General features: G+C 43.2%; 1 protein-coding gene and 1 pseudogene across 1 annotated transcript; both read right to left on the reverse strand.

Moving 5' to 3' along the window:
- Nucleotides 1-2,651: 2,651 nt before the first annotated feature.
- Nucleotides 2,652-59,382, reverse strand: NDFIP1 (Nedd4 family interacting protein 1). The gene is made up of 8 exons (XM_040344610.1): nt 59,212-59,382; nt 26,925-27,012; nt 25,303-25,433; nt 17,217-17,304; nt 12,610-12,734; nt 10,945-11,011; nt 7,964-8,069; nt 2,652-6,400 (listed from the first exon to the last, which is right to left on the reverse strand). The coding sequence occupies exons 1-7, from the start codon at nt 59,242-59,244 to the stop codon at nt 7,966-7,968; spliced, it is 636 nt and encodes a 211-aa protein (XP_040200544.1). The 5' UTR covers nt 59,245-59,382; the 3' UTR covers nt 2,652-6,400; nt 7,964-7,965.
- On the reverse strand, nt 34,388-35,085 carry LOC120930244 (annotated as a pseudogene).
- Nucleotides 59,383-72,089: the final 12,707 nt, after the last annotated feature.

Below are 72,089 nucleotides of genomic sequence, written 5' to 3' on the forward strand. Positions count from 1 at the left end.
AACTGCTCCCACTGAATGAGGTACCAAGCCCCATCCAGACCTTCACTCTCCTGCTGGGCATACCACTTGAATTGGTAAACTAGGTAACTAGATATAGTGAACGTGGTTTAACCACTTCAATACCAGGCACTTTCGCCCCTTCCTGCCCAGGACAATTTTCAGCTTTCAGCGCTGTTACACTTTGAATGACAATTGCACAGTCATGCTACACTGTACCCAAACAAAATTTTTATAATTTTCTTCCCACAAATAGAGCTTTTTTTGGTGGTATTTATTATTTGCTAAACAAAAGACCCAAGAACTAGTCTGCAACTAAAGTAGAAGCCATGACAGCACCTTCAATGACAACCATTCTGAAATTTAAAACCAGGAATCTGGGTTCACATGGCATCATTTATGAAGCACCCTGCCCTTTTTTCCTGAAAGAAAAAGTTTTTCCTTTGAATAAAAGATGTACAGTGCCTTGAAAAAGTACTGTATTCATACCCTTTGAAATTTTCCACATTTTATCGTGTTACATCCAAAAACGTAAATGTATTTTATTTGATAGACCAACACAAAGTGGCACATAATTGTGAATTGGAAGGAAAATAATAAAATGGTTTTCATTTTTTTTTACAAATAAATATCAGAAAAAGTGTGGCGTGCATTTGTATTTAGCCCCCTTTACTCTGATACCTCCAACTAAAATCTAGTAGAACCAACTGCCTTCAGAAGTCATCCAATTCGTAAATAGATTCTGCCTGTGTGTAATTTAATCTCAGTATAACTACAGCTCTTCTGTGAAGTCCTCAGAGGTTTGTTAGTTAGAGAACTGTAGTGAACAATCAGCATCATGAAGGCCAAGGAACACACCAGACAGATCAGGGATAACTGTTGTGGAGACATTTAAAGCAAGGATAGGTTGGGTTATAAAAAAAATATCCCAAGCTTTGAACATCTCATGGAGCACTGTTCAGGCCATCATCCAAAAATGGAAAAAAAAAAAAAAAGAGTATGACACAACTGCAAACCTGCCAAGACATGGCTGTCCAACTAAAGAAAAGGTCGGGCAAGGAGGGCATCAGAGAAGCAGCCCATGGTAACTCTGGAGAAGCTGAAGAGATCCACAGCTCAGGTGGGAGAATCTGTCCACAGGACAATTATTATGCCATGTACACACGATCGGAAATTCAGACAAAAACGTGGATTTTTTTTTGACTGAATTTTGGCTTAAACTTGTGTTGCATACACACAGTCACACCAAATTCCTACCGTCAAGAACGCAGTGACGTACAACACTACGATGAGCTGAGAAAAATTAAGTTCAATGATTCCGAGCATGCAAAGGATTTTTCTCCGTCGGAATTGCATACAGATGATCGGAATTTCCGACAATAACTTTTCCCGTCTGATAATTTGAGAACTAGCTCTCAAATTTTTCTTGGCGGAAATACAGACAGAAATATTCCGTTGGAGCCTACACAAGGTTGGAATTTCCGACCAAAAGCTCACATCTGACTTTTGTCAGAAATTTCCGATCGTGTGTACGCGCATTAGCACTCCACAAATTTGGCCATTATGGAAGGAATTCCGGTTTGCAGTTTGTGAGAAGCCATGTGGGGGACACAGCAAACATGTGGAAAAAGGTGCTCTGGTCAGATGAGACCAAAATTTAACTTTTTGGCCTAAAGGCAAAACGCTATATGTGGCAGAAAACAAACACTGCACATCACCCTGAACACACCATTCCCACCGTGAAACATGGTGCTGGCAGCATCATGTTGTGGGGATGGTTTTCTTCAACAACTGATCAGAGTTGATGGGAAGATGGATGGAGCCAAATACAGGGCAATCTTAGTAGAAAACCTGTTAGAATCTGCAAAAGATTTGAGACTACAGCAGAGGTTCACCTACCAGCAGGACAACGACCAAAAATATACAGCCACTGCTACAATGGAATGGTTTTGATCAAAGCATATTCATGTGTTAGAATGGCCCAGTCGAAGTCCAGACCTAAATCCAATTGAGAATCTGTGGCAAGACTTGAAAATTGCTGTTCACAGATGCTCTCCATCCAATCTGACAGAGCTTGAGCTATTTTGCAAAGAAGAGTGGGCAAAAATGTCACTCTCTAGATGTGCAAAGCTGGTAGACACATCCCCAAAAAGACTTGCAGCTGTAATTACAGCAAAAGGTGGTTCTAGAAAGTATTGACTCGGGGGGGCTGAATACATATTTGTAAGAAATTTAGAAAACCATTTATCATTTTCCTTCCACTTTGGGTTGGTATATCACATAAAATCCCAATAAAATACATTTACGTTTCTGGTTGTAACATGACAAAACGTGGAACATTTCAAGGGTATATGAATACTTTTTCAAGGCACTGTAACTCCGTCAGCAATTTACAATCATCCATATTAAAGGCTAATCTTAGACTGTAAGCTCAAATAAACAGGGTTCTCCGATTCCTCTTGTACCAAATTTTATTGTAACTGTATTGTCTGCTTTAATTTTGTAAAGCACTGCGCAAACTTTTAGCGCTATATAAATCCCGTAGAATAATAATAGAGGGACATATGATTGTAGTTCACAAAACAATCACTAGGTGGCAGAATATCTCCATGGTCACACATCCTAAACATGCAGTAAAAAGTGTACTCTCCGGATTGCTACATAAGTGACATTTATTAATGTTCTGCTATATTTACATTTTTAACATAGTAAAACTGTAAAGTGAATTGCCAGTCGGCAAGTAAAAGGTGCATATCAGTCTACACAAAATGCAAAGATCCTGCTTACACAGTTGAAAAGCACAAGAAAAGTACACATATTTTATGGACCCACCCAAACCACAGCAGACAAGCCACCCCATGTTTACAGTAAATAAAAAGAGGGAGAAAAAAAAACACTTAAATTTTTTCCAGGTTAACAGACCAGATAAAGTTCCAATGTGCAGGTTGAAATAGTTAAGTCCAGGGACAGCAGAATGTGCAGTGAAAAGAGGTGTTACACAGTACCTGACAATCATTCCTGTGCAATACTGTGCACCCTGGATAGACACATGTGTTGATCAGAGGAGACATACACAAAATGTCACTAATTCTTATCTCTTAGATGGTGGAAAAGGCTACAAAGCTGATATATGAAGGTAAAGGAACCTCTGTTAAACAAAATATAAATAAATAAAAACCTCCCTAAAAAGGGAATTCCTGGTTACAGGTATATTGTCCCCTACTACTAGCTCTCACAACAGTAGGCCCATATATTAGCTTTACTCCACTGTCACCTGCCATGGTGAGATTGAATATTTTGATGTGACCATTTGGCTATGCTTTTGTTATCTCACTGCATTTGAATATTCAGACGCGACTTAACAGTGACAGACTCTACTTAGAGTAAGACTCCTGATGTATGTTGTGTGCAGGGACCCTTCTGGGTTGTTACACAGAGGGGTCAGGTGTAAATCTGTATTTATTTATTTTTTAACTGAATATATCTCTTTTAGGTCTATAAATCCACAGAACAGAATACACCTAAGCCATAATCCGGCAGCATGCTAACTAAAGTTTATCAAGCAAGTTTTATTTATGTGTGTTTCGCCATTATCAATTTATGAAGACCATGCCCTGGAATCATTTCCAATGATTATACCGCATTTTCAAGTACGAAAAGATTAAAAGTGAAATATCACAGAAACCAATTTGACTGGCACTTCAGGGTTCGATTTTTTTTTTTTTTACTACTCTGCAGCTGAGAAAGGAAATACATTGACTACTAAATACCTACCCTGCATGGAAAGGAATCATATTATTGCATGCTTAAATATTAATCAAAGTAATAGGATTACTGCTGCCCAATAAACTATACAGTGACTCTACCCAAATCAGGACTTAATTTATGTCCAGGACCCCTGTTGGGATATTGTCCCATGCACACGTCTACTGCAACTGTGATTTGGTGAACTTGGACTTTTAGTGAAAGTTGTAAAATTTGTGTTGGGTAGATTCTTAAATATTTTACATCAATAACAACCCTCTTATTGGCATATAATAAACGATGTCTGTCTATACCAGCGTTTCTCAACTCGTCCTCAAAGCACCCCAACAGGCCTTTTTATTCAGGCTTTCCATTATTTCTCACAGGTGATTTGATCCGTTTCACTGCCACGCGGTCAGGCTTTGGCCCGGCCAAACTAACTTCGTAATTCCGACGGAATTCCATCGGAGTAAAAGAGAACATGTTCTCTATCTAAACTCTGATGAAATTCCTCGTAAAAAAAGTCAGATGGGGCATACACAGGGTCGGAATTTCCTATGGAAAAAGTCCCTCTGACTTTAGAAATTACCACAACCGTTTCATCTGAGGGAAATCCTGAAAATATGCCCTTTTGGGGCACCTTGAGGACTGCAGTTGAAAAACACTGGTCTATACCATCATGGTGCAACCAATATGCATCTAGCTGGGATTAGAGGTGCAACATCATTCTATAAACTGTAATACTCCTTAGTAAGTCCTATGAAAAACAGGACAGTAATAAAGCCTTCATTTGGCCACTATAGTGGGAATCTACTGATTTCCCAATCCTAAAAGCTGAAGATGGAGTCTACCATTAAAAATGGAGTGAAAATAAGTGGAGGTGTATCACAAACAATCAAATCGTTTCCCAGCTGGTGTCTCTTCATATCAAGGGAAAATATTATATCATGCTATGTATAACTGCCATTTATTTTTCCTATGTAACTGATGTAGCATGTTTACAAGAAAACAAAAAACATCAATTATCAACAGGACAACGTTTAATGATGTGGTTCAAGGAGCAATGCATGGGGTTTGTTACACTAGAGCAGTGGTCTCCAAACTGCGGCCCTTTGGGCATTGTTTTCTCTTCTGTCAGCAACAGTGGGGTATAGTTCGTACCACTGAAACCAACAACTAAACACTATTCTTCTCACTGACACCAATGACGGGGCACTATTCCTCCCACTAACACTAGTGATAGGACATGATTCCCCCCACTGACACCAATGATGAAGCACGGACACCGGCGATGGGACACTTCCTTCCACTAAACACCAACGATGGGACACTATTTCTCCTCCTAACAGAGGAGACATGGTTTACTCCTGCTGGACACAGTCTGCCCCCCCCCCAGAGTTTAAACAATAAACTGGCCCTTTGTTTAGAAAGTTTAGAGACCCCTGCACTAGAGTATTCTCCCCTAATAATTCTATATAGCAGATCCAGTGTCACATTACAATCACCAATGTTATCTTCCAGTTAATTGGACAGGAATATTTATCTTGTCCCGTAATTGCAGCATTTAGTGAATGTAGGCATGGGTGCAGTCCGATACAAATAACATACGTGGGTTATTTTTCAGCAGTGAAATTCTAGAACAGAGTTTTTTTAGTTTTGAATTTAGTGATAAGAGGTTAGAATCCCCGTAAGGTTTTTATTGCTGTCCATGTCCCCATTAAGGAGATCCACCCTCTCTAATTGTCTTGGAGACCATTGTCATAAGGAGTGAAAGTGAGTAAAAATCCAAAATCCAAAATTCTGTCGCCAGAACATCAATAGGAGACAAAACTTCTAAAAAACGGGGAAACTAAGTGGGTTTCTCCCCTTTACGTTGGATAGATTTTTTGTCGCTTTCTATTGTGTGTACAGGAAATGAAGTGACATTTCCCAAATGTGAAACAGATGGCAAAAACATTATAGGGGTTTTAATAAATATACTTTTACGAGTTACTGCCTTATTCTAAGTAAATATAAATGCATTTATTACATTCCTTTTACTGTTAATGTTTCCCAGTAACTGTGTCATAATTCATATACTCAGAAATTTCAGATTAAATCGCTCTTATGAGAGACGACCAATTATAATATACAGATAGGTAACAGAAACAGCAAAAAAAAAAAATCAACGTATGAAGCTTCGACAAACTCATTCCCAAAGCTGAACACAATACGATACACAAAAACATATGTGCGGCAGTCAAATGAAGAGACCGGGATAACAGAATGAAATTACAGTGCCCTCTTCTGGCATAAAGAGTGCAGTTCAATGTTCTTGGTTTTGTTTTACTAACAATATATAAGGCTTTATTAGTACTTCACAAACTTGATTGCGATAGCTTTGATTTAAACAGTAGCCACTAATGATTCCAGAATAATAATAAAACATATTTATGCAAGTACTATTCAAATTTTACACCTAAAAACAAAGAAATGCTTATTTTCTTCTTCAACTTTTTTTTTTGTCTGCTTCTTTATGACTTGTTTAATTTCTAAATGAAGCAGGTATTTTTATTTTCCCTTCGGTGTTTGAAATTTTGAGTCTCTTCCTGCAGGTGTCCATGCAGTCTGTCCATATGTTCTGGAGTTTTGCAGAGGCAGGAAGGCAGGGACCAAACAACTGAAAAAAAGGCAGATAAATAAAAGACAATTAAAGTGCCAACATACTGAATGTCTAAATACCCCATATACTGTACACTGTTCCTGTCACTGACATAAGAAAAGTCACATTTAATTGCAAGACACAAGTGCAAGTCAACAGCCTTTGACAGTTGTGCAAAACTCTTCTTAGTTGTCTAGCCATGACCAAGCATGACAAAGTTTGTTAATTTTAATTGTAGGTAGATCTAAATGTGCAAATGTTGTGTTTCTGGTGCCAATTAGGTAAGTGCAAGCTTTTAGATGTCAATTTAGAATTAGTATTAAGAAGTAGGTTATGGACTAATTTATGTTTAGGCTAAAGAACAAGGGTTAATTAGGGTTGGGTCAAAACTTAAAGTGGGCAAGATAGTGTTTATCTGTTAGTATTAGGTTAATAAATGTTAGATTGGGTGTATAATGTTTAAAGAAACCCTGTCAGGAGTTTAAAGAAGTGAAAATGACAGATACCTGTAAGGGGAAGAAGTATTTTCCTCACACCTCTGGCAGCATTTGACTCCTACCTTGCCTCAAGTCCAGTGCAGTAGCCTCCATCAGTGTCATCATTTGACTCTTCCAGTAGTGTCAGTTGCTTCTTTTCCCCTGGGGTGCTTCCATTCCCTAAACCCTGCATTACTCCAGAACACAACGCTGGCTTAGGGGTCAAAAGAAGGAATTGCAGCACGTGTGAGGGACACACCCAGAAGTGTTAAATGCGTAAGAAACCAATGGAGGCTGCAGCACTGAAACACAGGGGAGGTAGGCCCTAATAGAAAGGTAGGTGTAATACCCCTTCTCTTTACAGAAAGCTGCATTTTTATTTCTTTAGACGCGACAGGATTCAACAAATGCATGACTAATGTCCATCTCGTGGCCTTAATAATATTACCTATAAGGCCTTATACTTGGGTGCTTTCATAAGCCTACCAATGACCCCTGCAGCACTTGTGCTGACCAATAAGCATAACACTGGCAGTCCACCACCACATGTACCTATTGGGCTTAAAGTAGATCAATAAAAATATTAAAAGACAGCAGCTACAAATACTGCAGCTGCTGACTTTTAATAAATGGACACTTACCTGTCCTAGATACAAATCTAGACACATGATGGGTGAATGAACACAAACATACTGTATGGCTTTGATGAACATTAGAGCTACAATGAACAGAGAAGGCACTGGCAACAAGACGAGTATTGCTGGCAGATTCTACAAGTGATGCTCGTCTCTAGACGGGATAATAGCAATTAAGTCTGATTTTATACACTGCTCAATCAACTGTTACTTCTGACATCATCCAGCTGCTGAGGTCAGGGTCCTCCCACAGACATAAGATTGTTGCCCGAACCAGGCAATATTTCATCATTATAGAAACCTGTATACATTTCTATGTAATGTAGATATAATAAACTGTAACCAAGTTTACTGTAGTGAAAATAAAATGTACAGTCCTCCTCACGGATAAAGTTCCACCAACTACTGATGTACACAACACTGTACTAAAAGTCCCAAGTATAACATTTGATGATAAATCAATATCTTACCTTTAATAAATAAAAAGAACCCTGGTTCTTGGGAGAGAGGAAAAGTTGTCTGGCATCTTTCGAACCTTTGCGTAATTAATGAAGCCTCTGAGAAACAGAAGGAATCCTAGAAAAGTGAAATAATATATAAGAACTCGCACACAACTGTTCTAATTGCTACAAACAGAACATACCCAACACTAATGCCGCGTACACATGATCAGATTTTCCAATTAAAAAAGTCTGATGGACTTCTTTCGTAGGAAATACCGATCGTGTGTGGGCCCCATCGGACTTTTCTCTATCTGAGTAAAAAAATAGAACATGTTTTAAATTCTTCCGATGGAAAAAAATCCAATAGGAAATTCCGATTGTCTGTGTGGAATTCAGTCTGAGAAAAATCCATGCATGCTCAGAATCAAGTCGACGCATGCTCGGAAGCATTGAACTTCATTTTTCTCGGCTCGTCGTAGTGTTTTACGTCACCGCGTTTTGGACGATTGGAATTTAGTCTGACAGTGTGTATGCAAGACAACTTGAACAGAATTCCGATGAAAAAATCCACCGGATTTTAGACCATTGGATACTCGATCGTGTGTACGCGCCATTAGAGCATTTCAGTAAGGTCAGACATGCTCTTGTAAGGGTAGCAAAACTCTTATAAGACTGGTCTTTCGAGTAATGTCAGCTGTCAAATGTTTTGCTTCTAAAAATACTAGCTGTTTGGATTTCATGCCAACAAAGTAGCTTCAGTACTTTCATTACCTCTGTCAAGCTTTTTGTACTTTACTGAAGTCAGTAAAGCACCCTTCAGCTCCAGTTCAGGTTGTTAATCACATATCACAGATTAGTGTTGGTTGTCACTTGGAACAGGCTACTAGCAGGCTTATATAAAGCCTCAGCACTATTTTGCACTTTCTGAAAGCTGGTTGATGACAAGTTGAACCACTTGAGAGCCGCGCTATAGATGAAAGACGTCCACAGCGCGGCTCTCACCTGCCGGGTGGACGTCCTGCTGTTTACATTTCCCCCACGCGCCGCCGAGGGCGCGCAGCGGGGAAAAACTGTGCCCGGTGTGTCACGTGATGCGATTGCGCATGCCTGGCAGCCGCAAAGTCCGCCAGGTGCCCGCGATCGGCAGTGACAGAGCAGGGATGTGGAGCTCTGTGTGTAAACACAGAGCTCCACGTCCTGTCAGGGAGGGAGAAGACCGATGCTGTGTACCTTGTACATAGGGACACAGCATCGGTCACCTCCCCCAGTCAGTCCCCTCCCCCCACAGTAAGAGTCACTCACAGGGAATACATTTAACACCTTCCTCGCCCCCTAGTGTTAAACCCTTCCCTGCCAGTCACATTTATGCAGTAATCAGTGCATATTTATAGCACTGTTCGCTGTATAAATGTGAATGGTCCCAAAATAGTGTCAAAAGTGTCCGATATGTCCGCCGCAATATCGCAGGCCTGACAAAAATCGCAGATCGCCACCATTACTAGTAAAAAATAAAAACATTTCATAAAACTATCCCCTAGTTTGTAGGCGCTATAACTTTTGCGCAAACCAATCAATATACGCTTATTGAGATTTATTTTATTTTTTTTACCAATAATATGTAGAATACATATCGGCCTAAACTGAGAAAAAAAATTGGGATATTATTATAACAAAAAGTAAAAAAATATTGTGTTTTTTTTCAAAATGTTCTGTCTTTTTTTGTTTATAGCACAAAAAATAAAGACCGCAGAGGTGATCAAATACCACCAAAAGAAATCTCTATTTGTAGGGAAAAATTATAAAAATATAATTTGGGTACAGTGTTGTATGACCACGCAATTGTCATTCAAAATGCATCAGCACTGAAAGCTGAAAGGTGAATATAGGACAACCCTATATTAGCTTCATTGAGGTCCTCCCAGATAGTTTATACTTATAGGACAAACCTATATTAGCTTCATTTAGGTCCTCCCAGATAGTGTATTCTTATAGGACAACTCTATATTAGCTTCATTTAGGACCCCCCAAATAGTCCTATAAGAATAACTTATATTAGCTCCGTTTAGGTCCTCCCAGATAGTTTACTCTTATAGGACACTCCTATATTAGCTTCATTTAGGACCTTCCAGATGGTCTACTCTTATAGGACAATCCTATATTAGTTTAATTTAGGACCTCCCAGTTAGTTTATTCTTATAGGACAACCCCATATTAGCAACTTAGTGTGATTCTATATACTGTATTAAGGAAATTCCAATGTTATTGTAACTCTAGCAGACATTTCTCAGTATTTTTTTTATTTTTATTTTTCTACAATTACTGTAATATACTGTAACATACAGAATGTACTTACTGTTCAAAATTCAACAGAGTTTTAAAAAAATATGTGTTTTGTCTGTGGCCCTTACAAAAAGTAAGGGGAAATCTCCCCAATAGGAAAAAGTAAAATCTGCTAAACATTTACCCCTTCCCACCCTAGCTAAAACAAAACTACATTAAACAGTTTGACTGAAGTTGGGAACAGATAACATAAGTCTATTAACCACTTGTATTATGTGCATGAGCCAGTCTGCATCGACAAAGTGGTTTGTTTCCGGGAAACGCTGTACCCGTATGTCGGCTCCTTTAAGAGTCATAGCAGGCGCGCGCTGAAGGGAGGGGGACCTGAAGAGTGATTGCCCCCGGACACCCACGATTGCGGGCACAACAGCCAGAAACGGTATTGGGGTGTGTGTAAACACACAAATCCTCGTTCTGACAGGAGAGAAGATCAACTGTGATGTATTTCAGTTATCTCGCAAACCTGGCCTGTTAGTGGGCCCTGAGGACAGAGTTGATGACCATTGATCTAGGTGCTGCATTTCTTTGCCAGTCTTGGGGAAGGACTACGGCTGCCTTGGACTGACAGTGTCCAGAGTTTTAACATTTTTTTTCTGCTTCCATTGCTTAAATCAAATGTAAAAAGTATAAATATTTGAAATGTGGACTGATTTAAAAATTGTACTTACCCAATACCAAAAACACCCACCAGAGCCAGTACTGGCCATCAAAATATCCAGGAAAGTAAGTAGAAAACTGTATATAAAACAGGAAAGTCTCACATTTAATAGGCAGTAATGTTAACAAATAATATTTCAGTCTACATGTGACTACTTTTCTAACCCAATAAAGAAGAATATTAAAAGTTCTAACTTCTACTACAATGATCTGTGGCATTACAAAAGACATTATGATTTAGCACCACAATAAACGGTCTGCTTTAAAACAATAAAAAGGATATCCTGCAATCTGCATTCCTAACATTAGAGGGCAGACCAGACCACATTAAAAAAAAAGAGCTGTTAAATATCAAATTATAATCCTACATCCACTCTCTCTCTATGGAGCTGCCTTCTGACAGCAGTAATTGTAAACCTTTTTTTTTGACTTCCAACCCTATGGCAGTTTAAAAAAAGAACTCTACCCCATCTCAAGATCACAAAACAAATCTACATATCAGTCCCATCTTACTGCTAAGGCTTTAAGCATCCTAAACCCCAATCCCCAAACCCTTCCCTAAAGCCCAGTTTACACTAGTAAATTGGGTTGTTTGTGATTCGTGTTCCCTGCAATTGGCTGCGGATAGGAAGCCCCACTGAAAGCAATACTGAGGCCGACAGCTCATGCATGTAATCATCCAGAGAGCGATTACCTTTTAATGATCAGCCCCGGACACATTACTTTCAGTGGGGCCTCTCACCTGCAGGAAATTGCAGGGAACCTCTGCTGGATCTCCCACAGCTAAATGCAAACAGCCCCATTTATTTAGCCCCATGGGGCCTAAATCGTGGTGATGATTTCCTCCATCTTATGAGTGACAGTAAGAAAAGGTAAACAGGTATTTGCATTCCCATTTGATTGCAAAACTCTCCTGAAGCAAACCAAAGCCCATTGACACATGCCCTAAATTTTTTTGGATTATTTTGTTTGTTGTAATGTATATGTAGAGAGATTACGGGTTGCTTAGCGCACCTTATTCTCACCTCATAGTGTATGCTGCTGCACATTTTGTCTCTGTAAAAAACACTGCAAATACAGAAAAATACCCGGTGATCCTGCCAGAAATTCAGCAAACCCCTAATAACTTGCCACTGCTTCACCAAACAGTGTTGGCCCTACTTGAACTATCCCCTACTGGACTACAGAACACCCCTTTTATGCAATGGAAATTTAGAGAAGGGGAGGTGTTCTGTAGGCCAGCAGGGGAGCTATTTATTTCCTATGCAGAAAAGACTGGCTTTGTCAGTAACCACAAAGAAGCTACAAATTGAACAGCTCATCACCTCCCTTAGTTTAGTGTACACTAGAAACTTCAGCCCTGGTTGAATATCTCAGCTTAAAGGATAAGTTCACCTTGTGTGTAACATGTTAGTGCTGCTGCCCCCGCACCGCCCCCCTCTCCCACCCTGCCGCATCACTCATTCACAGTATTCTGTGAATAGGAAACTACAACTACGGACAGCATTAGAGGTTGTGGTTCTCAGTGTTGAGCTCTGTGGTAGTTAATTGAAAGTTCCTGTCGGTGTGTAACTGAATGCTCGAATGAGGTTCGAGCACACAGATTACACACAGAGTCTGCAAGAGCCCTGCATAGCACCCGCGATCTGTGGAAGTGTATATTCAGTAAAACTTACTCGGACAATTAAGATCCACTTTATCAGGGACAGGCCAAATCCAGAAATGGCCCCATATCTGCCAGCAGCTGATGTGGTCAAGCAGAATGACAAGAAGAATCCAATCCAGTTAAAAAGGAATGCCACTGAAAAAATAAAAATGTTTTAAGTATTAAATAAACATACTTTATAGAATTCATTTACAATTTATGCATTTGCAGACTGAAAAAAAAAAAAAAAAAACTTGATCAGTAAAACACATTATATTGTAAAGCGCTGCACAAACTGTTGGTGCTATATAAATCCTGTATAATAATAATAATAGCTGCACGCAGTGGGGGTTATTTACTAAAGGCAAATCCACTTTGCACTGAAAGTGCACTTAGAAGTGCAGTCACTAGATCCAAGGGGGAAATTCAAGGAAAAAAAAAACACAGCATTCTAGCTTGCACATGATTGGATGATAAAATCGGCAGAGCTTCCCCTCGTTTCAGATCCACCCCTCAGATTTAGAGCGACTGTACTTTCAGTGCAAAGTAAATTTGCCTTTAGTAAATAACCCCCAGTGAATAGTATTCCAGTGCCAGACTTTATCTTTAGATATGTGCAACTTCCTTTTCTGTCAATATCTGTTGGTTGTATGGCTTAATTACAGTTATGGATTATGTCACTTTGGACCTCTTTGTAATCTGTAGAAAAGGCCCTGTTCCTGGTTCGTCAGCCACTATAAAAGCTGGCAATACACTTCGGAACCAGACAAAATTCGCTCAGTAGGCAGCCCTGCTGGTCGCCACCCAACCAGCATTATTTGTTAAAAAATTAGATGAGCTGGTGGAAAATAGTTGGCTGAGCAGCGCCTGCATCTGATCAGCAGCAGCCGCTGATTGGATATTTTTTTTACAGAGATAATACTATAGCGGCAGCAGGAGATTCCTTAATGGACACTGTATAGTGTGGATGGAGGAATCGGTTAGTTCGTTTTTGCCCTGCAAGCTCAACGAAAAAATACTTTGAATGTATGGCCAGCTTTACAAACCTGACACAGTCTAGCTCAGGCTGTACTGCTTTGTTTCATCAAAGATCCTTGAATATGTTAAGCGGAACTAAACTCTCTTATCCTTTACAGCCAAGGAAGCTGCCATCTTAGCCTCTGTTTTATCTGCAGTTGCCATGGTGCTGCACATGTGACCATTTATGACACCAGCCATTTAATGGCTTGACAGTTCGGCTGAACCTTTGCCATTCCCAGCATGCCTTGATAAGCAGTGAATTTAGTTCCTCTTTAATGTCCAAAGCAAAAGCCTAGCAACGGTTTCTTTGTAAACTCTCACTGAAATAGATTTTTTTTACTATTTTATGAGTTTTTTTAATGACTGCAATACATACAGATTTTCACTGTTTGCAAGCAGATAAGAAGCAATGAGTAACACGATACAAAAACAATTTAAATACCTGAAGACTTTGAAGTCTTTATACTAAAAGCGAACAATAGTCATCAATCTAATTCTTAAGCCTTATGCACACTGATGTTTTTTTTATTATTATTATTATTATTATTATTATTATTATTATTATTATTATTATTATTATTATTATTATTATTATTGTGGTGGTGGTGGTGGTTAATAACCATTACAGCTTGATTAAAGGAGAAGTAGGGTCCAAGCTTTATTGGCCCTACTTCTCCTATGGATCACAGGAGTGCGGTTCATTCTGCAATCCACAGTCAGCTGACATCACTCAGCCGTTCCAGGTGCTGGATCGATCTCGACTTTACATTCAGGATCCACATTGAAGCTTGGACCGGCACCTGGCTCAGTCTCTCAGTGAGCCGCTGAGACACTGAGCCAGCCTCTTTCACCTCCTCCACAGTCCAGCACCCCCCTAAGCACTCGAGTGACAGAGCAGAAAGCCAGTCACGGCTCTCTGTTCAGAGCGCAGGAGAGAATTGAGTGATCAGTGGTGTATGATCGGTGTATGATCTCACTACAGAGCTGGCAGGGGACAAATGAAGCATTGGATCGATGCGGCTTCCACCTAGGCGAGTATAAAATATTTGTTTGGGAAACCCAAACTTCTCTGAGTCTGCAGTGTGAAAAGGCTTGATGAACACAATGAAGAGATAAAAAAAAAAAAAAAATCAGCTTTGCTTTGTGGCTACCCCCGCTCTTCTGTACACCCCTGCTGGTGATAGCAGACCCAAGTCATACAAAAATATATCAAATCTACCTTGGTGGTATCGCAGTCTACAAAAGTAGGACAGTGCTAGACTCTACTAGATGACAATGTGCATAGAGCTCAGTCTGCAGCACCAATACATCTGCACATATTTACACTATAATCACACATATGTATATTGGAAGTTTAGCTGAATCCAGAGTTGTTTTTGCATAGCCATACTTCTGGGTTCAAACAATGAACAGAATCTTCTGGTATCTTCAAGTGTCTAATACTTAGGGCAATGTTACACTGGTGTCCCTGCTGCTGGGGACACCATGCAAGCAGAAGAATCACAACAAAATGTTACATTCCCTAATGGACCACCTTTAAAGCAACACCTCGTTGGTTTGGGCAGCAAGGGGGAGATGTCATAGGAGAAGCTGGAATGAGTCTTAGACCAGGTTCACAGATGCGCAGTGCGATTTTCAGGTTCATTTTCAGAGTAGCTGTTCAGCGATTTAGGTACGGTTCTGATGTGAATTTTAGGAGCAAACAGCTGCCGGCATCCTTAACAATAGCTGGTTGCCGCATCCTTAACCAATGACGCATCAGCTGTCAGCGGGCTTCCTTGGTTACCAATTTAGAGTTAAACAGGAGGCCTGGTGCTAGAATTATTTCTCTCACTCTGACGTTTGCGACAGTACCTCACGTGTGGTGCAATCACCGTTTACATATGCGTGCGGGAGTAACGTATGCGTTTGCGTAAGCACAATGGGATGGGGGCACTTAAATTTTATTTATTATATATATATATATATATATATATATATATATATATATATATATATATATATATATATATATATATATATAATTATTGATTATACAAAAAAAAATTAAAAGTTTTTTTTTTTGGGGGGGGATTAGGTTTATTACCATCACAAGGGATAAACAACATTCATTGCGACAACATGGGATGCGACAGGTCCTCTTTATGGCGAGATCTGGGGTCTATTTTAACCCAAATCTCTCCTCTAGCCTCCCATGCAGCCGATCAGACTCTGACCAGATGCTTTCCTGGTCACTGGTGGCCAGGTAAACAAAGGCGGAACTGGAAGTGATGGCATAACTCGTTGCACCCGTTTTCCAGAGAGAGGGGAACTACATCAGTTCCTCTCTCTCTGCTCAGGGCAGCCATCACCGCTCCCAGGCACCACAATCATACAGTAGAGCCCGGGAGAGGTGTCAGCAGGGGTGGGGTATGATCAAGTTGCTAATTAGCCACTCAAATCACTTCTTCATTAATAGAGAATCCCCGGCTGAAAATATACATACTGGAATGATGGGCAAGCATCACTCAGGTATAACCACTGAAACTGGGGGACTTCCCGGCAGGAAGTGGTTAAAGGGAGTTTATAGATCCGATAAGCCACCCGCCGGCAGAGCCCCACAACCACCGGCCAGGGGTGTGGCGAAGAGGCCCTTGTTCCCATCAACATGGACAAAGTGCTTTGGGGGCATGTGGCCTAGAATGGTAGGAGAGGGGTGCGCTTGGTCATCGTCCCCTTTCTTGTCCTCTAGGGCTGCATGCTCAGATAAGGGTCTGGTGTGGATTTGGGGGGGGGACCCCACGCCGTTTAGTAAAAGATTGTTTGGCATGGGGTAACCCTTACAATTCATACCACACCAGAAGGGCCTTGTATGGATTGGGGGGGGGGGGGGGCTACACTGTTTTTGTTCTCAAATTTTAATTGCTAGAAATTAATTTGTTTACAACATTCAGCTGTCAGTGGGGAACCCCGCTTACAGCTGATGAGTTATCGGTTGTTAAGGACGCCGGCGGCTGCCTACTCCTAAGATTTGCATCATGTGTGAACCCAGTCTAGGTCGGCCCGCTCCTTAACAACCAGCTATAACACAGGAGGAGGGAAATAGAAAGAAATAGCCAAAATCATGTTCAAAGCTGATATGTGCAATTTAGAAGCAATATAATACCAGTTAATGAGCTTGTATCTCACAGCTGAACCGCATCGCAGTGCTCAGAAAACGCACAGGACAGCTACAATAGAAACCAAGGTTATTTTACATCATGCGAATCAGATGTAGTTCAAAATGCATCCAATTCGCATATATGTGAACCGGGCCTTAGTGATTCTTTTAATGGCAAGTTGTTGGCAGTAACAGAATTGCTAGTGTGCAATGGGGTTTTGAAGTCTACAGAAAACCTCAAACACCAAGACCAGGAGTTGAAGAAGGCTGAGAAACAGAAACACAAAAGGGCAAGAATTTGACAATGTCAGATTGAGGCACAGATTGGGGTCATTTTTACACACAAGCCTCACGTCACTGGACTCCAATAAAATCAGCGTTGTGGAATGACCCTGCTGTGCATTTGGCCGTAGTGTTGTTTTGAGCGTGGGAATCTCTGATATATTACTACATTATGTCAGCGAGAAGAAAATACTTACTAAAGAATGTGAGCATAAAAATCCCATCGTTGCCTATCCTGAGCTGATCTGCATCCTCAAAATCATCCCGTGCCACAAAGTCATCATCCTGTCATGGAAAATAGTCAGTTAGGATGCATTTCAGTTTTCAGATAAAAAAAAAAAAAATCTAGATAATAAAGTTACAGTTAGAGCTAAACTCAAACAGATAACCAGAAAAAAAAAAAAGAGTAAAAAAAAAAACAAAGTACATGATGAAACCTTGTGTTGATTAAAACCAAGTCTAGGAAAGCTGCCAGCATTACCAATGGCAAGGATTATTAATACTGCATTTCTAAGACACAAAGAATATATTTAAGGAAAGCAAACATCTTCATTGTGCAGGATCCTTCTCAGCGAAGACAAAGTATAGGTCAGCTAAACCTCAAACACAATCTGAGCCCTGGTTCACATTGCAGCGATTTGGCATGTGATTTGACATGTCAAATCGCATTCTCATGTCTACATAGGTTTCATTTTTGGAACTGCAATTTCCTTCCAAAAAAAATTCTGGGAATCTTTCAGGTTAACCGGTTTCCGTTAAAAATACAACTAAAGGCAAAACTTTTTTTTTGGATAGGGTAAGGGAGGGTTATACCTACTGTCATTTATTTTTTGCATGTGTCCCGGTTGTGGAGAACTCCACAAATAGGCAAAATAGCCAAAACAGAAAATGAGGGGAAGTCCCCGGTTGTCACCAGGGTCACTGGAACTAGTGCCCTCTTTGGAAAATGTCCCCTCTATTCTTGTTTGGCAGTCTCAGATTGTTTTTGTTTTTTTTCTCCTTACACCATCCCCATTATAAGGCCTCATGCACACGGACGTTTTTACAGCAGCTATTCGTTTTTTTTTGGCAGTAGACGTTTTTTTCTACAATCATTTTAACTCTCCATCGTGTTATCCTATGTGTCCAAGCACACATAGGCTGTTATCAGCAGTTTTGGGCAATGGCTTTTTTGAGCAGTAAAAAAAAAATAAAAATAACTAGTGCGTTCTGAGAAGCGTTTTTCAGCTGTAAAAACACTAATGCTGATAAACGCTCAAAAACTTCGCTCACCAGAGTCTTTTAACGTTTTTGATCCATTGAAACATAAAAAGATATTTTTTCTTCTTAAAAAAACGCTAAAAAACACAAATAAAAAACGATATTGCAAAAAGTTCAAAAACTCAATAAGGTTATTTTAACGCCCAGTGTGCATGAGGTCTAATGGTAAACAGATCAAATAAATGTGAGACTCCCTAATGGGGGTGCAGACAGCTATAAAAAAAGAACAGATAGGTGTTCTAATCCTTCTCCTTTATTTCCAAAACGTAAAAAAAAAAATTGCCCTAATGCCCCTTTCACGCAGGCGTTCTGTTCTGTCTGTCTGTCTGTTTTTCATCTGTCCATTACCGGATTAAATAACGGGCAGCATTGCATTTCTATGGGCAAACTAATGTAAACGGACATCGTCTGTTTACATTTGTTTTTTTTCCACCATCTTCGCTTAGGTTGTTTTTTTCTTTTTTTTTTAAACGGAACAAGTCTCTATTTTTGTTCTGTTTAAAAAACAAAAGTGGATGAAAAATATATGTAAACGGATAAAAAAAAAAACAGATTTAAATGTAATGGAACTAAAATGAAAGACGGATGTAAACTGAATTTTTCTTGGAAAAAGTGTGGCTGAACAGATGATGCCTGTATGAAAGGGAGCCTAGCTATACTTTAAACATTGGTTCTAATATGTGAAGGAGTGCGCTGGGGATTTGCAAGCCACTGTGTGAACAAGAATCAAAAGCTGCATTTTTTTTCCATTCACCGAAATATATGAATGCCGATTTGTCCAGTCTACTGAAAATCATTCAGTCCATAAATCAAAATTGCTTTTATTCCTGACCTATATGATTTTCTGCACACCAGACAGACCTGCATGAAAAAAAATAAAAATATGAGAGGCTGTAGAACAATATGACCTTGGTATTCAAAATTCACACATATGCAACACCATTTTTTAGAAAACTTTTTACAAATGTCACAGTAAACAACACACACTGATTAAATGCTTTAACAGCAGTGTCTATATACCTCTGAACCAATACAGCTTTCTCTATTTCTCTACAGCTACATTTTTAAAGCACACAGAAAGGGACAGAAGGGAAGCTAATGTAAAAAAAAAAAAAACAGTTTCTAGATAAGGCCATACCTCCAGCGATATTGGGAAGAAATCATCAAAAGTATCCAATCTCTCCCTGTGCTGAATGACAGCAGATAACGTCCAGAAAAGAGAACAGTCATTTAAAAGCTACAACTGCAATGTTCTCAGATGGCCTGATCTGAATCGTCAGCAGAAAACTGCTACTTAATAATCTAATTCTGAGTTATACACAAAACATGCCCCAAGATGTGTTCTACAGTGATCAGCTCTAAGCTTAAAGTGGATGTAAACCTAATTCATGAAATTTTACCCAAGCACATATATCTGTAGTGTTTACTTATCTAGTCCTGTGTTTGTGCTGCTCCATTCCTCTGTTATCTGCATAACTTCTGACAAGTTCCGACACTGGATATAAAAGCAGCTAAAAATTTGTGTCAGGAAGGGAACTATAAATCGATTTGCAGAGAGCTGATCTATTCACAGCACAGCTCTGCAAGTATCTTTGTTCTGCCTATGTGGAGGGGGGTGCCTTTTTGTCCAATCAGCTGCCACACAGTGTATGCCCAGATTCCCCTCCCACTGCTGGAACAGTAAGAGCAAATTCAAACACAATGTAAACTTTCTAAAGAATATATAAAGCTGAAGACAGCAGATATACATGTAAAACTTATGTAGGGAGATTTGTTTCATCCCTGTGTATCATCTGAGGCTGTTCACTGGGTATAGAAGAGGGTTTACATGCACTTTAAAGCAATCCTGCTGCCATAGTAAAGAAAATGATAAAATAAACCAAGAGCTTCCTGTAAAACAAGCAGCCAAATGCCTTCCTGACAGGCACTCTGATAGCAGCGGCTCTCTAAGCTCAAAAAAACACTTTAAGGTGTGTCAGATACAGGTGTGTCCCCTGCTGGGCGCCATGGTTCCTTCCACTGACCCATTTTCAGTATTAGGGGTTAGTAGGAGGGAACCACAGTGCATCACTTTTGTGTCCTTTCACAGCTGCAGGGACAAACTAGTGACATAATATCCGGGAGGGAAAGCTACAATAGGGAGATGCAAGCATCCAACACAACATTTGAAACTGGCAGATGCTAAACACCATGGTGGTGGTCCTACAGTAGTTCTGCAAGTGATTTGTTGCAACTGAGGTGCTGACGGCATGCATTGTAACTGTACTTTTTTAATGCTGAATTTATTTTTATTTATTTTTTTATTTCACTAACAATGTCTCTTTATTGGGCAATTTCAAGTTCATGCTACTGAGCAATTTATGATAGGCTGACAATCCCCTCCAAAGTTCTTTCTGAAGGATTTAAGCCTGCTGCTTACCTTCGGGTAAATGCAGGCTCCAGCGGCAGTAGAATGTGCCATTGTATTCCCTTGTAGAGGATAAGACTGGCCAACTTGAGAAATGAAAGTCATGGCACTGACAAGCAATGTCCACAACCACAGACTCGGGCAGCCATCTTGGGTAAGCCTACTGTATGTAACATATGGCAAATAGGCTTCTTTCAGAAAGGCGCCAGCACCTTGAGCTGCATGCAGGCAGCCTATATAGGTGGCTGGAGACACGGCTACATGTCAAAATTTGACAGTTGCGCAGGAGCGGCTTCATGGCCCTGAACACACACCATATGCATTCAGCAGCTGCTACATTTGCATCCACCTCTACAGCCTGCCTGCATGCAGCTTGAGGCAGAGGCAGATGTCAAAACAAAAGCAGCCTGCGAGCAGGTTGGTGTCGGCGCTTGTTGAAACGAAGACCAATTCTGTACCTTGCAGCAGTTTAAAGTACATACAAAATAAATAATACATAAAAGGTAGCTCCCAAATATTTGATCTGCTAATAGAAACATAATTACAAGCTGAGGAATAAAAAACATTGGATTTTTAGAAAACAGAAAGCTCTACCACAGCCATTTTACTAACAAACAGATAAGCTTATGGGGTTTTCTGAAAAATTTCCCCCCAAAACAATCTGACTGGCTTCAAATCCCACACAAAATCCCCACATGCTACAATCACAACCCCTATATTTTGGAGTGAAAATTTTAGGTGTTTCACCCACCACTGCTACAGACTAGGGAATCAGGGAGAGAACAGTGCCAGCAACTCAGCCTAATGCCCCGATGAGGTGCAGGCCAACTCAGCTCGAAATCTTTGCCTCATCTAAAAATATATTCCACTGCATCATATCACCCTTATGCTGTAGAAATTTCTATATGAAGTTATAAAATATTTCTGACACTACAGAAATCTGCCCTTATTCTAATGTGATTTTGAGATTCTACCAAAATCAAGGCTAGAATCTGCGACTAGCATTGAACCTTGAACCAAAACAGCCCCTGGTACCATATCCTTGATATACTGCCCCCTCAGCTCTAGTGGTACCCCAGCTTCTCTATCCTATGTCCTCAAGTGGGAGCGAGATTTATCCCCCATTTGATTTGGCTGATTGGATAATCCTTGTCTAGTATTGCAAAGTGCTTCTTTAATACAGCCACACTGGAGGCAGCCTATAAGATACTCCTTTGCCGGTATTGCATCTCAACCGGCATTGCCAAATCAAACACCTCTTACAGCGATAGATGTTTCGGGGGATGTGGTCAACTTCATATCCGATTGTCCAGTTCCCGCGCTAGTGGGATTATGGTCAAGGGTGTATGGACATCTGTTCACTTTCTTCCATGTACGTACTACCCGTAAGGATGCTAAATTGGCCCTGCTTCACTGCTTGATCCCGGGCCTCTTCTCATGTCAACAGAAATTGGCCTCCTATTTATTCATTGGCGCTAAGCGCGCAATAGCTATGGCCTGAAAAAATCCAGCGTTTTTTTTTTTTGCAGAGCATCTGAGGATTCTCACGATTAATGAAAAGATGGCTAGTAACCTCTACGACTCCTACGCTACATTTCTTAAAGTGTGGGCCCCGTGCACTTACACTCTTCCAACTTTGCACCCGACCAGCCTGGGCCTCTCTAATTGACCTCTTCCACCTCCCAGCCTAGAAAAACCCCCACCCCTATTCTTCGCTTCTCTTCCCTCTTTTTATTCTGTGGCTCATCTCCTCTCACCGACCCCCCCCCCCCAATACTTTTTGGTTTTTGTGTGTCTGGTGTATGTTTTATTTATCCCAATATTTGTGGATTGCTCCACACCCCAGCCCCTGAGTCCGCTTATGCACCCTGTGTTGACCCCTGGCTCTGGTCGGAAGGTTACTTTTTTTTCCCGACAATTCATGCCTAAAAATACATTCTATATTTGCATTTTAAATATTAGTGAAAGCTCCTGCGCTGTGTAGGATAAGGGGAAAGGGAAGTGAGAAAAAAGAGGGGGGAGGAGGGAGGTGGGCTAAGGGATGAGTGCAATATGGTAAACACTGCAGCAAACAAATGGGGAGTCTGTCCTTTATAGACAAAAAAAGTGTATGTAACAAGTGGTGATTGTCTGCGCTGTGGTATGGCTTGGCCGGATGAGTGAAATGAGGGAATGGTGAGTGAACGGGCTAATAGGGCCTGGGGAGTGACAGGTAGTGCAGACACAAATTAACCTTGACGGTTTTAAATGGGTACAGTCCTAACTGGGCTGTAAAATAATACAGTGGAGTTTTACAAAGAAAGGTGTATGTGAAAATCGAAGCAAAAACTTAAAACATGAACATAAAATCTTAGGTGGGTGCAAACCAAAAGAAAAGGACCGCAGTTCAACACTGGAACTGGTGCAGCAGTGAGGAAATGGTTAAAATGGAAATTCTGCAAGGGATATTCAGTCCAGACAAATCCAAGCAAACGCATGCAGCCCACACCTCGGTGACTAGTGCAGCTTACCTTCCAGCTGACATAAAGAGTCAAACACATAGGATCAAAACGTTACCAGTTTTCTATTGGGTGGATATCTTGCTGCCAGTTCTCAATAGTTGGTCACACATAAAAAAACAAGAATAATACAAAAGTTGTAGCCTTGTCCTCCTAACACTCATACAGCTGTAGGGAAAGGGATGCGATTAGCAGGTGGCAGATTAAGTGTCCACTTACACAACTTACACAGTGTGTAGGGAAAAAATGCACATCTCCACGAGTGCCGAATTCGTCTCCTAGTACTTCTCACTGTCAACAACTTTTGGCTCTTTAGCTTGTATGAGGCCGTCCGCTCGTGTCAAGATGAAGAAGGCAGGGGACGGAGGAAGGAGAAAATGCACATAGCATAAAACTGTACAGCAACTTTAATAACTAAAAACCATAAATAAAAACTCACATGGAGCAGTGAGGTGGCGATCATGTATCCACGAGCACCGCGCTCGTCTGCCGTCCGTTCGGTACTGCTCCCGGTTAATGCTCTGGGACTCAAAGCATTAACCGGGAGCAGTACCGAACGGATGGCAGACGAGCGCGGTGCTCGTGGATACATGATCGCCACCTCACTGCTCCATGTGAGTTTTTATTTATGGTTTTTAGTTATTAAAGTTGCTGTACAGTTTTATGCTATGTGCATTTTCTCCTTCCTCCGTCCCCTGCCTTCTTCATCTTGACACGAGCGGACGGCCTCATACAAGCTAAAGAGCCAAAAGTTGTTGACAGTGAGAAGTACTAGGAGACGAATTCGGCACTCGTGGAGATGTGCATTTTTTCCCTACACACTGTGTAAGTTGTGTAAGTGGACACTTAATCTGCCACCTGCTAATCGCATCCCTTTCCCTACAGCTGTATGAGTGTTAGGAGGACAAGGCTACAACTTTTGTATTATTCTTGTTTTTTTATGTGTGACCAACTATTGAGAACTGGCAGCAAGATATCCACCCAATAGAAAACTGGTAACGTTTTGATCCTATGTGTTTGACCCTTTATGTCAGCTGGAAGGTAAGCTGCACTAGTCACCGAGGTGTGGGCTGCATGCGTTTGCTTGGATTTGTCTGGACTGAATATCCCTTGCAGAATTTCCATTTTAACCATTTCCTCACTGCTGCACCAGTTCCAGTGTTGAACTGCGGTCCTTTTCTTTTGGTTTGCACCCACCTAAGATTTTATGTTCACGTTTTAAGTTTTTGCTTGGATTTTCACATACACCTTTCTTTGTAAAACTCCACTGTATTATTTTACAGCCCAGTTAGGACTGTACCCATTTAAAACCGTCAAGGTTAATTTGTGTCTGCACTACCTGTCACTCCCCAGGCCCTATTAGCCCGTTCACTCACCATTCCCTCATTTCACTCATCCGGCCAAGCCATACCACAGCGCAGACAATCACCACTTGTTACATATATTTGCATTTTAACATTGTATCGTGTTATGCTTAGGCCCCTTTCACATGTGCGAACCGCATGTCCGCTTTTTCATCCATCCGTTGCGGATGAAAACGGGACATACATTGGTCTCTATGTGATTGTGGGTGTCAGCGGATAAACATCCGCTGACACCCGTAATCACCCGCCTCCGCAAAGATCCGATTTTGCAAACGGAATAAAACCCAATTTTTTCTTCCGTCTGCGGATCGGATCGGATGAACACGGACACACAGTCCGTGTTCATCCGATCCCCCATTGGGGAGAGCGGAGAAAAGACAGGGCGGTCCCTGCACAGTGTGCACTGTATTTACAAGAAACTTCCACAAAAAGGCTACATATAGATTAGAGTGGCCTGAACATGGGGTTTAATGTTGCTTCACTGAAGAAGTTTTTTTGCTGCCTCCTTCAGGTCCTACTGTCACTTGCTGCCAATTATTGTCAGACAGGTGCTGTCCACATAGAAGCCAATGAAGAATCATCTTCTCAGGCACAGGCTAGAGCACAGCAGCAAGCAGCAGGAAGACTTGAAGGACCAAGTGTCTATTTAGCTAGAATACATAGTATATCTCAATAGAGTTAATTTTTAAGCACTCTCTGGTAAAAATAAAATGCAGTAAACGAGTTTGGATACCGACACAAAAAGAGTACTTACTCGTCCAGGAACAAGAGGTATTGTGGCTTCTGCCTTTGACCTTTCAGCTTCATCGTAACTAGGCAAGGTTGTTGCCACATTGTAAGATGGTGGCTTAGGGAAACCAGGCTCATCTTTGTAGTCAAAAAATGCTGTTTAAAAAAAAAAAACACAATACTTCTTTAATAAATTGTTACAGGTTAATTCTGCCACAAAAGTCTTTAAATAGATACTTTCATTTTGTCCTGCTTGGCCAAAGGGACAGCATCTATGAAAATAGCTCACCCCCTCCACTTACCTTAGCTTGTAGCTCCTTGCTTTTGCACAGTAGATGATACTGCCAGGCTCTTCCAGGTATGAAGGAGCATGTGACCTGCTCCCTTTTAAAACTGCCCCAGCCTAGCAGCCGCTCGTTCAGTCACATGACCAGGGGGAGTGATGTCACTGCTCTCCTGGGTTGTCGACACAGCCGATTTCAGCACCAGCTGAAGAAGAGCAAGGAACTGCATAGGATTGCAGGTAAGGTGTTTATATGAGCTCAGGGGATGCATTTTGCAGAGACCTCACCTCACCCTGCAGTGACTCTTTGAATCCCAACTCTAGAGCTAAAATTTTGCAGTTGCTTCTCCTTAGTAACAAAACATTAAGCCTTATCTATTATATAACATATATTTATTATGCAAGCCCTACTCCAGGCTGCTGTTACCTTTTTGCTGCTGTACTACATGGACTAAATGCTCGTTTGGCTGAAGTCGGGGGGGGAAGAGAAGCATACTCTCAAATACTTACGCCTGATTTGCTGAAAGTCTGTTCACTTTAACGCTAAGCCAGTCACAGCTCTCTAATGTTATGTACAAAGCAGGACAGCAAGGACTGCCATCATACGGTGTAGAAGAGTCCCAGTTGCTGGGGGAGCGGGGAATAAGGTAGCAAGAAATAGCTTATGCCAGTGTTGCCTGCTTATGAATGTCCTTTGCCTAAGATTCTTTACATAGCTGAAAAAAGTTATAGGCTGAATATACACGTCTTGCATGTAACAACGGGAGCAACACTAATCTAGATGCTTTAAGGCTTAAAGCGGGATTCCACCCGCAATTTTTTTTTTTTTAAAGTCAGCAGCTACTAACAGTGTAGCTGCTGACTTTTAATAAGGACACTTACCTATCCTACTTGCCCGCGCTGATGGCCCCCCCCCGATGCCGATCCCACGATCGATGCAGGTCTCGCGCCGTCATTCACACTAGGGGAAACAGGCAGTAAAGCCTTACGGCTTCACTGCCCATTTCCTACTGCGCATGCGCGAGTCTCGCGCCGACTTGTGAATGAGCGGCTGCTCTCTGAGAACACACATAGTTCCCAGAAAGCAGCGCGCCCCATTCACTAGGAGAGGATGAAGAAGACGACAGACGGCGGCTACGGAAGAGGCAGATTACGAACTTCCGCATAGCAACAGGTATTTTGGGCAAGTATAAATTATTTTATTTTTTTCAAATTTTTCTTTTTAATTTTTTTTTATGATTTTTGGGCAAATGTTGTTTTCCTGGGTGGAACTCCACTTTAACAAGCAAAAGGTGCCACGTGCCTTTATGCTGCTAAAGTGAAGTTTTCATGCATTTCTGAAATGAAGAAAATATATCACTGACCTGCATTGTCTCCAGCAATGCTGCTGTATGGAGGTGGAGCGTCTGCTGCACCCTGGGGGGTTTCTACAGGCTCCTCTTCATTCTGTAACTATAGGAAACAAATACCAGGTTTAGAAACATAAGTATTAAAAACTTGGTTACATACAACGTGGCCATCAAAATCCCTGACTTCATGGGCTAAAAATGACAAGAAGTGCAACATTAATCATAAAATATGTGCTGCAACACCTAATTATAAATACATATGGACTTACAGTTTTCTCTTATTTCCCCACAGAACAACATGCTAAACCTGCATATGAAGTCCACCAAAGGCAGCTTCCTGTGATGGTGTGGCAATGATGCTGCACTGCTCCTTTCAAAATTCAGAGCAGTGTTGCCACTCTCTTATAGACTATGTATGGTTGCACTACAGTGGGATGAAAAAATATTGCAGGGGGTGTGGCTATCAGCATTGTCACTGCTGACTAATAAGGCTGTAGCCTGTTAGTCAGCACAGGGTCTCATCCAATATATCCCACTACCTTCTAGATTGACAGCACTGTCAGTGTTAAAAAACTGTGATATAAAACTGTGCATACAATTAATATGCTTCTCATCTCCAGCAGCCATAGGTAAAGGCTTCAAGTGTAGAATATTAAAGAGGTAGTAAACCCTCTCGTCCAAAAAAAATAAAAAAAGACAACCTGCAAGACAAAGGCAAAATGAGCTAGTATTCATAGCATACTAGCTAATTATGAATTGCTTACCTGAGACCGAAAGCCCCCACAGTGGCCCTCGTTCGCCTCCTCTGACGCCGCTATGATACCCGGAGTGACTTCCGGGTATCGCTGCTCCGGTGCTGTGACTGGCCGGAGCAGCGATGACATCACTACCGCGCATGCGTGCGGGAGCCGCCACTAACGGCATGATGCTGTTAGTAGCGGCACGCTCAGTGCGCCTATGCCCGATGTCTACGGTGCATGCGCCATAGACATCGGTGGCGCAATCTTTTGCAAATATCTCCTAAACTTTTTAGGTTTGGGAGATATTTCTTGCACCTACAGGTAAGCCTTAATCTAGGGTAAAGTGGTTGTAAAGGGTTTACAACCACTTTTAGAGCTCTTTCACACTGGAGCATTTTTGCGCTAAAAATAGCCCTATTAAAACGCTCATAAAACACTCCCCATGCATCTCAATGGACCCTTACACACTGAGGCGTTGCGCTGGAGGGGCGTTGAGAAAAGTCCTAAATGCCAGTGATTCACATATCTACAGCTTTAAAGTACCAGCCTCAAATCATTCACAGCAGTTGGTGCCATCTCACCAGCTGTCAGAGTGGTAAGATAACAATTTAGGCTAGGGGGAGCCCGCTCAGTAGATTACCATGCCTTAAAGCGGAGGTTCACCCTAAAATTTACTTTTTGACTAACCTATCTGTAGCCTTAATAAAGGCTTGTAGCGTTGTCATTTTTTTTTTTATGTGTACACTTATCTGTCTTCAGCCGCACGTCCGGGTCTTCTTCCTTGCGGGGAGTGGGCGTGTCGCTCCTTTTCCCCGATGGGGAGCTCTGCATAGATGATTGACGTGCGCTTCATCGCCTTCCGAAAATATCCGAGTGGGACTCGGCTCTTTACGGCGCCTGCGCCTGCCGCGTAGAGCTGACTGCGCAGGCGCCGTAAAGTGCCGAGTCCCACTCGGATATTTTCGGAAGGCGATGACGCGCACGTCAATCATCTATGCAGAGCTTAGGAACGCCTACTCCCCGGGGGAGCGAGAACCCGGAAGCCGGGTGAAAACGACGGAAAAAGGTAAGTACAGACCGAAAAAAAAAAAAAATCCAGCATACTGTTGATGTCAGCAGTATGCTGGATATAACAGTCTACAGTTTTTTTTAGGGTGAACCCCCGCTTTAAGTCCTTCAGAACCAGCACAGTGAAGCTGTAACAAGACAAAGCAGGAAGCAGGAGAAAGCATTTCATATCCTGCACTACACTCATCCGCACTTCGTAAAAGGATACATTTCTGCACTGGTAGGAGTTAACTTTGAAAAATTACATCATAAATCTTATGACAGGCATTTATGGAAACAATGTCTAATATAACACAGCAATCACCACCATTTCCAAGGGCTTCAAAAACCTCATCTACAGCCGTGGCCAAAATTTTGAGAATGACACAAACATACATTTTTACAAAGTCTGCTGCTTCAGTGGTTTTTAGATCTTTTTGCCAGATGTTACTATTGTATACTGAAGTATAATTACAAGCTTCATTTCCGGTATTCTGTTGGCTCCTGGGAGATCAGTGTCATCAATCCCAGGGGGGTCAAGGGGCAGCCTCCGCTTCTGGCATCGCGTTATTTCAAAACTGGAAACAACGCGATTCCAGACAGAGTCATGGCCCATAGACACAGTCCAAAAATCGGACAAAAAAAAAAAATTTCGAATCGATCATACGATAATCGGATCGTTAGTACACAGCTTTCGATAGCCGATCACGACAGTTCATCCGACATTATCCGAACAGACAAACGCGAAAAAATTTCTTGTATGATACCAGATCGTACAATTTTCAATTAATCAGTACAGTTGTCATCCGAAAATACAATAGAAATACACTACAACCCATGACATCACTTCCGATTTTTTATTCTGTCGTAAGAGAATTTTTGTAACTTTAGTAACCTCTCCATTTTCGATATGCGGCTAGCATGCACAAAAAATCTGTAATGAAATTATCGGATCGTGTGTACGGGCCTTAGGCACCATTTTATTCTGCAGACGTTGTCATTGCACAGTGTTGTTACCGCACATGCGCGAGATCATGATGTGCATGCTGGGTAGCCAGCTGCAAAAAAGGAAGTAAACAGCGGTTTCAGATGCCAGCAGTTGATATGGCTGCCCCCAGCGGATCACAATTCGGGTATGGAATAAAATAGCTTAGAAACTTTTACCAGCAATAACAATGCCTAATGTAAAAACAACTAAAATTAGGGAGCACAATATGTTTATTGGTAATTACTCAGGAAGACTGCATCTGTGCACTATAAACGAAAAACACTAAACTAGTAATTTCAGCCATGGTCAACTTGAGTAAGGGCAGTTGATTCATGTAGCATTTACTTCCTGGAATCCATCTGCCCTTAACTCGGGCATGCAGGCAGGAGGGTGTGCTTAGCTGAGAAAACCCCCTCCTCCCAAAGACTCCTGGGATGTATGACATCATTTGCCTAGGCCAGAAAAATCAGGAAATACCTTAAAGCGGGAGTTCACCCAAATTTTTTTTTTTTAACATTAGATTGGTCCTAATTACCGAAGGCAGAATCGGGTGTTTTGTTTAAAATCAATGCAGTACTTACCTTTTTTGAGATAGATGTTCTCCTCTTCCGGGTATGGTCTTCGGGACTGGGCGTTCCTATTTGATTGACAGCTTTCCGACGGTCGCATACAGCGCGCCACGAGTTGCCGAACGTCGGTGCGGCGCTATACGGCGCCTGCGCACCGACGTTCGGCTACTTTCGGAAACTGGTGACGCGCTGTATGCGACGGTCGGAAGGCGGTCAATCAAATAGGAACGCCCATTCCAGCAGCCCATACCCGGAAGCGGTGGGAGAACATCTATCTCAAAAAAGGTACTGCATTGATTCTAAACAAAACACCCGATTCTGCTTCCCGTAATTAGGCCCAATCTAAGGTTAAAAATTTATTTTTTTGGGTGAACCTCCACTTTAAGGAATGTAAAGTGTAAAACAAATAAATACAATATACTTTCCTACCTATTTACTAATGCTAGCAGCATTAGGATAACAGATAGTCAATATGGATTGAGAGAGTGAAGCTCTGCATTAACCCTTTACTTCCAACACAGCTCTTGTGTCTCATCCATTATTCAGTAGCCTTGGCGTTTCTACTGAGAGCACTTAGCTGCTAACTGAACTGGGGTTGTACATCAATCACTTGATTGTTCCATCACCCACGTCATCTAATGTGCTTCAACTCCACAAAACACTTTAAGCTAAGGCAAATGGGGCTGCTCAGGATAAGAGAAATGGGAAAATGGAAGCAGAACTGGACAGCCCTTGAAAACCCACACAGTGCTCTATGGCAGTAGTGTAGGATATCTACAATATAGAACGATGACTCTGAAAAGGGCTTTGTAATATCCCCTCCACACTGTTGGTGTCTAAATCATGACATAATATACTTTCTCTGCAATTTCATAAATGTTATATCCATAGGCGTGCGCAGGGGGTGTGCCAGGTGTGCCTGGGCACACCCTAATCACTCTGTGCAGTGCCAAGTTCCACTACTGCCCTGGCTTTCCTGCCTGTTGCCCCACCCCCACAGTGCTGCTGGCCTCCCTCCTCTTCTCTCCCCTTGGATGCTACTGGATTTTTCAGGATGTAGAGTGGGGGGAAAGGGCTAATCAATATGTCATTTACCGGCCCCTCCCCTTTCTAAAATGAACACACTCACTGTGTTCATTCATAACCGAAGCATGGTAAACACAGTTTGTTTGAGCTTTAGGGTGCACACCCTAATGCTATAGGCTGCGCACACCTATGGTTATATCCATGTTTCTGAAACACAAAATACTGCTCATTGCGCCATCCCAGCACCAACTACTGATTGGGCATGCTTTTACTACTATTAAGGTGATACTAAAGCTAAAACGTTTTTTTTACCCTAATGCATTCCTTGCATTAAGGTAAAAATTATTTATTTCTCTGTCCCCCCCCCCCCCTGTGCACTGTGCATGGCTACATATATTCTCCACTTTCTTCCTCTTAACACAGCACTCAAGCAGCAGCAGGAGCCATTGGCTCCTGCTGCTGTTAATCAAATGCAGTAAGGAGGAAGTGGGGGCTGGGCCAAGTCCCTGGAGCACAGCTTCAAAGACACACAGCTCTGGAGCGCGCAGACACTGTTTGCCTCCATATTAAGCAGTTTACTATGGGGACACATGAAAAAGCAGAGGAGGAGCCAAAATCGCCAGCCGGAGGGCCAAAAGAAAAAGTGGATCAGGGACACTCTGTGCAATACCACTGCGCAGAGATCAGGCGAGTAGAACATTTTTGTTATTTACATTTTTGATTATCGACTTTAGTAACACTTTAACCACTTAAGACCCGGACCAAAATGCAGCTAAAAAGGACCTTGCCCCTTTTTGCGATTCCGCACTGCGTCTCTTTAACTGACAATTGCGCGGTCGTGCGACGTGGCTCCCAAACAAAATTGGCGTCCTTTTTTTCCCACAAATAGAGCTTTCTTTTGGTGGTATTTGATCACCTCTGCGGTTTTTATTTTTTTGCGCTATAAACAAAAATAGAGCGACAATTTTGAAAAAAATGCAATATTTTTTACTTTTTGCTATAATAAATATCCCCCAAATTATTTATATATATATATATATATATATATATATATATATATATATATATATATATATATATAAAAAAATCCTCCGTTTAGGCCGATATGTATTCTTCTACATATTTTTGGTAAAAAAATCGAAATAAGCGTTTATCGATTTGTTTGTGCAAAATGTATAGCGTTTACAAAATAGGGGATAGTTTTATTGCATTTTTATAAAAAAAAAAAATTACTACTAATGGCGGCAATCAGCGATTTTTTTCGTGACTGCGACATAATGGCGGGCACTTCGGACAATTTTTACACATTTTTGGGACCATTGTCATTTTCACAGCAAAAAATGCATTTAAAATGCATTGTTTATTGTGAAAATGACAGTTGCAGTTTGGGAGTTAACCACAGGGGGCGCTGATGGGGTTATGTGTTCCGTGAAGTGTGTTTACAACTGTAGGGGGTGTGGCTGTAGGTGTGACGTCATCGATTGTGTCCCCCTATAAAAAGGGATGACACGATCGATGACAGCGCCACAGTGAAGAACGGGGGAAGCCGTGTTTACACACAGCTCTCCCCGTTCTTCAGCTCCGGGGACCGTTCGCGGTACTCCAGCGGGGATATGATGTGCCCAGCCGTACCATTCTGCCGATGTATTTCGGCGTGAAGGGGTCCTTAGTGGTTAAAGAGTATTTAAACCCAACATTTTATAGTCCTGATGTGTAGCCGCTGTACCATTTACTTGTATGAGAAAGTATCCTGTTCGCTTTGTATTGCTTCCTTTGTGGGAAATCCCTTGTGATCCTGCTAGTCCCTCTGCTTTCCTTGATCGTTTGCAATCAATTTAATTTGTGTATGTGGGTATCCACGTTTTAATTGCTGATCATATTGCAAAGGGAACTTTTCCTGTAAGGCTCCATGTACACGAGCAGCTCCTAAACTTGAGGTTTATGGTTATGGTGACTACATAAAGATGGGTAAGTGTTCTGTGTGTAATTGCTCAGTTGAAGACTGCGTCCTGAAGTTTCTACCAGCAAAACAAGCCTTGGATCCAAGCAGCTCCTCAATCCTGAGTAGAGGTCGACCAATATGGGTTTTTCTCTGGCCGATGCCGATATTTGGAAATCAGGGCGACGGTGGCCGATATGTGTTGTCGATTTTTGCGGCCGATATTTAGGCCGATTTTTTTCCCCTCATCTCAAAAAACCTAGGGTGGAGAGGAGATAATTGTTTAGGGTGGAGTGCAGCCTGTCAGTGCCACATCAGTGCCCACCAGTGCAGCCCATCAGTGCCACCTCATTAGTGCCCACCAGTGCAGCCTATCAGTGCCCACCAATGCCACCTCATCAGTGCACCAGTGCATCCCATCATTGCCCACCAGTGCATCTCACCAGCGCATATCACCAGTGCATCACCTCATCAGTGCCCACCAGCGCATATCACCAGTGCATCACCTCATCAGTGCCAACCAGTGCATCACATCATCAGTGCCAACCAGTGCATCACCTCATCAGTGCATAACCTCATCAGTGCCTCACATCAGTGCCCACCAGTACAGCCCAATGTCATTCACTGCCACCTCATCAATGCTCACCAGCGGAGAGCTCCAGGCTCCGTTCCATCTCCCAGCACAAGAAAGCTCCAATGTCCCTGGCCCTGACGTGCTGCCCCGCCTCTGCCTACAATCCCCAGAATGCAGAGCGGGCCTGTAACAGCCAATCGGCGGCGGTCGCTGCCGACATCCTCCACTCTGAAAAAAAACGTCCCTTGACGTGCTGCGCACCCTGCCTCTGCCTACAAACCCCAGAATGCAGCGCGGGCCGGCAGTTACCAGCCCGCGCTGCATTCTGGGGTTTGTAGGCAGAGGCTGAGTGCGCAGCACGTCAGGGGACATTTTTTTTTCAGAGTGGAGGACGTCAGCAGCGGCGGCCGCCGATTGGCTGTTACAGGCCCGCTGGTTGGCTGCCGCGCTGGGTGTACCAAGATGGATTGCCGCCGCGGTCACAGCATCAGGAAAGGTTGCGGCTTCGGCCTAGCTACGGAGCCGTGGCACCGCTAGCAGCCATGTTAAATATCGGCTTAATTTGGAAAAAAAATCAGCCGATAACTATTTCTCGTCATCGGCCAAATATCGGCTGACCTTTAATCCTGAGTATCTGGTTGTACTTTGCAAGTCCTTCAGATCTACATGGGGCACCAGTCTTGATCTGTTCGGTACAAAGGCCAACCACCAGATCAGCAATAAAGGCATCTTCAATTTCTCCTGATCGATGGCTGACCATCACTCTCCAGGCATTGGTCTGGGCCAGCTTGCATGCCTGTAGAGATTCTGCGACTGTTCCAATCTTGTTAACCTTCAGGAGAAGGCAGTTGCAGGCCTTCTTTGACACAGCTTGCTCAATTCTCTTGAGGTTGGTCCCAGTCAAGTCATCACCAACAACCTGGATTTCCACATCAGCAGTGAACTTTGACCATACATCCCAGTCATCCTGATCAAATGGATCTTCAATTGACACGACTGGATAATTTTTAACAAAGTCTTTGTATAGATCAGCTAGCTTGTCAGGCGAGATGTATCTGGAAGGGTCATCTGGGGACTTGAAGTCCAGGTCATACTTTCCATAACGGTAGAACTCAGATGCAGCAACATCCATTCCAATCACAATCTTATCCGTGTATTCAGCTTTGATGATGAAGTTTTCAGGAGCTCCAGAGCTTTCTTATTCTCAAGGATGTGCGATATAAATCCACCTTCATCACCAACATTTGTGGCATTCTCCTTGATCACAAACGTATCATATTTACTTCCACTGTGCAGTTAGTTTTGCACAGTGTGGCCCGAACCTCGTCTTCTGGGGTCCCTCTGCGGTGCTCGCGGCTCCTCCTCGCATCAGTAAACCCCCTGGGAGATGCGCTCTCCCTGGGAGTCACCTTGAGGGCGCACTCCCAAGTCCAGCATTTGCGTGTATAGACACAGAGTGCTGTACTCGGCCCTGTGTCATTGGATTTGGTTGACAGCAGCGGGAGCCATAGGTTGCATTAAAGGGGTTGTAAAGGTTTGTTTTTTATTTTCTAAATAGGTTCCTTTAAGCTAGGCATTGTTGGTTCACTTACCTTTTCCTTAGATTTCCCTTCTAAATGTTTTTTTCTTTGTCTGAATTTCTCACTTCCTGTTCCTCCTCAGTAAACTTGCTCCTTAAGCTCCTACTTGGGCAGGAAAGGGACTGTTTTCTTTAAAAAATAAATAAAAAAATAGCTGTCTTATTCACACCTGCCCGACGTGCACATGCATCTTTTATCCAGCTTTTTTTTTGCATGTTTTCAACACCACAGCATAGGGAGGCTCATTCACTTGAACGGGCTGCCCTATGTGCAACAATTGTAGATCCTGCACCGTTTTTAGCAGTGATCCTCACGCAACAAAACACGTATTTGCTAGCCACATTTGGGGTGTCATTAGGAAATAATGGCACTTTTCCGTGAAGCGCGTTTCTGGATACGTCACATGAATGCAAAGTTGTGAATGAGGCCAAGTGTCTACTGATGGGGTTTTATTCAATCAAAGCACCGCATGTCTAACATATGAAGACCCAGCCCATTCACAGTTACACAGTTGGCATAAATTTAAATGCACAGTTGAAATACTTGTTTAACCTGCCACAGGACTTGTTATTCGCATCAGCCAATCTTTACATACCACTTGAACCTTGCCCAGCCAGACAGGTGATATGCTTATATCTTGGTTTTGTGGCTTCCTAGGTCACCTTCCCGTCCTGTCATACACAAAGAGTCAACTTTGTGACCCCTGTCCAGTGATCAGGAAGCTGACCCACAAAACTATTATTATTATCTGAACCAGGAAGGGTAGGGGATCTCGTACATGGGCACAGTCTCCAGAATATGAACAAGCAGGCATATTTTAGTCCTCAGGAGTCCCTAGTGTGTACAGCCAACCATAGACATAAAATGGCTAAAACTGTGCACAGACGTACATACAGACATAATGTCCAAACACAGGTAGTATGCATTTGGGACTTACATCTGTGCACATGCAAAACTTTATGCAAGTAGGGGAGCATAGGTGTGTACAGCTACCTTCACCCAGGCACTAAAATGTGCCCTTTTTGTTTTTTCTTACACTGCATGGGAAAATGTGCCCATGTGCATGAGCTCAATTGATAAAACATTACTACTCTGCTTAGTAACACAGTGATTATGAGTGCTCATTAGTACACTTCTGTGTTTTTTAAAAGAACAGTCACTTCCTAAAACCTACTCGGCTCCAATATCCCACAAAAGTGAGTACACCCCTCACATTTTTGTAAATATTTTATTATATCTTCTCATGTGACAACACTGAAGAAATGACACTTTGCTACAATGTAAAGTAGTGAGTGTACAGCTTGTATAACAGTGTAAATTTGCTGTCCTCTCAAAATAACTCAACACACAGCCATTAAACAAAAGTGAGTACACCCCTAAGTGAAAATGTCCAAATTGGGCCCAATTAGCCATTTTCCCTCCCCAGTATCATGTGACTCATTAGTGTTACAAGGTCTCAGGTGTGAATGTGTTTATTAGTGCAACTCCTCCTTGCTGTCAGTAATTTGGTTGTTTAGGAGTCGGCACCCGCCAGTGTCCGAACAACCTTTATTCATCCCTGCTGTTGGCGGGGGGTTTCCCCATTGTCAAAATGTAAAACAAAAGAGCTGGCATTAAGAAAAACAATTATGGCAAAATCTTCCGGTCTTGTATGGCTTTTTAAGGGGAACGAACCCATGTTAACCACTTGCGGACCACCCACCATACATATACTGTGGCAGGGCTGCCACTTTCTGCCAGATTACGTACCTAGTACATGATCTGACACTTGTGGGTCTGGGGCATGCACACGCACTGCCGGCAACCCATGATCTGTTAGAAGGGAAGACATTGATCCTGTGTTCCTGCATAGCACTGACACAGATCTTTGCCTTCCCCTAGTAAAAACACCTCCCCCACAGTACACAAGCACTGGCTAGGAACACATTTAACCCTTTGATTGCCCCGTTAACCACTTCCCAGCCAGTGTCATTTGTAAAAGTGACAGTGCTAGGCTCGGAGAAGGGGGGGTAGTTTTTTTATTTTATTTTTGGTGGGGTCGGCACTCATTGTGATTGACCTAGAAATCATTGGAAGACATGATTGATGACTGATGTGCATCTGGAGATTTACTTTTTTAATAAAAGACTTGCACTCTATACTTATTAACTTGAAGCGAGGGGGGCTTCCAGATTTCAAGAAGTCAACCACAGCACCTCCACAACCACTAGGCCAGGATTTTGTGGAGGAAGCCCTTGTACTCATTAGCATAGGGACAAGGTGTTTTGGCAGGAGGCGTGGGAGGGGGTCCAATGTAACTATGGAAAAATTGCCATACCCAAACTTCAGTTTTAAGAAGTCAACATTTTTCCATGAGCTCTAATGATATTCTCTGTAACAGATTTGTTGTGTTGGTGTCAGGCGAGGCACAACAAGAAAGAATGCAGCCAAGGGACAAAGTAGCTGCAGCTAGATGGACTGTTGCCAAACCCTAGTGGGGCGTTTACAGAGCATATCTTATTGCTGGGAGATTAAACGGCCAAACTATTTTTAGTCAGGTCTTTCTATTTGCCAGCTATTGCTTTTTTTTTACTTTTAGTCATTAAATTCATAGTTGATGCTATACATTTACTAAGACAGAAGAGGGGAATGCTTTCCACCTTCCCTGAAAACAAGTTTGCATTCAAATGCTGACAGTTGAACATTTCAATGTCTGCAGGTACCCTTTAGGGGCTCGTTCATGCCAGCTTTGTTGGGCAATTTGCTTTTATGTCCTAAAGGTTCAGTGCAAACCAACACAATGAAAAAAATGAGAACATGTTGCATTTTTGAAACATGCGTTTTAAAGTCTGCAACTAAAAAACAGGCTATTGCATTAACACTTCAAATCATTTAAACTTTCAAAACAATTTGTTAAAAAAAAAAAGCTGTAAAAACCCTGCAGTCAAGGGTTCGACTTTAGAAAACACTGTGCAGCTTAGCAGACTGGAGCTTGGCATACATGATATCCCAGTAAGCCAGGGTTTGACAAATTTGCTTGGAATCTAGGAGCCAGCTAAAAAAGTTAGGAGCCAGAAAACGCGCTCCGTCCCGACAAGCTCGCGCGCAGAAGCGAACACATACGTGAGTAGCGCCCACATATGTAAACGGTATTAAAATCACACATGTGAGGTATCGCCGCGATCGTTAGAGCGAGAGCAATAATTCTAGCTCTAGACTTTCTCTGTAACTCAATGCAACCTGTAGAATTTTTTAAACGTCGCCTATGGAGATTTTAAAGGGTCAAAGTTTGCCGGCATTCCACGAGCGGACGCAATTTTGAAGCGTGACATGTTGGGTATAAATTTACTTGGCGTAACATTATCTTTCACAATATAAAAAAAAAAAATTGGGATAACTTTACTGTTGTCTTATTTTTTAATTAAAAAACAGTGTATTTTTTCCCCAAAAAAGTGTGCTTGTAAGGCCGCTGTGCAAATACGGCATGACAGAAAGTATTGCAACGATCACCATTTTATTCTATAGGGTGTTAGAATAAAAAATATATATAATGTTTGGGGGTTCTAATTAGAGGGAAGGAGATGGCAGTGAAAAATTACACATTACACATGCTGTTTTACTTGTAATGCCAAGGGCCACCACCAGATGGCGCAAGTCACAGAAGGAAGCTTGGCACTTCACAAAGCCGTGGCCTCAATTACCGGCCGCCACGTGATCAGGAGGTGGGGGCGCACGGGGGCACCTTGTGCATCTGTGCGCCCCAACCTCCCCCGCCGCATGATCGGCGTGCCCACCACGGCCGGTAATTGAGGCCGCGGCTTTGCGGCCTTGTAGGCCGCAAAGCCGCGGCCTCAATTACCTGCGGGCGCCAGGTTACAATTTCTTGTCGCAATTGCAACCTGGCGCCCAGATTTTGTCGAGCCCTGCAGTAAGCCAATCTCTGCTTACCCATAGCCTGGCCAAAAACCATCATCCTAACCAATCAGCCCCATCCTGGGGATAATACACCAAAGTCCTGGGGACTTGCCAAGGCTCGTATTTGGCTTTTATATAGAAACCTGAACCTGCTTTTGAAACATCTTGGCATTCAGACTGCCATGTTGATGTACAGCGCATCCGGAAAGTATTCACAGCACTTCATTTTTTCCCCAAAAAATTATGTGTTACAGCCTTATTCCAAAATGGATACATAAGTATTCAATACAGTATTCAAAACAGGATGCACCTGAGCTCAAAATTTAGTTCAGGTGCCTCCTGTTTCCACTAATCATCCATAAGATGTTCCGTTCCTACAACTTGATTGGAGTCCACCTGTGGTAAATTCAGTTGATTGGGGTGATTTGGAAAGGCACACACCTGTCTATATAAAAGGTCCCACATTTAACAGTGCATGTCAGAGCACAAACCAAGCCATGAAGTCAAAGGAATTGTCTGTAGACCTCCGAGACAGGATTGTATTGAGGGGCAGAATCATTTCTGCAGTATTGAGGGGCCCAATGAGCACAGTGGCCTCCATCATCTATAAATGGAAGCAGTTTGAACCACCAGGACTCTACCTAGAGTGAGCCGCCTGATCAAACTGGGTGATTGGGGAGAAGGGCCTTAGTCAGGGAGGTGACCAAGACGACCAAGAAGTAACTCCAGCATTTCTCTGTGGAGAGAGGAGAACCTTCCAGAAGAACCATCTCTGCAGCACTCCACCAATCAGGCCTGTATGGTACAGTGGCCAGACGGAAGCCACTCCTTAGTAAAAGGCACACGACAGCCCTCCTGGAGTTTGCCAAAAGGCACCTGAAGGACTCAGACCATGAGAAACAAAATTCTCTAGTCTGATGAAACAAAGATTAAACTCTTTGGCCTGAATGGCAAGTGTCATGTCTGGAGGAAACCAGGCATTGCTCATCACCTGGCCAATACCATCCCTACAGTGAAGCATGGTGGTGGCAGCATCATGCTGTGGGGATGTTATTTAGTAGCAGGAACTGAAAGACTAGTCAGGATTGAGGGAAAGAGAAATGCAGCAATGTACAGAGACATCTTTGATGAAAACCTGCTCCAGAGTGATTTGGACCTCAGACTGGGGTGGAGGTTCATCTTCCAACAGGACAGCGACCCTAAGCACACAGCCAAGATAACAAAGAAGTGGCTACGGGACAACTTTGTGAATGTCCTTGAGTGGCCCAGCCAGAGCCCAGACTTGAACCTGGTTGAACATCTCTGGAGAGATCTAAAAATGGCTGTGCACTGACGCTCCCTTTCCAACCTGATGGAGCTTGAGAGGTCCTGCAAAGAAGAATGGGAGAAACTGCCCTAAAATAGGTCTGCCTAGCTTGTAGCATCATACTCAAAAGACTTGAGGCTGTAATTGGTGCTAAAGGTGCTTCAACAAAATATTGAGCAAAAGCTGTGAATAATTATGTCCATGGGATTTTCTTTTTTTCAATAAATATGCAAAGATTTCAAACAAACTTCTTTCATGTTGCCATTATAGGGTGTTGTTTGTAGAATTTTGAGAAAAATAATGAATTTAATAAATTTTGCAATACGTTTCTGTTGCGGTCTGCTGCAGTGCCATCCAATCCACTGTGCAAAACTGCTCATGTCCCCAGATATAGCTGCCCTGGAGGATAAGCTTCAATGAAGACGTTGCTGGCCATACACTATACAATTTTCTTGTTCAACTTTCCTTTAGATTTACCAAAACCATATAATATAAGGTCAACCCTAAACCCTTTAAATTTGTATGGAATCAGGGAGGCCCTTGCACTACATATTTGAAGATAGATATAAAAGGAATTTGAATAAGAAAAAATTGTATAGTGTATGGCCAACCTAACTCTACACTTGCTTACACATGTTTACTACAACACAATGAGGTACAAAGCAAAATACCTGTCTGTATCAAACCATTTGACTCCACACAAAATTCAAAACACCAAGCACTCCCCTTCTGGCACTTAAGCAGACGAAGTGTATTAACACGAAACGCGTTGGGTGGACTCCACTGCCGCCTTATTTTTATACAAGCGCTTGAAATTTAAGCTAAAATGTAAGTTTAATAGCTGCAATAAATTGTGTTTACTTTTTATAAAACGAGATTACGCGATGTGGCCATCTTTCTCTTTTATCTCACACTTTTACCGGTGGTGGATTTGCACATTCTACACAAGGTGTCACGATTTTTTGCCTACAAGAGTCACTTGAAAGTTATTGATGTTCATTCATCTCAGTCATCTTATCGGTAGCGCGCCTAATTCAAATGAGGATGGGGGGCGTGTTTTATGTTAATGTTTGGTGACCTGACGTGATTGACGTTTTTTACGAACGGCGCATGCGCCGTCCGTGTACATATCCCAGTGTGCATTGCTCAAAAGTACGCCGCAAGTACGTATAGGTTTAGACGTGAACGTAAATTATGTCCAGCCTCATTCACGGACGACTTACGCAAACGACGTAAAAATTTCAAATTTCGACGCGGGAACGACGGCCATACTTAACATTGACTAGGCCAGCTATTTGTTGGAATAACTTTACGCCGGAAAATGCCTTACGTAAACGGCGTAGCTTTACTGCGACGGGCGCACGTACCTTCGTGAATCGGCGTATCTAGGCATTTACATATTCTACGCCAAACTCAACGGAAGCGCCACCTAGCGGCCAGCCAAAATATTGCACCCGAGGATACGACGGCGTAGGAGACTTACGCCGCTCGTATCTTAGCCTAATTTAAGGGTATCTGGTTTCCAGAATACGCTTAAATTTACGACGGCGCAGATTCAGAGTTACGTCGGCGTATCTACTGATACGCCGGCGTAACTGTATCTGAATCTGGCCAGAAGTTTCGTATTCAATTTTTGTTTGAATTTAAAGTCGCAATTATTGTTATCGTTGTCACTGTGAGCACATCACTTTTTTTGTGGTATAGCCACTCACTATCATATTAATTGGGTTTTATTTCTATGTGCTACATATAATTTATCCACTTTTTTCCCAGCTTTTTTCAATCAGCTGTGTTAGCAGCTAAACTGTATATTGGCAGCACAGGGTTATTTACACCATTTATTGGTAATAGACTGGTTTTACACATGTTTACAGTTACCAGGGATCAATTTTGAACCTACTGTACAGCCAAACATCAGTGCGAGGTAATCCTTACCTTTACAATCTTACTATATTCCAGTTTCAAAGAAAAACAAAAACACATTGCTTAAAGCAGGATTCCACCTGCAAATTTCTTCTTTTTTTTTTTAAGTCAGCAGCTACTAACACTGTAGCTGCTGACTTTTAATAAGGACACTTACCTATCCTACTCGCCCGTGCTGATGGCCCCCCCAATGCCGATCCCTCGATCGGTGCAGGTCCCGCGCCGCCATCCACACTAAGGGAAACAGGCAGTGAAGCCGTAACGGCTTCACTGCCCGTTTCCTACTGCACAGACTTGTGAATGGGCAGCTGCTCTCTGGGATTACACACAGTTCCCAGAAAGCAGCGCGCCCCATTCACTAGAAGAGGATGCAGAAGAAGACAGACCGCGGTATTTCGGTGGGTATAAAAAAATAAAATTCCTGGGTGGAACTCCACCTTAACATCTCTGTTAAAGTTGAGGACACAAGGCCTTGCTTAGTCATTAGATCCCTTCGGATAGCCACAGTACAGTAACGTGGTAAATGGCTAGTAACATATGCTGGCACAACCCATCACATCATGCTACTCTTGTATGGAGACTGTTCCTCTAGTGGTTGCCCCAAAAACACTGGTGCTGTATTCACCCAACTTTTACTGCAAAGGAAAATCCAGCACCAGTGTTTTTGGGGCAACCACTAGAGAAGGGATATGCAATTAGTGGACCTATAGCTGTTGCAGAACGACAAGTCCCACGAGGCATAGCAAGACTCTGACAGTCACAAGCATGACACCCAGAGGGAGATGCATGATGGAACTTGTAGTGTTGTAACAAATGGAGGTCCGCTAATTGCATATCCCTGCACTAGAGGAACAGTCTCAATACAGGAGTAGTGGCGTCCCCAGGGGAAACAATACATGCTATTATCAGAAACAGCCTCTATGCCACACCACCAGTTGTTCACACAGCACTAATTTATGTTTTAAAGGACACTTGACAGGAGTCTTCTTCCAAGGGTCCAAAAATAGCCTCCATATGAACTAGGCCTACGGGAAAGATGCAGCAACAGAGGGCACCAATATGTGACTGCATGCTCACTTTGCATTTTATAAGACCTTGTAACAGTTGTCCTTTTTTATAGGAAACCTGTAGGTTTTTCAAACTCGGTCCCCTTGCCATGCCAGCATACAGCAAGTACCCAGTTTATTTTCAAACTACTCCCAAAGCCCACAGTTAGGATTTCTTCTATGCAAATTACAAACAGAGCATGTATGGACACGCTTTCCCAAAGACAGAAGTCCTTGAAATAATGATGGAGCTGTCATCGCATCCACCATGCAGATTCCACAACTTCTTCAACCAAAACAGGAGTAGCAGGCAACAATGAACCACAGAACACACACATTCATGGAACAACATCTACTGCTTATTCACTGAACAAATCCTCATAGCTGTGCTTGTTGCTTCTGCATGGAGGAAATGCTAAAAAAAAAGGATTCCCTGATGACTGGTATAATTATAGTTCTACAAGCTCATTAAAAATTCGGATTGAAACACATTTCTACAATTGTATGCATATAAATACAGGGTTGTTGAAAAGATTACACCCTAGAGTTCCGCTCGTCTCTGGGAGAGCCTAGAAGTATGCATCTGAAACACTTTGAAATAATATTTTTATCATACCTGAGATAAGTATGTAGTTCCCAGGTTGCACTGTCATAAAGGCCTCACATAGCTTGAAGATTGCTAAGTAATTACTGCAGCCTACATGATGTGTTACAACACAAAGGGGCCTCCTTATAAAGAAGTGGCCTTATAGGATTATTCTCAGTACTGTATATATGTAGAAGTTATATTATAAGTGGTCTCTCAATGGCTGAAGAAAGACATTTCTGTTCTAGAGTGGTGAAGGAGAGTGCATAGAAGAAGGTAAATCTACCATAATGTGGAAGAAAGCTGTGCATCCTTGCAAATTATTACTGATGCTCCTGCAGTTAAATTTCAGCATGTTTAAAGCTTACTACTATAAACTCTGGGCAAACATTGAGGCTGTAGGTCTTGATTTAACGAAGTGATAAAATTCAGTTCTTTTGAGTGACCTTGTCAGGATTAAAATAAATCTGCAAATAGAAGACGCCTTATACACGTCCCTTGGGCAGCCTACGTCTCCTACCTTTCCTCTATTCCAGCACTGCAGCCTCTGGAAGGGTTCTTCAGCAGATACAAAGCCTACGTCTCCTACCTTTCCTCTATTCCAGCACTGCAGCCTCTGGAAGGGTTCTTCAGTAGATAAAAAGCCTACTTCTCCTACCTTTCCTCTATTCCAGCACTGCAGCCTCTGGAAGGGTTCTTCAGCAGATACAAAGCCTACGTCTCCTACCTTTCCTCCATTCCAGCACTGCAGCCTCTGGAAGGGTTCTTCAGCAGATACATAGCCTACGTCTCCTACCTTTCCACCATTCCAGCACTGCAGCCTCTGGAAGGGTTCTTCAGCAGATACAAAGCCTACGTCTCCTACCTTTCCTCAATTCCAGCACAGCAGCCTATGGAAGGGTTCTTCAGCAGATACAAAGCCTACGTCTCCTACCTTTCCTCCATTCCAGCACTGCAGCCTCTGGAAGGGTTCTTCAGCAGATACATAGCCTACATCTCCTACCTTTCCTCTATTCCAGCACTGCAGCCTCTGGAAGGGTTCTTCAGCAGATACATAGCCTACGTCTCCTACCTTTCCTCCATTCCAGCATAGCAGCCTCTGGAAGGGTTCTTCAGCAGATACAAAGCCTACTTCTCCTACCTTTCCTCTATTCCAGCACTGCAGCCTCTGGAAGGGTTCTTCAGCATATACAAAGCCTACTTCTCCTACCTTTCCTCTATTCCAGCACTGCAGCCTCTGGAAGGGTTCTTCAGCAGATACAAAGCCTACGTCTCCTACCTTTCCTTCATTCCAGCACTGCAGCCTCTGGAAGGGTTCTTCAGCAGATACAAAGCTTACGTCTCCTACCTTTCCTTCATTCCAGCACTGCAGCCTCTGGAAGGGTTCTTCAGCAGATACATAGTCAACATCTCCTACCTTTCCTCTATCTAGCGATAGTAGCCTTAGAGGCCCCTGATACTTTCCTAGACCCCTAGTACAGCACAAAAAGGTTGGGTACTGTCCTACAATCTTTGGTTCGTTCAATATAGCACAATAAGCATCTTCTTAACATCTAGTTTGTGGAAATACTCTTCTTGTTTTCATAAAAAGAAGGGATCACAATCTTCGGTGACCTGTGGAAGTCTGAGGAAACTTTGGATGCAGAGACAAACCTTATCCAGTAAAATAGAGAAGTAAGGCTCTGCTACGGATATACTGTAGCTTGCAGCTCACTTACGCTCCTGGCCAAAACTAAGACAGTAAGTAATACGGTCTTGCAAATTAGTATCTTCAGTTAACTTTCCTCCAGTGACTCAAAGCGTTGTTTCATAAAGCTCTTTAGAACTGTGGACAAATCCTAAGGAGGAACCCTCTATTGCTGAGGAGCTCAACTCCTTGAGACTGCTTTGATTAATCTTTTTATTCCCACTAATCAAAAGTCTGCCGCCTGAAAGTGTTATGGCGTGAGCCCCAAGTCTGAATCATCCTATAAAAAAAAAAAAAAACTCAAGAACTGCGGGAATGAAAGGCCTGGAAATCTTGCCCACCTCTTTTTGCCAGGCGCAGAATTTCTTCCAAATTTTGGCCTAAATTATGTTTGTCGATTTCTTCCTACTCTACAAAATAGCGCAAACCACTTTCTCTGACAGCCCTTTGTTTCTTAGCAAGACCTTTTCAGGAGCTAGGCTGTCGGTGAAAAAAACAGTCCACATGAGGGTGACAAAATTTCCCTTGGATCAGTAGATCTTCCCTCACCGGAAGCCTACAAGGATCTGCCATCGACAGTTTTTGGAGGATCGCAAACCAAGACCTTTTCGTCCACACTAGGGCTATCAGACATGCCTTTGCATTCAAAAAATTGATCTTCTGCAAGACTTTGCCAATGAGCCTGAAGAGAGGGAATGCATATAGGAACTTCCCCGCCCAGGGATGAATGAACACATTCAGCCCTAAACTGTTTAGATTCCCTGTGTATCGAGAAGAATTTCTCCACCTTCTTTTTCTTTGAGGTAGCAAAAAGGTTTGTCCCCATTTTTAGTGATCATAGTTAACACTTCTTGGTTCAGATTCCATTCTGTGTGGGAGAATTGTTCTCTGATCAGGATGTATGTAAGCATGGAAAAGAAGGTGCAGTGAAAAGGCCTACTGCTGCACTTCCGGCGCCAGGTAGCAAACAAAGACCTCAACCAAAGTGGTAGTGTATTGGTGATGTATTAATTATAGATATAGAAACAATAGAACCAACACCTATAAAGTGGGTGGTGTTGTTCTAAGCAGCGGCTATTTTAAGATAAATAAATAAATGAATGGAGATCCATCTATAAATAAATAAATAAAAATTTTGAACAACAGTTCACGTGTATTGATATTCTTTTATCATGTATGTAAGCATGCTTAACTCCCCCTTGAGATATACTTCTGCTAGAGAAAATTGTTACTTCCGCCCAGGAGAATATTAGCTCTGCAAGTTCCATGAGAGTGTGCCTCCTTGTTTGTTTATATAAGAAGCTGCGGCAACGTTGTCTGCGAAAATCAATACATTACTTTTTCAGTTAGCTCTTAACATTTGACAAGTGCCTGGCCCACCTCTGCTCCCATTTCTCTTGGGCTACCTTATGGCTCATGTGGGCTCTCCATCCCCACGAACCTGCATCCAATGTAATTCTTATTGGGCTTTCCTGCGTTCAGGCACGTCACAATGCCAGATTCATCTCCTGTAGCCATCACTGTAAGGACTCCTTCACCTGACCCGGAAACTTCACTAAGTTGCTTAGTGACCATTGATGACTGTCCAAGTCAGCATGAACTTCCGAAGTGAGCTCATGTGAGACCGAGCCCATGGTACTGCTGGAATTGCTGCTGTCATTAGGCCAAACAGCCTCATTATCTCTTTAATGGATGTCTTGTGGCTTAGCATCTTGGAATATTCTACCATCAGCGCAACCCTTTTTTTTTCTTCCAGTAAGATTATTGCCTCCGGAGAGTTAAAGATTTAGCCAGGAATGTGATTCTATGCATAGGCTGCAAGTTTGACTTTTCTGAGTTTAATATGAGCCAGCATGACCTTTAAGCATTGTTCCAGCTCTGTAGCTGAATCCACGAACAAGAGCAAGTCGCCCATTCAGGGTATTATTTGGATGCCCGCTATTCTTAAGGTCTGTAGAGATTCCACTTGTACCTTTGTGAAGATTCTCAGTGCGGCCGTCAACCCAAATGGCAGAGCGTTGAACTGAAAGTAGACACTTTAGCTTGGACCCCTTACTACAAACCTGAGGAAGATTCTTAAACATTTCCTAATGGGTATGTGTAGATATGCATCCCTTAAAGGGGTTGTAAAGGTTTGTTTTTTATTTTCTAAATAGGTTCCTTTAAGCTAGTGCATTGTTGGTTCACTTACCTTTTCCTTCGATTTCCCTTCTAAACATTTTTTTTCCTTTGTCTGAATTTCTCACTTCCTGTTCCTCCTCAGTAGGCTTGCCCCCATCATCTGAGCCGTTCTGGCTGGGTGTTAGTCAGCGTGCTCGCCCCCTCCCTTGGGACTATCTCCCTGCGGGGAGATGCTGTGGTACCCATGAACACTCACCGAGACAGAAATGTTCTCGTTGTGAAGATAGTTTCCATCTTGAATTTTGTGTATTTGACCGTCATGTTGACCATCTTCAGGTTGAGTATTAACATGTATTTTCCTTCTCAGGAAGATATGAGAGTAGAAACTGCCAGGTTTTTCTTCCTGAAATAGGGGGGGGGGGGTATGACTCCTTGGTTCACCATCTCTTGGAGCAACTCTGTCATGGCCACTGCCATGTCCGCATTTTTTTTCTTTCAATAAATTTTTATTGGTTTTGGATAGTATACAAATTCAATTCAAATGCATTGCAGTGTCATATACATACATTGCATCAATACATAGCATCCATAGTGTAAAACGGGTTACAAGTTTATTACAATTGAATCAACATTCAGGACAGAAATATACGAACAAGAAAATATTCAACTATTCAATATCATGTTGAGCCTGTGTTAACTATGAACACAGTACGATTGTAAGGATACAGTTATATAAACAAGTATGAACAGGTAAAATGAAATCGGAGGTTAATGGAACCGTTCATGTCCCTAACTCTATCTTTGCACAAACAATTACAAGAAATCACAATCAAAAGTGTAAAAGTAAATGTGAGTACCTATTCACTATGTTCGTACCAAGATTTGCAAGGGGCCCAGGAAACATCGTGCTTATGTAGGGTATTCAGGGAAGTGGCTATAATTTGTTCATATGTGAAATGAAGATTGGTTAAATCAATAGCTTCGAGAACAGAGGGAGGACAAGGGTCCTTCCATCTCCTAGTGATCGATAGTCTGGCAGCTAATAGTAAATGAATAATTGATCTTTGGTGGTTGATCATAAAGTCGCCAATACCCAATGACAGTAAAGCCAAGGCTGGCTTAGGATCAATCCAACATCCTGTCATAACAGATACTATACCAAATATGTCGGCCCAGTATTTCGTAAGCATGGGACAATTCCATAATATATGGAGTAAGTCTCCCTTGTCTCCAGCATTTGTCAGATTGTTGGCAGCTGAATTTGGACATAACATCAGGTGTATAATACCACCTCAGAGTAATACCACCTCATGTCCACATTTTTGAGTAACTGGGTCACAAAAAATGCTCTGGGGGATTTTGATTGAATCCCCCATGCTTATTTGCGCGTTTGCATACAGCGTCGTCCAACGTTTTTGTACTTCAACGTTTTTTATTTTAGCCAATAGGAAAAATGATCATTTTTTCATCACTTGTTGCTATGTTGGTAGATTTTTTTTATCTTCTGCCTGGGTGAAATGTTCTATTGATTAAAGCGACAAAACGCCCGTAGCAAACGCTCGTTGTCGCGCTAGTCGATTGAATGGAGCGTTTCCATTACTTTCTATGGGAAATAGAAACGCTCAAAAACGCCCAATTCGCGCCTGGAACTTGTTTGAGCTTGAGGCGTTCGGCGTCAGGCGTTTTGGAGTGGAGATGTGAACCATCTCCATAGGGAAATGTATTTTTTCCCCTCTAGCGTTTTTGAGCGTCGCGCTTCAGGCGAAAAAACGCTCAGGTGTGAATGAGGCGTCTGCAATATAAGCAACTGCCTTCTTGAGAATTGTAAGGGTGTTCAAGAGCTCTTCCTTAGGGGTATCATTTTCCACCAATATCTTTAGTTGTTTTAACCAGAGGTGACGGGTTATGGCAGAACAGGTTGAAGCAATGGCAAGCTGAAAATTTGCTGCCCCCGCATCCCGTGCCTTCTTTAAATGACCCTCTGCCTTTTTTTCCAAAGATCCCACATATTTAAAGGATGAAGCCGCATCCAACCTTGGGTACTTTTCCCATAGCGAAGCATCCACATTTTGAGACTTTTGGGGGAAAAAGGAGGAGTAATCCTGCGTATAGCTTATCATGGATGGACAATGATGACCAGGTGCTTCCTCAACAGTGACAATGTTAAGACTAGACACTGGAGCAAGAGATGGGGCAGTGGGTGTAAGGGCTCAGGCACACGTGTGGCTAGGAGGTAGTAATAGCAGGCGGTTGAGCCATGGTTTTACTGCTCCTTTCAACTGCCAACCTAAAGAACAGCATGCAGGCATGACACCCCCATCTGATAAAAAAGTAAAACTTCTTTCTGAAACCCTAAGGCTTCATGTACACGGGACGTTGTTCAACCTCTCCTGAACGATTTAACTTAAAAGCTAGAAACCAGCATCTAAAAACAGACGTTTGTTTTTTTTGTTAAATGAAAAACGTCTGTAAACGAAAGGCTGCTAAACGCGAGTTACCGCATTTGGTGCTTGAAATGCCTCTTAACACATGCATTTTTTTGATTTTCAAAAAAAGCCTCTAAACTCAACTGCCTAGAAGCGACTGTAGACAACCCTGTGTATTCAGGGTTTGACAAATTTGCTTGGAATCTAGGAGCCAGCTAAAAAAGTTAGGAGCCAGAAAACGCACCCCGTCCCGACAAGCTTGCGCGCAGAAGCGAACACATACGTGAGCAGCGCCCGCATATGTAAACGGTGTTCAAACCACACATGTGAGGTATCGCCACGATTGGTAGAGCGAGAGCAATAATTCTAGCTCTAGACCTCCTCTGTAACTCAAAACATGCAACCTGTAGATTTTTTTTAAACGTCGCCTATGAAGATTTTAAAGGGTAAAAGTTTGTCGGCATTCCACGAGCGGACGCAATTTTGAAGCGTGACATGTTGGGTATCAATTTACTCGGCGTAACATTATCTTTCATAATATTAAAAAAAAATGGGGATAACTTTACTGTTGTCTTATTTTTTAATTTAAAAAAGTGTAATTTTTTTCCCAAAAAAGTGCGCTTGTAAGACCGCTGCGCAAATACGGCGTGACAGAAAGTATTGCAACGATCGTCATTTTATTCTCTAGGGTGTTAGGATAAAATATATATATAATGTTTGGGGGTTCTAATTAGAGGGAAGAAGATGGCAGTGAAAATAGTGAAAAATGACATTAGTATTGCTGTTTAACTTGTAATGCTTAACTTGTAATACCAACGGCCACCACCAGATGGCGCCAGTTCACACAAGGAAGAGCTGGGGGACTTCACAAAAAAAAAAATTTTTTTTTTTTTTTTTTGCCCACCTTCCAAGCCAAGTCGCCAGGATGCCATTTCTAGTCGCCATGGCGACCTGGCGACTGGGATTTGTCGAGCCCTGGTGTACATGTACTGATAAGATAACAGAGGGGAGTTCAGGAGCTGTTGGAAAAAATGCCCAACTGCTCCTAAACGTCTGTTTATCAGCAGCAGTGTACATGAGGCCTTACTCACAGCTGCTAAGGCCTGTATGCCAGCGCAGTGGAAGAGATCAGATCCCACTAGCCCCCCCTCCCCTTGCCCTCCGATGCTTCTGCCGGCTCACTTGTGCGATCAGCGAGCCGAGAAGGAATCTACCGTTGCAGGAAGTTTGTCATAGAGAAAACCAAGGACCAGATGGTCCCCAGCAGTCTCTATGACTCTTGGAGGCCCGGGCGCGACGTTTTGATGTCACGTCCGGGCCAGAGGAGGTAAACAATGCCAGAAACTCGGCTGGAAACTTTTTTATTTATCTCAGGCTTTCCAGCCTGGAGGAGGGATGTGGGGTCTTACAGACCCCACATCTCTCCATAAAGAGGACCTGTCACGCACTCTTCCTATTACAAGGGATGTTTACATTTCTTGTACTAGTAATAAAAATGATAAAAAAAAAAAAAAAAAAAAAAAAATTTTTTAAAGGGAAATTTAAATAAAAAATATTAAAAACTATAATAATAATAATAAAAGTGCCCCTATCCCTGTGGGCTCGCACACAGAAGGGAATGCATACATAGGTCACGTCCCTATATATAAACGACGTTCAAATCACACATGTGAGATATCAATGCGATCGTTAGAGCGAGAGCAATAATTCTAGCTCAAGACCTCCTCTGCAACTCTAAACAGGTAACCTGTAAAAAAAAATTAAAGTGTCAATTATGGAGATTTTTAAGTATCGAAGTTTGGCACCATTCTACGAGCATCCACAATTTTAATGTGTGACATGTAGAGGTACAGTATCTATTTACTCAGCATAACATTATCGGTCACATTATACAAAAAAATTGGGCTAACTTTAAAAATAAATTGTGTTTGAAAAATTGCTGTGCAAATACCGTGCGACATGAAAAGTTGCAATTACCACCATTTTATTCCCGAGGGTCTCCGTTTAAAAAAAAAAAAATATGATTTTACATGTAGAAGGGAAGTGATGGAATTTGTGCGGTATGAAAGTGGTTAAAATAAATACATATTTAAAAAAAAATGCCGTGGGAACGCAACTCAATATGTATACTTTTTTTTTGCTATTTCTTGTATCTTCGGTCAGTATGGGTGATAAAAAAAAAAAAGAAGGGCATGCAGCTGCTCAGGGATTTACACATCTTGCTGTGCAGTTGCTTTAAAAATGTAATAACATGTTGCATTTAGCAGGCAGTACCACCATCAAATGTGACCCATTCAAGTGTATGGGGCTGAGACGCAAATACCCCGCAACCATGTGAAATACACATGGTCGTTGAAGCTTTTTTAGAGTTAAAACAAGCAGTGAGGAGGCGACAAAGCGACTCCTCACCATCTGTCAAACCCTCTCTGAAAAACGTTCCACCGTGAATTGCTTTTCACAGGAATGGAAATGCCTACTGTACATGAGAATGAGCCCTAATAGTAAGTGGATGCATTCCAGTAGGTATAGACTAATGGGGGGGGGGGGGGGGGGCATAAGATTTTTTTTTTTTTTAAAGATAAAAATCAGAGGTCTAGTATCTGATCTCTTTTTTGAGTTTGAAATATGCTGAATAATGAATAATGAGTTGAACTAGCTCTCCATAGCTGTAAAAACAGCTGTCTGTGACGCTAGCCAACATGAAGCAATACTGCAATGAAAATCTTGTGCTGCACACAAAACCGCTCTGGGGAACTGGATGAATCTGCTTACTTCAAGCATTCTCAGCAGAATTTTTAGAAACCCTCATTTATTTTATATGCAACCACAAACGTTCAAGTCATGTGATACAAACCAAGTAATCAGTGGAAAAAGATGAACCATGTGTCAGATGATTTAAATGGGGGGGGGGGGGGGGAGAGACAACTTCTGCAATAAAGAGCCGACTACCTTACCAACAAATCATTTACATAAACAGATTCCATCTGCTAGTGTGGACCTGCTCATACAGCGGGCAGTGTTTATTTTTTATTTATAACAGGTACTTATATAGTGCCATCAATTTCCACAGTGCTTTACACATATATAGTGTACATTCACATCAGTTCCTGCCCTCAAGGAGCTTACAGTCTAAAGGTCCCTAACTCACATTCATACATACTAAAGCCAATTTAGACATGAGACAATAAACCTACTAAAATGCCTTTGGAATGTGGGAGGAAACCGGAGTACCCGGAAAAAACACACAAGCACAGGGAGAACATGCAAACACCAGGCAGGTAGTGCCGTTGGGCCAGGTTCTTGAGAGATTCATGGGCGAATGGTCTCAGCTTGAATTTGAGCCGTGGGTGCTCCTGAGAACACCAACCAGCTTGACAATCTTTGACTGAAATTTTAAAGGAGGTATGCAGAAAAACAGTGGCCGACAAATGACTGCAGCCAATCAGGTGGATAATAGGCTGTTGAGCTGTGGTTTAAAGCGTTTGTAAGCCCTGCCTCCTATTGCAGTGTTCCCCTCTGTGAATGATTTATAAATATAAATGCTGCAAATACCTAATTTAAGAGCCGAGATTGCGATCACATGACCACCCAGCTCTCGCCTCCCCTCCAGAATATCAGCCTCGTCCGCTGCATCTCTCAGAGGAGGAAAGGAGAAAGCTGGCCAGTCATGTGATCACAATCTCAGCAGTGAAATTAGGTATTTACAGCATTTATTTTTATAAATCACCCACAGAGGGGGATACTACAATAGGAGGCGTTGCCGATGGTGTATACAGGTTAGACAGCTTAACAACCACTTTAACTACCCATGACAACCCCCCCCCCCCCCATAACTTAACACAACAGTCAGAGGGGGCTGTACACATGCCCTGGCAAAAATGATACCTCCTTGTTGTGTCTGGCTGCAGTATTGCCCAAATGTGGCAGAGAATATCATTTTTGCAGCGGCCAGAGCATATGTTCAACTCCCTCCAGCCACTGTGCTAGATAAAGGGCCAGTTCACACCACATGCAGTCCAGTGAGTTTTTTTCTGCATCAAAAACGCATGGAAAGTAGGCTATATGGATTTCAATGACATAGCTCACATCAGTGCTTGCAGTACCAGGCTCAGCCTCTCAGCGATCCGCCAAGAGCATGATCCAGCCACTCCCACCCCCATCACAGCCCAGCTCTTCAGCGAGTGCTGGAGGGGCAGAGCAAAGAGCTGGCGATAGACAGTCCCAGGTCACTGCTCAGAGTGGAGGGGGAGAACTGAGCGAACGCTGTCTTTGATGATGTTTTTTCTTTTGCAAAGCCCATACTTCTGTTTTAACCACTTAAGACCGGGACCAAAATGCAGGTAAAGGACCTGGCCAGTTTTTACAATTGGGCACTGCGTCGCTTTAACTGACAATTGCGCGGCCGTGCAAAGTGGCTCCCAAACAAAACTGGCGTCCTCTTTTTCCCACAAATAGAGCTTTTTTTTGGTGGTATTTGATCACCTCTGCGGTTTTTATTTTTTGCGCTATAAACAAAAATAGAGCGACAATTTTGAAAAAAATTAGGGCTGTTACTGATTAAAATTGTTGTGTTCGATTACTTTTTTTTTCTTTTTATTTATCAGTCGACTAATTTTGATTAATTATAAAGCACATACAGATCCAACTACTTTTAGCTGATCTCCTTGCAGGCTGATTCCCAGTGCAGCTACCAACCACTGGAAAAATGGATAGCAGGATACAAAAAACACACAAAGGCAGCGCTCGATGGGAATAGCATTAAAACCTTTATAGTCTTCAAGTAGATAAGAAAAAAATGTGGCACTGGAGATAAATTTGATGTAGCTAGATAAACTGTAAAAATGGTGCGAGTAATACCAAACGGTACCAAAAGCACTCATATAAACACAAGTACCCAAGTATGATACTGGTATAAAAATGTGTACAACGATGCCACTGCTGAATCCAGATGAAGAGGGGTTAACATCAGTCCATCGGCATGTAGATGTCCTGTGAAGGGAACTATCACAACTCCCAGTGGATGGCTGTAGAATCCCAGGTTGATAGAGGGAAGTGTAACAGCCCTTGCGTGTGGCAGATAGTAAGGTCCCGCCGCCAAGCAGATATGCAGGCACAGCAAAGTAGCCCTTCAGTTGGACACGGTAAGCCCCGCCGATGTCCGTGACGTCACCGGATCTCTGACGGGAACTCCCTGAAGGCCCGGAAGCCGGCGAAGAGGTGAGTACCAATCAAAAGAATTTTGATCGATCAAAAAAATTAAAGATTAATCGATGAATTAATAGTTAATTTCCCCAGCCCTAAAAAAGAATTCAATCTTTTTTCCTTTTTGCTATAGTAAATATCCCCAAAAAAATATATAAAAAAACGTATTTTTTTCCTCAGTTTAGGCCGATACGTATTCTTCTACCTATTTTTGGTAAAAAACAAAATCGCAATAAGCGTTTATCGATTGGTTTGCGCAAAATTTATAGCGTTTACAAAATAGGGGATAGTTTTATTGTATTTTTATAAAAAAAAAAAAAAAAATGTATACTACTAATGGCAGCGATCAGCGATTTTTTTCGTGACCACGACATTATGGCGGACACTTTGGACAATTTTGACACATTTTTGGGACCATTGTCATTTTCACAGTAAAAAATGCATTGTTTACTGTGAAAATGACAATTGCAGTTTGGTAGTTAACCACTAGGGGGCGCTGAAGGGGTTAAGTGTGACCTCATATGTGTTTCTAACTGTAGGGGGGCGGGGCTGGACGTGTGACATCATTGATCGTGTTTCCCTATATCAGGGAACACACGATCAATGACAGCGCCACAGTGAAGAATGGGGAAGCTGTGTTTACACACAGCTCTCCTCTTTCTTCAGCTCCGGGGACCGATCGCGGGACTCCAGCGGCGATCGGGTCCCGCGGTCACGGAGCTTCGGACCGGGTTGCGGGCGCGCACCCCACGGCTGGGCACTTAAAGAGGACGTACAGGTACGTGCTTGTGCCCAGCCGTGCCATTGTGCCGACGTATATGTGTAGGAGGCGGTCTTTAAGTGGTTAAGGACCGCCGCACGATGATATACGTCAACAAAATGGCACGGCTGGGCACAACATGTACTTCCCCTTTAAGAACCCAGCAGTGGGTCACCGGCGCGCTTGCGACCCGGTCCGAAGCTCCGTGACCGTGCCCGCGGACCTGATCGCCGCCGGTGTTCCGCGATCGGTTCACAGGAGCTGAAGAACGGGGAGAGGCGAGTGTAAACAAACCTTTCCCGTTCTTCTCTGTGGCATGTCACTGATCGCCTGTTCCCTGTCATAGGGAATGACGATCAGTAACGTCACACATCCAGCCACGCCCCCCTACAGTAAGAAACACACTATAGGACACATTTAACCCCTTAGCGCCCCCTAGTGGTTAACCCCTTCACTGCTATTTTCATAGTAATCAGTGCATTTTTCGCTGTGAAAATGACAATGATCCCAAAAATGTGTCAAAAGTGTCCGATGTGTCCGCCATAATGTCGCAGTCACGAAAAAAAAAAAACGCTGATCACCGCCATTAGTAGTAAAAAATAAAAAATGTATGCTTTTTGGACTAATCACACTGGGTTTTTAAGCCCCCCTAGCACTGTCTCCCAGGAGGCTTTTTTTTTTTTTTTTTTTTTTTTTTTAAAGCAAAATTAAAGCATAAACAAATAAAAAAAAAGCACTGGGAGGTAGGATTTTTATGACCTGTCTGCGTTTGTGTAAACTGAGCCACGCACAGGCAGCTTAGCCCACTCACACATAAGAGCTGGAAACCTGCTGTGAAGCCACAAGGCTTCACTTCCTGTTTCTCTTACTTGCTATGCCAGTGTTTTGTCGAGATGGTTCCTCTATCGGAATTGGTCCGGCCTCGACTGCGCAGGCATAGCGCATGGGCAGTCGGAGGCCACGGAAATCTCCGAGCCTGAACAGCTGTTCGTCAGCTGTAGACGGAGCATGTGCAATGAACACGGCGCTCGCTCCCGATGCTCAGGGCCGGTTCTACACGCCGCTCTCCGCTAGCTCTATACAGAAAGGGGCAGATACTTTTCTCAAAGGGGCGGATATGGTTATAAATGCTCGGATCTCAATACAGCAAGGGGCAGATATGGTTATAAGATGCCGCATGATGGCCAGTGCTTTTCTTAAAGGGGCGGATGTGATATTGAGCAGCCCCTTTCAAAAAAACACTGCCATCATGACTCTTCTAACCATATCCACCCCTTTCAGAAAACCATCTGCCCCTTGCTGTATAGAGCAAGCAGAGAGCGGCGTGTATAACCAGCCCTGAGCATCGGGAGTGAGCACCAGGTTCATTGCGCATGCTCCGTCTACAGCTGACGAATAGCTGTTCAGCCTCGTAGATTTCCGTTGGCTCGGATTGCGCCTGCGCACTTTAACACGGACCCTATCCGATAGGAGAACCATATCGTTAGAACACCGGCGCCTGCACTCGAAGTTGATTGAAGAATCAGTTCGGGTGATGACATCGCTGGATACTTGGACAGGTAAGTGTCCGTATATTAAAATTCAGCAGTTACGGTATTTGTAGTTGCTGCCTTTTATTTTTTTGGTGGAGCCTGGAGCTCCTCTTTAATTACGCAGAATATGTGGCTGATTAAGGTGGTAAATAAGCTCACTTAGTGCCTTAGGTGCATTAAATTAGCCTCAGAATCTGTGTAAATAATGTGTGTTTGGGTTTTAAAGGGATGAGATGGCAACAATGTGACACCTGTGAACATGTGTGGGAGTGATGTCATCACGGCCCAGCCAACCAAGCAGTGGAAGAGTCAGAACCGAGATGGCAGACAAAAAGAAGATGGTAGGAAGGTAGGATGTCAGCCATGACTGACAGGAGCGCTGACAGCACACTGATGAAGAGGAAAACTTGCCAGGCAAGTCTGCCATATTGTGCCAATACCCTGTGCATAGTGACACATTATGGCTAAAAGCTCTTGTGGGCTATTTGAGAAAATAATTTGGAAATGTAATGCCCGGGAAGAGGCACAGCTTTTACGTCACATAGCTGTTGCGATTTGCTGGCACAGCAGTCACATGATGGGAGCCAATCAGAAGCTTTGACCTGGAGCTGTTTGGGACAAATGGGTCAGTAAGCTGGCATCACATAACCTCCCACCGCTGTGAATCCACATATGTGGTGGCTTGGCTTTAAAGCCGCTGGCAATATGCGTTTGGCAAGAGGTTAACTGAAAAGTGAGCTGTACTTTACCCTCTTCTATTACATTCCACAAAACATCATTGAGGATTTCTGATCATTCACACTGTATTGTACATGAGACCATATGATACTCATCTACAAGACATATGCCATTGTCTATATATCTGTAATATTATATTGTCATGGTGTGTGTCCAATAATAAGAATGGTTCTGTATGAAAATCATATCTCCTCCAATAGAGGGAAGTGGTATTGCTGATAGCAGACAGGCAGCTGACCCACTAATCTGTGTACACTGATTATTCTTATCACTCCAATGGAACATTCATTAATAAGACCCATTCTAAACCCACTGATCCTGATCCCTGAACCAATACACACACACACTGCATTCAGCCCTGGTTCTAATTGCCATATAGACCCATATGGTTCTCATAACACGTCCCCCAACACTCCAGGCCTGGCAAATAACGTGTGAAATATTCATGTCACACGGCAAGGGCCGTCCACATGTCCCCGGGGCTCATCTGTCACACTGGGGAAAGCCCAAGCTGTCTGTTCCGGGTGTGGAGCTTCACAATAACAACACTGAGGCCTAGTACACACAGCTCATCCCCGGCCTCGCCTACAAGCCTCCCTCCCCCCGCCCGTCTCCTACCTGCTGGTATCGGCTGCCACTCTGCTCAGACATGTCTGCACCAGGAACCCGGACACGGCTGGGTGGAGGAATCCGGCCCACTCAGGACACCAAGGTGGCGGCGGCTGCAGGAACCGAGCCTGTGAATGATACTCAGAGATGGCTAATGCTTTCCTATGGAGGGGGTGGGGGGAGGAGGGAGCACAGCCAGGAAGAGGCTGACACTCACTGCAACAACTCAATACAGCACTAAGGACTGCCACTCCTCTACACTGTGCTGTACTGTATACTGACACCACTTCTCTGTATAGTGTACACAGCACTAAGGACTGCCACTCCTCTACACTGTGCTGTACTGTATACTGACACCACTTCTCTGTATAGTGTACACAGCACTAAAGACTGCCACTCCTCTACACTGTGCTGTACTGTATACTGACACCACTTCTCTGTATAGTGTACACAGCACTAAAGACTGCCACTCCTCTACACTGTGCTGTACTGTATACTGACACCACTTCTCTGTATAGTGTACACAGCACTAAGGACTGCCACTCCTCTACACTGTGCTGTACTGTATACTGACACCACTTCTCTGTATAGTGTACACAGCACTAAGGACTGCCACTCCTCTACACTGTGCTGTACTGTATACTGACACCACTTCTCTGTATAGTGTACACAGCACTAAGGACTGCCACTCCTCTACACTGTGCTGTACTGTATACTGACACCACTTCTCTGTATAGTGTACACAGCACTAAGGACTGCCACTCCTCTACACTGTGCTGTACTGTATACTGAAACCACTTCTCTGTATAGTGTACACAGCACTAAGGACTGCCACTCCTCTACACTGTGCTGTACTGTATACTGACACCACTTCTCTGTAAAGTGTACACAGCACTGAGGACTGCCACTCCTCTACACTGTGCTGTACTGTATACTGACACCACTTCTCTGTATAGTGTACACAGCACCAAAGACTGCCACTCCTCTACACTGTGCTGTACTGTATACTGACACCACTTCTCTGTATAGTGTACACAGCACTAAAGACTGCCACTCCTCTACACTGTGCTGTACTGTATACTGACACCACTTCTCTGTATAGTGTACACAGCACTAAGGACTGCCACTCCTCTACACTGTGCTGTACTGTATACTGACACCACTTCTCTGTATAGTGTACACAGCACTAAAGACTGCCACTCCTCTACACTGTGCTGTACTGTATACTGACACCACTTCTCTGTATAGTGTACACAGCACTAAAGACTGCCACTCCTCTACACTGTGCTGTACTGTATACTGACACCACTTCTCTGTATAGTGTACACAGCACTAAGGACTGCCACTCCTCTACACTGTGCTGTACTGTATACTGACACCACTTCTCTGTATAGTGTACACAGCACTAAGGACTGCCACTCCTCTACACTGTGCTGTACTGTATACTGAAACCACTTCTCTGTATAGTGTACACAGCACTAAGGACTGCCACTCCTCTACACTGTGCTGTACTGTATACTGACACCACTTCTCTGTAAAGTGTACACAGCACTGAGGACTGCCACTCCTCTACACTGTGCTGTACTGTATACTGACACCACTTCTCTGTATAGTGTACACAGCACCAAAGACTGCCACTCCTCTACACTGTGCTGTACTGTATACTGACACCACTTCTCTGTATAGTGTACACAGCACTAAGGACTGCCACTCCTCTACACTGTGCTGTACTGTATACTGACACCACTTCTCTGTATAGTGTACACAGCACTAAGGACTGCCACTCCTCTACACTGTGCTGTACTGTATACTGACACCACTTCTCTGTATAGTGTACACAGCACTAAGGACTGCCACTCCTCTACACTGTGCTGTACTGTATACTGACACCACTTCTCTGTATAGTGTACACAGCACTAAAGACTGCCACTCCTCTACACTGTGCTGTACTGTATACTGACACCACTTCTCTGTATAGTGTACACAGCACTAAAGACTGCCACTCCTCTACACTGTGCTGTACTGTATACTGACACCACTTCTCTGTATAGTGTACACAGCACTAAGGACTGCCACTCCTCTACACTGTGCTGTACTGTATACTGACACCACTTCTCTGTATAGTGTACACAGCACTAAGGACTGCCACTCCTCTACACTGTGCTGTACTGTATACTGACACCACTTCTCTGTAAAGTGTACACAGCACTGAGGACTGCCACTCCTCTACACTGTGCTGTACTGTATACTGACACCACTTCTCTGTATAGTGTACACAGCACTAAGGACTGCCACTCCTCTACACTGTGCTGTACTGTATACTGAAGCCACTTCTCTATATACTGTACACAGCACTGAGGGCTGACACTCCTCTACACTGTGCTGTAGTGTATACTGACACCACTTCTCTGTAAAGTGTACACAGCACTGAGGACTGCCACTCCTCTACACTGTGCTGTACTGTATACTGACACCACTTCTCTGTATAGTGTACACAGCACTGAGGGCTGACACTCCTCTACACTGTGCTGTACTGTATACTGACACCATTTCTCTGTATAGTGTACACAGCACTAAAGACTGCCACTCCTCTACACTGTGCTGTACTGTATACTGACACCACTTCTCTGTATAGTGTACACAGCACTAAGGACTGCCACTCCTCTACACTGTGCTGTACTGTATACTGACACCACTTCTCTGTGTAGTGTACACAGCACTAAAGACTGCCACTCCTCTACACTGTGCTGTACTGTATACTGACACCACTTCTCTGTATAGTGTACACAGCACTAAGGACTGCCACTCCTCTACACTGTGCTGTACTGTATACTGACACCACTTCTCTGTATAGTGTACACAGCACCAAAGACTGCCACTCCTATACACTGTGCTGTACTGTATACTGACACCACTTCTCTGTGTAGTGTACACAGCACTAAAGACTGCCACTCCTCTACACTGTGCTGTACTGTATACTGACACCACTTCTCTGTATAGTGTACACAGCACTAAAGACTGCCACTCCTCTACACTGTGCTGTACTGTATACTGACACCACTTCTCTGTATAGTGTACACAGCACTAAAGACTACCACTCCTCTACACTGTGCTGTACTGTATACTGACACCACTTCTCTGTATAGTGTACACAGCACTAAAGACTGCCACTCCTCTACACTGTGCTGTACTGTATACTGACACCACTTCTCTGTATAGTGTACACAGCACTAAGGACTGCCACTCCTCTACACTGTGCTGTACTGTATACTGAAGCCACTTCTCTATATACTGTACACAGCACTGAGGGCTGACACTCCTCTGCCCACTGCACATAGGAGGCCAAGAGGCTGTACTGTAAACTGACACCACTTCTCCATACACTGTACACAGCACCGAGGGCTGACACTGCACCTAGGAGGCCAAGACACTGTACTGAACACCAGTGTTAATTTCGTCAACTAAAACCAACTAAAACATTTTAGTCGACTAACTTAATACCATTTTAGTCGACTAAAATATGACTAAAACTAAAACAATTGAGATGACTAAAATACGACTAAAACTAAAATGGCATTTCAGTCAAAAGACTAAAATGGGACTAAAACTAAAATGGCATTTTAGTCAAAAGACTAAGACTAAAACTAAATTGAAATTGGACGTCAAAATTAACACTGGTCTGTAGTGCATGTTCATACCAAAATAACATAAATAATAATATATTATAATTTTTTACTCCAGCAGTATATAATGAGTTTGGAAATTGTAGAGAAATGGTTAAATAATGCATTACATTTTAACTTCACCCATTTGATTTTAGATGACTAAAATGACTTTTAGTCAACTAAAATGTCCTGGAGATGTAGTCAACAAAATACAACTAAAACTGAAACAATTGCAGAAGACTAAAATTGGACTAAAACTAAAATTACATTTAAGTCCTAAGACTAATGGCGCGTACACACGGCCATTTTTCTTGTTGTAAAAAATTACTTTTTCCTTTAATGTCATTAAAAACGATCGTGTGTGGGCTCCAGAGCATTTTTCACGATGTAAAAAATGGGCATTAAAAATTTAGAACATGCTCTAATTTTTCACGATGTTTTTAACGTTGTCGTTTTTAACATCGTAAAAAAATGGTCGTGTGTGGGCTTTAACGACGTGAAAAAAACACGCATGCTCAGAAGCAAGTTATGAGATGGGAGAGCTCGTTCTGGTAAAACTACCGTTCGCAATGGAGTAAGCACATTCATCACGCTGTAACAGACAGAAAAGCGCGAATCGTCTTTTACTAACACTAAATCAGCAAAAGCAGCCCAAAGGGTGGCGCCATCCGAATGGAACTTCCCCTTTATAGTGCCGTCGTACGTGTTGTACGTCACCGCGCTTTGCTAGAGCATTTTTTTTTCACGATCGTGTGTAGGCAAGGCCATTTTAACGATCGGGTTTAAAAAAACGTTGTTTTTTCTAGACCATTAAAAATTTCATTTTTTACAACCCGAAAAACGGTCGTGTGTACGCGGCATTAGACTAAAGCTCGAAAATTGCTGCCAAAATTAACACTGCTGTACACTGACACAACTTCTCCATACACTGTACACAGTACTGAGGGTTGACGCTCCTCTACACACTGCACCTAGGAGGCCAAGAGACTGTACTGTACACTGACACCACTTCTCCATATGTAGCACTGACCCCCGAAGGAGCTGCTGATTCATTTTGGGTGGCATGTTACCTCTGTGGCTCCGCTGTCTAGGGTAGTTGATGAGAGCCGTAGTAATAGAATGTCCACACAGCAGGTGTCTTTTTCTTGTGCTTTTATTTACCCAACGAGGTAAAAACAATAAAACTTTCGGTGAAGGGTAAAGAGGCAGTAAGAGAAAAAACAGCAGATTCAGGCATAACGATACGGAAACAGTCCTGTCTCCAACAACCCTTCTCTTCGCCACTCCCGCTGAAGTAGGTTTAGTGTACCCGGACAGGCCTCTCTCACTGACCTGGCAGCCGGAGTATCACTTGGAACATTAAGGGAAGAAAGTCTCTGCCACAGACCCTCCCTAGAATTTAGATCACGGAAACAATTCTCCTCAATAGACTTTGTGCCTGGATCTCCTTCAGGTAGTTTGCAGTTATGTACCGACTGACAGGTGACTAACGTCCAGCCTTTCAGTGTCCGGTTACCTTGATCCCCGATAGATTGTTGAGGCCTTATTGGATTGCCAGCCTCTCTTGGCTCTCCTCAGGCGAACTCCCCACCGAACAGCTTCCTCTCAAAGGAACAACACTTGGGATCTTCTCAGGATTGGGGACCTGCCACAACTTAGACGTTCCGAACCAACGTGGTCCCGAAACCAGGAGCACTGCATGGCACGCGCACCCCGGCCTGGTAGGCCATTAAGCTGGGGGCCGTGATATGTGGTCACCCTGAAGGTGGGTGCCACACCGGAAGAAGACCCCGCCTCAATGGCGTCTGTTCCAGAAGTACCCTCTCCCAGCATGCCCCACGAGAGAACACTCCCTCCTGATTGGCTGCTGGTAAGAGGCACCCAAGCCTCGACTCCACTGGTGCCACCTGTCCCCCCGGGGTGGTATAACACCCCAGCAACAACAGAATGAGCCCACAGTACAGACAAGCCGAAACAGAGACACCCTTTTAGAATTGAAATTGAAATCAGAGTCACTTACACTCTGATTATCCCTTAAATTTTGACAAGCACCGGTACTTGGAAATAACCCGGCGCTACAAACTCCCCCCATTTGAATAGACACTGTCCTCAGTGTCTCACAAACTGGTGTTCAAGCCTGAACACCTGACCTGAATCTGCTCTGACAGTAAAGGGAAGAAATAGAAAAGAAAAGGCAAAAATAAAACATTACTTTGTACAATATTCACAGTGATACATTATGACATCAAACATTCCTGACTATCTATCCTGCCCCATTCTCCGACAGTTTTGATAGAAGATCAACAACCTGCAAAACAAAATACACCTACAAAAATACACACATACAGTCACTGAGTGTGAAACGAAGCTGCACCTCTTCCAACTGAGGCGAAGCCTCCTTTCCTCCCAAAGAGACACATCCAAATAAGTGCTGAGATTTTCTCAAACTGCAAGGACCTAAGAGAAAATATATACAGGATTATCTTTCTGCGGTAGTAGACGTTGCAGAACACTGCTCCTAGTGGTCAGTGTGCTGGTACCACAAGTACAGTGCAGTGACAGTCCAATACTCAAATTAGAGTAAACAGGAGAAAGAAACTTTTCTTCTTTTCTTGCTGATGATGAAGCCGTTGGGGCCCTGATCTTTCTAACTACAACATCCCCCTCAAAGTTCTGCACATTTGGGTCCAAATATGGATCCGTTGGAGATGAAAACAAAACTGAAAAGGGTGATCATTCCCGTCCATGACTTCTTTAAAACAGCAAGTGAGAGTGACAACGCAGGCATGAGGCCTACTTATAGAACCGTGGACCCAGCAAAATGACAATGTCCTCCCGGGAATTGGTAGTGGTGACAGAGAAAACTTGATCCACTTTTCCGGGACATTTAAGGACCACTCTATCATTGAAGATGTACCGGCCAGGGCTCCAGTCTTTCAAACAACTTTCAAATCTGCTGCCAACACAGATGAATGCATATTTTCCGTGTCACGGGCAAGTTTGGGGACATTCAAACGTTCCCAGACTGCATCCCTGTACCAGTCCTCTCTCATCTTTTCGAGCTCAGGTAGGAGGGCTGGAGGCACGTATGGGTATTCCCACCCGTAGTCGGTGGCCACTCTCCTCATAAATATACGCTGCAAACGGGCCAACTTGGGTAGAGTATGGGGTCTCCGTGGCCTTGTAACGCGATAGCATCAGGAGCTCTCTTCACTACAGGCAGAAGAGTAGACATGGGGTTAGTGATACTAGTGCTTGGCGCTCCAACTCCCCATGTCAACTGCGGGACACTTGCATTTGGTACGACATGGCCGGAGCGTTTCTTGCGTCTCGAAGACTTGTTGGTTCGGGAACCTCTACCATGTTGGGACTCAGGAAATTTTGGTTCAAACCATTTATCGTCCCCATCGTCAGACAAAGAGTCCAGATCTGAGGATTCACACTCTTCTGCGGGCAAGTAGATGCGCCCCCCAACATGGACGTTGGTTGAATCCCTCATACATACTGGTAGGCCTCTACCACAGCCGTGGGAGGCCTGTTCGGGGCCCATGCTAGCCATAGCGTGCCACACTGAGACCACATTAGTTGGTGTCGTCTCCGGTACGGCATCCGCTTCCACACTGGGCACACACTCGTTCTCATTCACGTCGCTTACCTCCGGTGATATGGTTAGGGTAGTAGCCGATGGCAATGTAAGCGTGGATGAGATGGTCACCACCTCCGGATCAATCACTACTGTAGTTGGGGAGGTTTCCGGCCATGGAGCCTCCTCCTTCGCGGTCACAGTCCCAGCGATCCAGTCCACCTTATACTCCCGGGGAGATTCGGTCGGTGGCTCGACTTGGAACAAGTAGGCCCGGCACTTCTTGCACCGGGCAAAGGGCAAAATCCGGACGGCCAGCTCCGAACAGCGGGGGCAGAACAGTCTCCATACACTGTACACAGCACCGAGGGCTGACACTCCTCTACACACTGCACCTAGGAGGCCAAGAGACTGTACTGTACACTGACACCACTTCTCCATACACTGTACGCAGCACCGAGGGCTTACACTCCGCTACACACTGCACCTAGGAGGCCAAGAGACTGTACTGTACACTGACACCACTTCTCCATACATGTGCTCTGCACCCCGAGCCCAATTTTTTTTAAGTCAATTGGAGCCCCAGACTTATTATGTGCTTCCATAAAAATAAAAGAAAACTCGTAGAAACCTATGGGTCTGGTGCCCGCATGGAAATTAAGGGGGCAGCGCCCCTTATGGACCAACCGCCGCTCCTTAAGTCAAAGAACAGGCTCCATTACTTTTTGTGGTTTTTCATTTTGTTAAAGAACTGGGATAGGATAATGGTGAGTCTTATGCTGGCCACACACTATACGAAAAATCGGCTGAAATTCGGTCGTTTAGACAGTTCGTTCGTATTTCGAACAGAAAATGGGCACAAAATCGATAATCGTTGGGACGTTTTTGAGCCGAAAAAACGAAGGACAAGTTTGGAAATGTTCTGCCGAACGAACGATAAATTGAAAGGCTAATGTGTTTCCCGTCCGAACTGTCTGCACTAGGTATATGAACGATTTATCCTCCACTGGCCTACCCCCTCTAAAGTTGCACATATCGCTGGCTGCATACACAAACTTCCTTGGCCATCTCCGTTAGCAACAGCTGTCTGTGCAAGGTAAGAATCCAGGAAAGAGCCCCCACATGTAGCGCAGAGCTGGGACTGGTCTGGCTGTTTGGTCCCAGGTTCTATACCCTGATTAGGGATGAGCCGAAAATCCGACCCCCCCCCCCCCGTTCGGTTCGCACCAGAACCTTCGAACGGACCGAACGTTCGCGCAAACTTTAGAACCCCATTGAAGTCTATGGGACTCGAACGTTAGAATTCAAAAGTGCTAATCTTAAAGGCTAATTTGCAAGTTATTGTCCTAAAATGGGTTTGGGGACCCGGGTCGTCTTGCCCCAGGGAACATGTATCAATGCAAAAAAAAGTTTTAAAAACTAACGTTTTTTTTGGAAGCAGTGATTTTAATGATGCTTAAAGTGAAAAAAAAAAGAAAAATTCCTTTAAATATCGTACCTGCTGGGTGTCTATAGTATGCCTGTGAAGTGGCACGTGTTTAAAACTGTCCCTGCACAAAATTACATTACTATAAGAAAAAAGACATTTAAAACTGCTTGAGGCTTTAATGTAATGTCTGGTCCCTGCAATATGGATGAAAATCATTGAGAAAAATAGCATGGGTTTCCCCCCCTCTCCCCAGGTCATTACCAGCCCCTTTGGCCCTATATACTTTGAACAGTAGTATACAGGCAGTGCAAACAAGACCTGGACTGTAGGTTTGTTGTTAAGTAGAATCTGATCGTAATTTTGAACTGGAGTGTAGCTCCAGCCAAAAAATCTATTTTTAAGATTTTCGGAAAACAGAGAGAAGGGTTATCACCCATGTAACATTTGTTTTGCTGTCTGTGCGCATCTGTTCAGAAGATTGCACTTCACTTTCTGTCCCAATGACAAATGATTTTTTGAAAATTTGTTTTTTTTAGTGAAACAAGGATTGGTGCTAAAGCATCAGTGGACAGGAGACACCTCTTACAGAAGAGAATTTCCCTTCCTAGAGGTAGATTTCCTCTCACTTCCTGTTGTCTCCTTCCGTTTGCAGGTAGGAGTCGTTTGTAAGTTGGATGTATGAAAGTAGGGGCCTGCCGTATATACTCTGCAGAAATTTGGGCCCTAGGTGTTGGTGTTGCCACAACACTGTAAGCCCTCACAGTTAGTCTTGGTGGGTGCTGGAACGCCCTGCTGTGAACTATTATATCAAGAATTGTAATTACATGCCATTGTTGAACAGTGGTAGAAAAATTGGGCCTTTGTTGCTGGTGCTGGTGCCACAACACTGTAAATCCTCACAGTTACTCTTGGTGGGCACAGGAACGGGTACTGCTTTGAAATATTAGATCAAGAATTGTAATTACATGCCCCTGTTAAACAGGGGCAGACAAATTAGGCCTTAGGCACTGGTGTTGGTGCCACAACACTGCAACCCCTCACAGATACTCTAGTTGGAGCGCAGTAATAAGCCCTGCTGCAAAGTATTGCATCAAAAATTGTTTTGCCACTGGTGGCAGTGCTCAGAACCAAAAATGTTCTTACAAGCTATCAGCATGATCATTGAGGAGGAAAAGGATAGTCACTCAGCATAACAGGATAGTCACTCAGCATCAGCATAGTCTTGAAAGGATCTGACATTTTAAAAAAAAATATTCAGTTACATCAGCATCAGGTGCTTGGTAGCTGGTGGTGATCCAAGCCTGATTCATTTTTATGAAGGTCAGTCGATCGACCGAGTGGGTGGAGAGGCGCACCCTGTGATCGGTTACAAAGCCTCCAGCAGCACTGAATGTGCGTTCTGAAAGAACGCTGGATGCAGGACAGGCCAGTAGCTCAATTGCATACTGTGCAAGCTCTGGCCAGTGATCCATCCTCAAGACCCAGTAAGCCAAAGGATTTTCGGTGGGAAAGGTGTCCAAGTCTGATCTTGCCCCTAGGTATTCCCACACCATGTAAAACAGACGCTGGCGATGGTTGCTGGCACCGGTCATACCTTGGGGCTGCGGACTAAAAAATTGTCTAAACACATCAATCAGACGCCCACCTTCTCCACCGCTCCTTCTGTGACTGACCGAAGCCTCAGCAACACGTTGTCCAGGACCAGGATTTTGTAACTTCCCAGTCTCTGGCAACGCATTGCACAGACCTTTCTGCAAGGCTTTCCGAAGATATTTCATCTTCTGCTCCCTCTGCGCCGGCAAGATAAGGTCCGCAACCTTACTCTTGTAACGTGGATCAAGGAGGGTTGCCAGCCAGTAATAATCCCTCTCCTTGACAGCACGAATACGAGGATCCTTCTGCAGGCTTTGCAGGATCAGGGAGGCCATACAGCGTAGGTTTGCTGAGGCATTCGGTGCAGAGTCCTCTGGGTCAATGAGAACGACATGATCCGCAGCCACCTCGTCCCAGCCACGTACAAGTCCATGGGTTTCTTGGGACTATAATTGATCCCTTGAAGAATGCTGCTGATGCTGAGTGCTAGGCTCCACCTCCATGCTGACACAATCCTCCTCCTCCTCCTCCTCCTCCCAGTCCTCTTCCTGTGTGATAGGCGGGCAAGCAGGAACACTGTCTGGATAAAGGGGGCCTTGAGAGGTAAGGAAGTCCTCCTCTTTCCCCCTCTGTTCTGCCTCAAGGGCCCTGTCCATTATTCCACGCAGCGTGTGCTCCAACAGGTGGATACGAGGGACAGCGTCACTGATGCATGCACTGTCACTGCTCACCATCCTCGTGGCCTCCTCAAATGGTGACAGGATAGTGCATGCATCCCTGATCAAGGCCCACTGGCGTGGGGGAAAAAACCCAAGCTCCCCTGACCCTGTCCTGCTGCCATATTGGCACAGATACTCATTGATGGCCCTCTGCTGCGTGTGCAGCCACTGCAGCATGGCCAATGTAGAGTTCCACCTGGTGGGCATGTCACAGAGTAGACGGTTCTTGGGCAGGTTGTATTCCTTTTGGAGGTCTGCCAGCCAAGCACTGGCATTATATGACCGTCGGAAATGCACACAGAGTTTCCTGGCCTGCTTCAGGACATCCTGTAAGCCCGAGTACCTTCCCAAGAACCGCTGCACCACCAAGTTAAGGGCATGAGCAAAACAGGGCACATGGGTCAGTTGTCCCTGTCGCAGGGCGGAGAGGAGGTTGGTGCCATTGTCGCAAACCACCATTTCTGGCTTAAGCTGGCATGGCGTCAACCACCTCTGAGCCTGCCCCTGCAGAGCTGACAGAACCTCTGCCCCAGTGTTGCTCCTGTCCCCCAAGCACACCAGCTCAAGCAGAAGAAAGAAAGTCACCGCTCCAGGTGGGTCTACTATACGGTCACACACTGATACAGGATTCCAAGGGTGCTGGCGGTGCACTAGACAAGCATAAAAGATATCAAAAAGGAGAAAAAAGTGCGCTTATCTAGTGCAATATACAGCTGCAAACTCAAAATGTTTATACAAACAAAAAATTAACATAGAAAGAGGTGGAGTCGCGCTAAAAAAATGTGTAATGAATTATGTCTTATCAAATCATAGGGGACAAAAATAAATATAAAAAAGTCCAATGATGAAAACAATAAAAAAGAAAGTTCATAAAAAATGTGATATAATATAGAAATGTGGTATAGCAAATATTGTGAACAGTTCGGTGAAAAATCAAATTCAAAAACAGCTATCCAAAAAAATAAAGGAAATCTGGATCAGAGGATAAACCACGGACATGGATCGCAGCTTCCTGGTATTACTGACCCTTACCAGATAGAACGATCCAAATGGATCAAGCCAAGCAAGTAGCCATACACCTAAGCTGCACAGGGAATCGGAATCTTGAAGCGATCCTCCCAATGGTCCTCCAGCAGAGTATCCAGGCAAAAACAAATGAACTAAAATAGTGTGATACTGTATGGAGCACTTGCATGTATCATCCCCCAGTGACTGGCAAACGAACAGTGTGACACATACAAACCACCACCACCACAGTACACACTGATCCTTACCAGAGCCCTGGAAATAACAATCACAAACAGCATGTGTAGTGTGTGCAGCAGATGAAGGCTTTCCACAGAGCGATCCTCAGACAAGCAATCAAGCGATACACAAGCATGTAGAAGAGAACTCACAATAGTGTAACATCATTTAGACGTTTAATCAGTAAAAAAGTAATGCACTTACAGCATATAAGATATAAAGCAGCATAAAAGTTCCGGCCGGTAACAGAACGAGTATCCTCACTAGCGGTGACGTCAGTACGCCTCCTCCCAACGTTTCGTCCAATCAGACTTGTTCACGGGATGTGAGGAGGCGTCCTGCGTCACCGCATTAAATACACAACAGCGGGCGGAGCAAGCAATGGACACGTGTCCCGAATGACTGGCCATCCGCCATCTTGGTTGAGGGAAAACTTAAGGGAAACCAAGAAACAAAGACAAAAAAGTCTGGAAATACCGCGAGACCTACGGACATGAAGAAAAAACGTCAAACTAATGACATATATCCGTATTAGGCCTCAAATGAGCATAGGATCCAGAAATAACTAAAAAAATTATTTTTATTAATTGATGTAGTAATAAATCATAAAACCAGCAAGGTGGAAATAAACCACTAGCCGGAATGGATAAAAG

Source organism: Rana temporaria, chromosome 3, assembly GCF_905171775.1.
Source record: "Rana temporaria chromosome 3, aRanTem1.1, whole genome shotgun sequence".
NCBI lineage: Eukaryota > Metazoa > Chordata > Amphibia > Anura > Ranidae > Rana > Rana temporaria.

Coding starts and splice junctions, on each gene's coding strand:
- NDFIP1 (XM_040344610.1), bottom strand. CDS start 59,244: ATGTCTGAGCAGAGTGGCAGCCGATACCAGCAG. Junction 25,434..26,924: donor CATTGCTGGAGACAATGCAG/GTCAGTGATATA, acceptor TTTTTTAAACAG/CATTTTTTGACTACAAAGAT. Junction 17,305..25,302: donor TACCTCTTGTTCCTGGACGA/GTAAGTACTCTT, acceptor TTTCCATGACAG/GATGATGACTTTGTGGCACG.